Raw genomic sequence first — 60580 nt, forward strand, 5'->3', positions numbered from 1 at the left:
TTGCAGGAGCATGGCTTTAATAAAGTCCTCCATCTTGGCTTTATCCTGCACTTTGCCTGCTGCTTTCACCCAGGCCATGCAATGTTGCAGGATGTAGCGAGCCTGTCGGGTGTATGTCTTTTGAACTGCCCGCAATCCGAAGCACCATATGTGGGGATTTGGCCCAGTAGAGACCGTGGGAGCGGGGTGCTAGGATGCAGTTTCAAGACAGGGACACCAGGATACAGTCCAAACAGGTCTCGCCTGCGTTTATTGCAGAAAAATAAAACCAGCCTTTACATACAGGTATTTAAATAAACAAAAGAAAACCTACCCGTCCGGGTGCTAACTATACAATGAGTCCACTAACTCACGCTAAACAAAAAAATCACGTGGCTGCTCCAGACACACAGGTCAGAGCTGTGTCCTCTCAGCCTCCTTCCACAGAGAGACAACCCACTCAGCTCTGCTGAGTCCTTTTATCCAGGCTAATTAGGCTGCTCCCATCACCTGTGTCCAAGGTGCTGGACAAACCCACCTCAGCACTAAGGCCTTGCATAGAAGCAAAACCTAGGGGAAACATACCGCCCATCCACAGTTAACCCCTTCAGTGTCTCACAACCTATATACATAAACATAGTTCTTCACTCATATACACACATTTATACACTCTTACACACATACAGACACATGTCGACATCACATATACACAGGGCCGGCTTTAGGCGATGGCAAACTTGGCATTTGCCCTTGGCCCCTGTCCTATAGTTGCTCCCTGCATAAGGACTTTTGAGGGCAGAAGATGTATTGCTCTTTTAATACCCCTTGGCTGAATGCCAGGGTGAAGATGCCCTGTCTATATCCTGTCTATATATCTATCATCTATCTGTCTAGTTATCTATCTACTATAATTTGTCTATTCCCTATCTATCTATATATCTGTCTATCTAAACATTTAGCTTTTGTCTATAAATATATATTCTGCCTATATATCTCTCATCTACTTATCTATATATATTTATGTATATATATCTTCTAGCATCCATCTAGCATATCATCTGTCTATTTCCTATAAAATTCTTCTACAGTCCCATATTACAGATCGTCTTACCATACGACTGTGTGTAACTACAAAGTGACATTATTGTGCAAGGCTAAAGGAGCCTCTTACTCACTTTTCATAAACTGTTTTATTTCGGGGCCCCACCTTTTATTCTAATATTTAGGGATTGAAAAAAGGTGAAACAGTCATGATTCGGACATTTGGATGCTGTTTTGTATTCAAGTTTTCACAGCATAGGATAATTGTTTTTATATTTTGATAGATCAGGAATTTTGGGATTTGCGAATACCTCACATGTTTATGACTTTTTATTTTTATCTGTGTCTTATGGAAAGGAAGGTGATTTGAGGTTTTGATATTTATTTTTTTTTCTTTTACTATTATTTCAGGCTTCCTAGTGTACTTTGATCTAGGGCAGTGATTGTGAACCTTTTAGAGATCGAGTGCCCAAAATGAGACCCCAAAACACACTAGCTTTTCCCAAAGTGCCAACACGGCAATTTAGGCAGTAATAAACTTATTGCTACCAGAATCTTTGAGCTCCAATCCGACTCTGTCCACATCTTCCCACTCTTCCGACAGGACCAAGCAGCACAGGATGGGTCACTTTAAAACAGCAGGGCACTACTTGGAATGCCAGGAAGGTGCCATGTCTGGCAAACTCTGAGGCAGCCCGCGTGCCCACAGAGAGGTCTCTGAGTGCCATCTCTGGCACCAGTGCCATAGGTTCGCCACCACTGATCTAGGGTAATACTGTATTGCAGTATATTGTGTATATGCTTTGTTACAGTCTGCTTCTGGCACACTGTAATGGATCTAGCAGAATGACAGGCTTAAGAGTCTCTATGACGTTTTCATGACAACAGAATGGTGTCCTCCAATGGTGGTGCTAGCGGGCAGCAATGTTTACAGAGAACCTTGATTAAATAAAATCACAATGAAAGGCAGAGAAAATCATTTTTATTATAAGTGAAGAGTGCTGTAGCACAGTGAGGGTTGCATTGAATGTGCAGTATATTTGGATGAAAATATTTTAAAAGTACAGTGTCAGTGCACTCAAATAACGTATACAAAAAGGTAAGTAGTTACACACATTGTTAGGCTCCTTCATCTCTCAGTTGATTTACACAAACTGCTTAACTAAAGAAGAAAGGCAGAGGGAAAAAAAGGACACAGGAACAGATTTCTTTATGTACATAAAATATCTTCCAAAGCTCATCAAAATAATCTGCACTATTGGTTATGCTTTTTAACCTTACATATTCTGTGCTATATAATATAATAATGAGGTCAGTATATACAACATTACAAGAACCTACTGCACGCAGACAAGGTCCAGTAGCCACTCATAAAAAGAAAAAGGTCTAGAACTATCCTGGCTTGGGTATGTTTGACAAGGTTTAATATATCTGCTGGTGCTGCAGCTTCTTGTGGGATTAGAATCCAAAATTCATAGTCGTAACACACATTAAGTTTTTATTTTGTACATTAGTTTTACAATCTGAGAATTTCCTTTTTTCAAGATTTGGTCATTTTTAAGCATTATTTTACTGTATGCATCAGTATGCAGAAAGAATGTAACTTTGTAACATTATTAGCATAAACAGCCTTTACCATAAATAAAGTTTTTACTGTTTTGTACATCTTTTTGGCGACAAGAATTCCAAAAATGTTTACTTTGTTTACTATTTCATTGTGTAGGTTTTTACAATATTGTTTGCTAGTTACTTTTGTGGCATGTAAACTGGAGCCATGAATGAGACAAGAATGATCCTTAAAGGGGTATTCTCATCTGGGCATTCACATTTAATTAAATTCATTTGCCTCATGTAAACATTTCTTCAATTGGATGTTATTAAAAAAAATATTCCTGTGTGAAGATAATTTCTCCTAAATGTAGTCATGTTGTCCCTTAGAAACGAGATGGCTTCCCCGGATACGACCACGTCACACTCTGGCAGCGGTGGCCAGACTTGCGCTATAGAGTCCTGCCTGACCACCATGATTCAGCAATCATTACCACAGGACGGCTGTGTGACATGTAGCAACATCCGGACATTTCATACACAAAAACTTTTTGTTTCTTTGTGCAATCCCTGCATCAGACGTGGCCGTAACCAAGGACACAGTCTTGTTTCTAAGGGACCATATGACTACATTTATGAGAAATTATCTTCACACAGGAACATTTTTTTTAATAACATCCAATTGAAGAAATGTTTGTATATGGCAGATTAATGAAACTGAATGTGAATGCCCAGTCGAGAATACCCCTTTAATGCTGTGGCTAAAGGAATGACAAGCAAGTTACTTACATGTAGAATTGTGCAGCATGTGCTTACACAGCATTGCTGTATAGGTGTGTGTGTGTGTGTGTGTGTGTGTATGTAGCAGAGCTGTCTGTTTGTGAATGTGCATCTAGGACAGCTGTATGTTTGCTTGTAACAGAGTTGTGTGTGTGTATGCAGCAGAGCTTTGTGTGTATGTAACAGAGTTGTGGTTATGCATATGTATGTAGCAGAGCTGCCTGTGTGCATGTAGCAGTGCCCTGTGTGTTTGTCTGTTGTAGTGCTGTGTATCTTGCAGAGGTGGTGTGTGACAACCATGCAATTATTTTTTGGTGTCAAAAATATTTTTGCATTTTTTAATGTCCTGCATTTGAACAATATAGTGAATAGTAAATATTAACTTTATTTGCAATGTAGATTACTTTTACTTTGCCATTTAGTTTTACAATTAAAGATTTCTTTTCTAAATGCCAGTTTTCCCTGAGATAGTAAGTGAAGACTTACTTCTAAAATCATCTATATGACCTTTCAGAGAAGAGGAGATTCTGATTCCTTGACTTAAACATAAGCATTAGCAGCATAGAGGACAATATAGAGAACTATTCAAGGAGCATGGCTGAGAACTCATAATCATAATAGGGGTTGTCAAACTTTAATTGAAGCTCCCACCATGCTTATATGTATCTCTTCTCAGTAGCCTCATCCTCCTTTTGCCCCTCCCCTTTCCCAAGGGTACACCCACACGCTCAGATTTTTCAGTTTTTGTTGTTCAAACCAGGAGTGGAGGGAAAAAAAGAGAAGGAGTAGCACCATTCAATTTTTTCTCACCCATCATCCGCTTTTGGCTTCAAAAACTGCATCTGAAAACTTGAATGTGTGGACACAGTCTAAGAGTTTTGGCAGCATATTAATTAATCTCAATTAAAGTCCCTTTTATTTTTTGAAAGAGATTAAACAGTAAATTCATTCTAACTGAGAAGATTAGAAAGGTTGTAGACAAAGTAAAAAAGACACAAGTAGAAAATGAAAAATTTTGCACAAATTCCAAATATATTCCTTTTTTTCCCTTTTTTAGCTTATACTACTGATTTGTACAAAGTTTGTTTGAATTACAGTATTGGATATTAATTTACAAAACATTTACTACTTAGTAAAGTTAATAGAGCATTAAGACTTGATTTATTTATTTTTTCACGTTTGCAGCCCATTGGCGTAACTTTTTCCACTGTTCAAAGCACTGTCGTGTTCAAAACCTTGGTTAATATAAATTTTTGAATCCTCGAAGGTCATACAATTCCTGTAGATTGTCGTTCCAATAGGTGGCCAATCCAGTTCCTCATTTAAAATAGTTTGAAGCTTTTTATATTTACTACCTGGTTTTATCTTTAGGCATCTCTTCAAAGCCAACCAGAGAGGTCTATTATCCAGAATGAATTCCTAAAAAGCAATAATTGATCATGAGTGGACTTGTACATTAAGGATTTAATCAGAACTTAACCATGGGAAAATGAAAAATGTCTGCTTTCTAACACTGCCTGCTAATGTACAATTGCTACAGAACAAACATATACCACTGCATGGCTATAATGTTCATACAGGCAGTGTCTCTTTTAGAAAAGAGTTAATTAATGGGAACCTCTCACCGGCGAATCTATATAAAACCACAATAAGTACCTTGTAGGGCCGATTGCCGTTGTGCCGGACATGTCTTTATAAATTAAGATTGCTGCCTGCAGCTGGAAAAATTAACTTATATTCTTCGTCCAATTCCAGTCAGGGGGGTGGTGTGGGGGGACACAGCAGTCAAGGAGGCGCCGTCCCTCAGGCTCACATCTTAACATAATCACACCTCCCTATCTCCATCTGAGTGAAGTTTGCTGCCCCAACGAGTTCAAATCTAACAAAATTGGTGTCAAACATTGTGCTATGTTTGTGCTGGTTTGTGCAGCAGAAATTTTTGTTTGTGTCCCTATAATTTTTAAGATATTAATAAAAGTTTCCAGTGGTCATCAGTGGTCCACCAGCCGCCCCCCCCCCCCCCCCACAGTACCCAAACCATACTGGTGCCAATCAATTCTGCTATGTTTGTGCTGCTCAAATTTTTGTTTGTACTACTTTTGTTTTAAATATATTACCTAAATTGTAAAGTTCAAAAGGTCAGCCAGCCCATCACATTAACTGAATCAAACAAAAGTGGCGCCGAGGGACAAAGATTTGGTCTTTTCGGGGATAACTGAAACCTTTAACAAACAATTGTTCAACTGGCATATAATCCATTAAACATGGAAATGGGATGTGGCCTGCTGGGAAAGGGATATGACCAAGTATAAAACATTACACATCAACCACGTGATGCATTTATTGGTTTAATTAGGGCAACTACAAAATAGTGCAAGGTTGGGCTAGACAGCAAAAATGAATCAGACAAATTAACTGTTAAGACTATTGTTTATAGCATAGCTAAATTTAAAACAAAATTAAAGTCCTGTCCTACTGTATGTACATGTGATTTAAAGTTCACAGGAGTGGCTTTACTTAGTTTTATGTGATGGTTTTATGTGATGTTTCAATATTTTTGAATTCATGTGTGCAAATCAGCTTTATTAAACTAGTATAAAGAGGCACATATCATGTATGTATATAGTATAATACTAAGCATTAATTTATATAAATAATGGCAATACAACAAAGCCACTACTGACCTCCACAAGGAATGACACCACCAGGATTACAGCCAGTAAAACGATCATATGTATTCTCCAGCTGGTTGGTGTGCAGACAAGCTAGAAATAAAGAAGAGAATAATTCAAAGTAGTAGACTCATGTAGACTGTGTATATAAGAAGGGTATAAAAACCTCTACTGCATAAGGAAATCAACTTACTTCCAAGTCAAGATAAACTCTTGGAAAGTCAGCAAATATGAAGAAGATGGTGAAGGTTGTTTCTATTATCAATACAGCCACAAACAAATCTGAAAAATAAAATATGTTTCTCCTGCTTAACATAAGTTCTGCTAATAACATTGGGGAACATGTATCTTATTTTTTTTTCCTTGGTGTATAATTGAGACACCTGGCAGGTCTTTTTTGTGCCTTATGTATGATCCTGTCTTTTTTCTTGTGATACATGTTCAGCTTTTCCTATCCTGGCAGGAGCAAATTTTGGCTTTTTTTTGAGACTTTTTGGTGTAACTGTCTCAAAATCATATGCACACAAGCCATGTGAGAGGGTTATATACAGGAGAGGACACAAGCCATGTGAGAGGATATAAGCCGTGTGAGGGGGTTATATACAGGAGAGGATACAAGCCATGAGAGGGGGTTATATGCAGGAGTGTACACAAGCCATGTGAGCGGGTTGTATACAGGAGTGGATACAAGCCATGTGAGGGGTTATATACAGGAGTGAACACAAGTCACGTGAGGGAGTTATATACAGGAGTGGACACAAGCCATGTGAGGATGTTATATACAGGAGAGGATACAAGCCATGTGAGGGGGTTATATACAGGAGAGGACACAAGCCATGTGAGGGGGTTATATACAGGTGAGGATACAAGCCATGTGAGGGGGTTATATACAGGTGAGGATACAAGCCATGTGAGGGGGTATATACAGGAGTGTACACAAGCCATGTGAGGGGTTATATACAGGAGAGGATACAAGCCATGTGAGGGGGTTATATACAGGGGAGGATACAAGCCATGTGAGGGGGTTATATACAGGGGAGGATACAAGCCATGTGAGGGGGTTATATACAGGTGAGGATACAAGCCATGTGAGGGGTTATATACAGGAGAGGATACAAGCCATGTGAGTGGTTATATACAGGAGTGTGCACAAGCCATGTGAGGAGGTTATATACAGGAGCGGATGCAAGCCATGTGAGGGGGTTATATACAGGAGTGGACACAAGTCACATAAGGGGGTCATATACAGGAGTGGAGACAAGCCATGTGAGGGGTTATATACAGGAGTGGACACAAGCCATGTGAGGGGTTATATACAGGAGTGTAAACAAGCCATGTGAAGGGGTTATATGCAGGAGTGGACAGAAGCCATGTGAGGAGGTTATATACAGGAGAGGATACAAGCCATGTGAGGTGGGGGGGGTTATATACAGGAATGAACACAAGCCATGTGAGGGGGTTTTATGCAGGAGTGTACACAAGCCATGTGAGGGTTTTTATATACAGGAGTGTACACAAGCCATGTGAGGGGTTATATACAGGAGTGTAAACAAGCCATGTGAAGGGGTTATATACGGGAGAGGATACAAGCCATGTGAGGGGGTTGTATACAGGAGTGGATACAAGCCATGTGAGGGGTTATATACAGGAGAGGATACAAGCCATGTGAGTGGTTATATACAGGAGTGTGCACAAGCCATGTGAGGAGGTTATATACAGGAGAGGATGCAAGCCATGTGAGGGGATTATATACAGGAGAGGATACAAGCCATGTGAGGGGGTTATATACAGGAGTGGACACAAGTCACATAAGGGGGTCATATACAGGAGTGGAGACAAGCCATCTGAGGAGGTTATATATAGGAGAGGATACAAGCCATGTGAGGGGGTTATATAAAGGAGAGGATACAAGCATGTGAGGGGTTATATACAGGGGAGGATACAAGCCATGTGAGGGGGGGGGGGTTATATACAGGAATGAACACAAGCCATGTGAGGGGGTTATATGCAGGAGTGTACACAAGCCATGTGAGGGTTTTTATATACAGGAGTGTACACAAGCCATGTGAGGGGTTATATACAGGAGTGTAAACAAGCCATGTGAAGGGGTTATATACAGGAGTGGACAGAAGCCATGTGAGGAGGTTATATACAGGAGAGGATACAAGCCATGTGAGGGGGTTGTATACAGGAGTGGATACAAGCCATGTGAGGGGTTATATACAGGAGTGAACACAAGTCACGTGAGGGAGTTATATACAGGAGTGGACACAAGCCATGTGAGGAGGTTATATACAGGAGAGGATACAAGCCATGTGAGGGGGTTATATACAGGAGAGGACACAAGCCATGTGAGGGGGGGTGGGTTATATACAGGAGAGGACACAAGCCATGTGGGAGGATACAAGCCATGTGAGGGGGTTATATACAGGAGTGGATACAAGCCATGAGAGGAGAATATATACAGGAGATGATACAAGCCATATGAGAGGGTTACATACAGGAGAGGATACAAGCCATGTGAGAGGTTATACACAGGATAGGATACAAGCCATTTGAGGGAGTTATGTACAGGAGAGGACACAAACCATGTGAGGGGGTTATATGCAGGAGAGGATACAAGCCATGTGAGGGGGTTACATGCAGGAGTGGACACAAGCCATGTGAGGGTGTTATATACAGGAGAGGACACAAGCCATATGAGGGGGTTGTATACAGGAGAGGACACAAGCCATGTGGGGGGATACAAGCCATGTGAGAGGGTTATATACAGGAGAGGATACAAGCCATAATAGGAGAATATATATAGGAGATGATACAAGCCATATGAGAGGGTTATATACAGGTGAGGATACAAGCCATGTGATGGGGTTACATACAGGAGAGGATACAAGCCATGTAAGAGGTTATACACAGGATAGGATACAAGCCATTTGAGGGGGTTATGTACAGGAGAGGACATAAACCATGTGAGGGGGTTATATGCAGGAGAGGATACAAGCCATGTGAGGGGGGGTGGTTATATACAGGAGAGTACACAAGCCATATGGGAGGATACAAGCCATGTGAGGAGGTTATATACAGGAGAGGATAGAAGCCATGAGAGGAGAATATATACAGGAGAGGATACAAGCCATATGAGAGGGTTATATACAGGTGAGGATACAAGCCATGTGATGGGGTTACATACAGGAGAGGATACAAGCCATGTGTGAGGTTATACACAGGATAGGATACAAGCCATTTGAGGGGATTATGTACAGGAGAGGACACAAACCATGTGAGGGGGTTATATGCAGGAGAGGATACAAGCCATGTGTGAGGTTATACACAGGATAGGATACAAGCCATTTGAGGGGATTATGTACAGGAGAGGACACAAACCATGTGAGGGGGTTATATGCAGGAGAGGATACAAGCCATGTGAGGGGGTTATATGCAGGAGTGGACACAAGCCATGTGAGGGGGTTATATACAGGAGAGGATACAAGCCATGTGAGTGGTTATATATAGGAGAGGATACACACCATGTGAGTGGGATATATACAGGAGTGGACACAAGACATGTGAGGGGGTTAAATACAGGAGTGGACACAAGCCATGAGAGTTGGTTATATACAGGAGTCTACACAAGCCATGTGAGGGGTTATATACAGGAGTGTACACAAGCCATGTGAGGGGTTATATACAGGAGTGTACACAAGCCATGTGAGGGGGTTATATACAGGAGTGGATACAAGCCATGTGAGAGGGTTATATACACGTGAGGATACAAGCCATGTGAGGGGATTATATACAGGAGAGGATATAAGCCATGTGAGGGAGTTATATACAGGAGTGGACACAAGCCATGTGAGGGGGGTTATATGCAGGTGAGGACACAAGCCATGTGAGAGGGTTATAAGCAGAAGTGCACACAAACCATGTGTGGGTTTATACACAGGAGAGGATACAAGTCATGTGAGGAGGTTATGTAGAGGAAAGGACACAAACCATGTGAGGGGGTTATATACAGGAGAGGATACAAGCCATGTGAGGGGGTTATAAACCGGAGAGGACACAAGCCATGTGAGGGGGTTATATACAGGAGAGGACAGAAGCCATGTGAGGGGGTTATATACAGGAGTGTACACAAGCCATGTGAGAGGGTTATATACAAGAGTAGACACAAGCCATGTGGGGGGTTATATACAGGAGAGGACAGAAACCATGTGAGGGGGTTATATACAGGAGTGTACACAAGCCATGTGAGAGGGTTATATACAAGAGTAGACACAAGCCATGTGAGGGGTTATATACAGGAGAGGACACAAGCCATGTGTGGGGTTATATACAGGAGTGTACACAAGCCATGTGAGAGGGTTATATACAGGAGTGTACACAAGCCATGTGAGGGGTTATATACAGGAGTGTGGACAAGCCATGCGAGGGGTTATATACAGTAGTGTACACAAGCCATGTGAGGGGGTTATATACAGGAGATGATACAAGCCATGTGAGGGGTTTGTATACAGGAGAGGATACAAGGCATGTGAGGGGTTATATACAGGAGAGGATACAAGCCATGTGAGGGGGTTATGTGCAGGAGAGGATACAAACCATGTGAGGGGGTTATATACAGGAGAGGACACAAGCCATGTGAGGGGTTTGTATACAGGAGAAGATGCAAACCATATGAGATGGTTATATACAGGAGTGGACATTGGATTTGGATTTGAGGGCATGCCCTGTATTTCAAGTACTTTAGTCATACCGCAGGGAGATGACGACATTTGAGGCTGCGGTCCCACACGGTGTTAACACATGCATTTTTAAATGCATCATAACAGCTGAGAAGAGGCGATTTGCCATATTTCATTGCTGTCGATATGGCATTTACAAAATTGCACCAATGTTAACACAGCGTTAACAACCATGTATGTTAACATGATGTTAGTGTATATGTAAACATTGCGTTAGCGCATGCATTTTATAAACTCGATATTGACAGCAATGAAATCAGGAAAATCTGCTTTTCTCAACTGTTGTTATGCATTTGAAAATACTTGTGTTAACGTCACATGTGACCTCACACTTAAAAAAACACCCAAAACTTTCAATGCCCAACAGGTTTACGTGCAAAATTTTAAACATTTTAAGCATGTGAAATAATTTCAATTAAAATATTAAAACAGGGTCCATTTTAAAAAAATCCCTTGTATGCACCTGCCCTGGAAAAGTAATAAAAAAAGTCATACATAAGTGAAAGGTGTACTTGGAAAAGAACAGCAAAAGTCGCAGTGAAAAGTCTTAAAAACTAAAAAAGTCGCAAAAATGAGCCAAAAAAACTAGCAGAAATAAAGATACATGTCACCCATATATTAATTGGTGTAAGATATCTTTAATCATCAATTATTGGAGGCTGACATTCAAGTTTGCCACCAATAAGCTTCAAAGACCATATTAGAACTGTCCCAATGACCCAGCAAAATGATAAATGTCCCCAATGTGTCTATATTAAAACCTTAAAGCTGCAAGCTTACTGTTGAAAGAAATTAAATGTGGCCCTTTAATTTTACTTTCATTATGTTGCTATGTAACAAACAGATCACTGCTGTTTTTTTATAAAAAAAAACAATTTTAGATTAGATAAGTACCATATAACGAAAAGTTGTCAATTCACTGCATGTGTTGGCTATGCAGATAAGACTTTATTTACATAAGACTGGATTATCTCTTTAAAGAAGTCGCAAAAATGAGCCAAAAAAAACTAGCAGAAATAAAGATACATGTCACCCATATATTAATTGGTGTAAGATATCTTTTATCATCAATTATTGGAGGCTGACACTCAAGTTTGCCACCAATAAGCTTGTTCCAGTAGCCTATGAACACAGTGAATAGAGATGACACAGTGGTGGAATTTATCCACATGGTATGCCAGTGCAGATGAGTTTTTGATGTGCCAGATTTATCATTGTGATAATAATTCTGGTGCTTCCTACTTGGTAACTTCTTTTAGTTTGTCTGACAAACATGGTGCATCGTCTAAATTTTTTAGTGAACATTGTACATAGAAAGAGAGATAAAACAGATAAGAGATAAGAGATGATGAGATCCATGAGATGCATATTACACATGACATTCTCAGCTCTGCTATCACAGCCATAACATACCCAGATCTGCTATATATCTTCATTCCCCTCCCCTGAATAAAGATCTTATCTGTCTCTAGCTTGTAGCTTGCAGTTTTACTCTCCTCACAGTGTGCTGTTTGCCTGCAGGAAGTCTCTGTGTGAGCTCGTCCTGGAATACAAAGGTGGGGGCTAGAGGCAGAGGAGCTCAGCTCAGTGCAGTGTCAGACAGGAGAACAATGGGCACAATGGGGCAGATTTACTTACCCGGCCCATTCGCGATCCAGCGGCGCGTTCTCTGCACAGGATTCGGGTCCGGCTGGGATTTAAGAAGGTAGTTCCTCCGCCGTCCACCAGGTGGCGCTGCTGCGCCGAAAATAATCTTAACGCCCCGGAATGCACCATCCCATAGCAGGTGAAGGTGAGCGCTTCCCAAGCGACACATTTCGGTTTTTAAATGCGGCGGTTTTTCCGAATACGTCGGGTTTTCGTTCGGCCACGCCCCCCGATTTCTGTCGCGCGCATGCCGGCCCCGATGCGCCACAATCCGATCGCGTGCGCCAAAAACCCGGGGCAATTCATGTACAAGCGGCGCAAATCGGAAATATTCGGGTAACACGTCGGGAAAACGCGAATCGGGCCCTTAGTAAATGACCCCCATTAACTTAAAACAATGTGCAGTTTGCCTATATGTAGTGCAAAGTGCCAGATTCAGGATTTCTGACACACATTCTGTATGAATCCACCGCTCCCTTCACTGTCCCAACAAAATGCACCACTTTTTTTTGGTGCACCTTTAACAAAGGACACGCAACACATTTTTGTCAGACTTTTTATGATAAATCTGGTGCACGGTTCGAATGAGCACCGGATGAGCATAGTCCAACAGAAAACTGGCGCATGGCCCTAATTAGATGTGCCCTAATATATCTCCCTGACCCTAAAATCAGAAGATTTAGGGCCGGGTCCAGGAGCAACCAAATTGTGTACACTAGGACTGATAGAGACAGGTTGGAATTATATCTGTGAAATGCTGTATTTTTGTTAATAACAGTGAATTAGAGAATGTGTTATTTTGTGACACTGAGTACATTTAAGAAACTTGTCTTCGTGGAAATACCCCTTTAACTGGCTAGCACAGTAAAACAAATCTTTGCTAAAATTGATAAAGCTAGAAACTCATAGTACTCTAATAAAAGCATGGGATGTGTAAGTAACTCACAGTTAGTATACAAAGGTTTGCGGAATGGTTTTCCTTTGGAGAAGATAAAAGAGAAGATCACCATGTGCACACAGGTTATCAGCCATAATGTGGTACTTTCAAAGCTTTCATAGTTTCTTTCAGTCCTTTCATAAATTAACGCATGGGTAAGGTTTATGTTCAAGCTTTCATTTCCTGGATAGCAAGCGCTAGGAGAAACAGAAATGAATCAGTTTAGTTAAATACTGAAAAGTTTGCAGATATGTTTTCTCTTTTTTAGCTACTACATTTTCTATTGTAAACATACAATAAGAGAAAAAGAAGTCCAACAAATGGCAATATGAAAAGGGCTGTTCCATGTGTAACTGTTATAGAATTCTGGTGGGTTTCTTACTCCTACCAATTGAAGGGGCAATCATGTTCCCTGTTTCCCCTGTCCATGAGGGAATGTAATATGACTGGCTATTTCCACTAGTCATGATACCCCCTGTGTCGGCAGGCAGTCAATGATCCACTGACCCCTTAGTAGACCCAAAACACTTTTCCACGTAGAACAGATTTGACTTAGGGGAGATTGTAGCTGTAGTCTCTACACCCGTTTTCTGGTGAAGACTATAATACCATAAGGTGGCCCTTACATTCATGTTTCCTGCTCCCCAACATGCCAAAATGTATTCTGCAATGGGGGGAGGGTGAAAAATGTGGGAGACAAATAATACTGGCCCATTGCCTCTGTGCTGAAGAAAGTAACAGTAGAATCAGTTGATCTATTCTGACCATGTTCTGTTTCCAAAACAATACAGACGGTCCCCTACTTAAGGCCACCTGACTTACAGAAGACCACTAGTTAAAGACGAACCCCTCTGCCCACTGTGACCTCTGGTGATGCTTTACTATAGTCCCAGACTGCAATGATCAGATGCAAGGTGTCTGTAATGAAGATTTATTGATAATTCTTGGTCCCATTACAGCAAAAAATTTTGAAACTCCAATTGTCACTGGGGCAAAAAATTTTTTTGTCTGGATCTACAATGATAAAATATACAGTTTCGACTTTCATACAAATTCACCTTAAAGACAAACCTATGGAACCTATTTTGTATGTAACCCAAGGACTGCCTGTATACTGATTAATTAGCAAACCTTTTGCAAAAACATGTGTGACCAAGGGTCAGATTTTCACTATGCCACAAAGTGGCAAAAAGAGTGAGTGAAAAACATTTATTACAGGGCTTTCTTTACTTTATGCTGCCAAAAAGTCACAAAAATGTGGACTTGTGTTTTTTGCCGCTGGGCTTTTCACACCATTCAAATATATTGGCTTAAGCACAGAACCATAGTTACTGCCACACATGTAACGTCTGATTTAGGAATTTACACAGTTTTTTTTTTTTTACACTAGTTGCACAAAAAGTCTCAGATAGCAAGCAGACCATAAGGACACTGCAAACCGATTTATTAAAGGGCCAAAGTCACAGAGCTTCAAAGACCATATTAGAACTGTCCCAATGACCCAGCAAAATGATAAATGTCCCCAATTTGTCTATATTAAAACCTAAAAGCTGCAAGCTTACTGTTGAAAGAAATTAAATGTGGTCCTTTAGTTTTACTTTCATTATGTTGCTATGTAACAATCAGATCACTTCTGTTTTTTATCAGAAAAACTAAAAATGGATTGTCAGCCTTAGGCAACACTGACATTTTAGATTACGATATAAAGTACCGTATAACGAAAAGTTGTCAATTCACTGCATGTGTTGACTATCCACATAAGACTTTATGTACATAAGACTGGATTATCCCTTTAAAAATGCAAAAAAATCCATAAAGATGATCAATCCAAAAAAAATAAATCCAAAATTGCCACTGTTACATAATGTGAACAACATTTAACCATAACTATAGCATAATTTACCAAATATTATGTAGATTCACATGTTTACCTGTAAATGTCTTTTGGACTGTACCAGGACTGATGCTGAACCATGAGAAATGCATACGTGTGTGTGGCAATAGTGAACAGAACATTAAAGATCAATGAAAACAACATAGGGGGAGAAATCATCTGTCCTGGTGGTCTGTATGGGGCCAGTTTTGGATAGGCAGGTGTAGAGCTCACTGAAAAAAGCAACAAAATCCATCACTTATTTAGTTTTATATTAGTAATGCATGAAATATACAGTATACTCGTCACCTAAGAAACGTTAAAATACTCACTTGTGAAAAAAATGACAAACACAATCGTAAAGTCGTGTATGAGCCATTGATTGTTTCCAAAAATGTTTCTTTGCTGAAATATAAAGAATTAATTTTAGCAGGCAAAACACCTAAATTCTGCAAACCCCTTTTCCATTTCTGTTCCCCTTTTTTTTTACTTCCTGCAAAAATGTTATATTCTTGGACTCATGGAAGGCTCACTTTTTGACATACAAATTGTTAATACACCATCTAATAATCAGTCAATGTACTCGGGATATCTACAGACATTTTGAAACGAGGGAAAACATTTTTAATGCTTTTTTATGCTTTTGACTGTGCAGTAGTTTTCATTGGGGCAGATTTACTTACCCGGCCCATTCGCGATCCAGCGGCGCGTTCTTTGCACAGGATTCGGGTCCGGCCGGGATCTATGAAGGTAGTTCCTCCGCCGTCCACCAGGTGAAAATCATCTCAACGCGCCGGAATGCACCACCTCGGACCAGGTGAAGGTAAGCGCTTCCCAAGCGACACTTTTTCGGTTTTTAAATGCGGCGGTTTTTCCGAATACGTCGGGTTTTCGTTCGGCCACGCCCCCCGATTTCCGTCGCGCGCAAGCCGGCGCCGATGCGCCACAATCCCGGGGCAATTCAGGTACAATCGGCGCAAATCGGAAATATTCGGGTAACACGTCAGGAAAACGCGATTCGGGCCCTTAGTAAATGACTCCCATTGTGTCTAAACACTTTTTAAAAAAAAGTAAACTTTTTTAAAAAACAACAACTTTTTAAAAGTCTGAACAATCTCCCTGGGTGGATGCCAGATTATAGTGGGCTGTATAGCCTGTGATGATGTTTTTAAAACAATATTCCCATTTAAGCAAGTATTGATATCGTTTGAATAATGAAAAGTTATACAAATTTCCAATGTATTTTATGTATCATTCCTCACTGTTTTCTAGATCTCTGCGTGATGTTCTTCTATAGAAAACTTCATTGTTTATCTCCAGTGGACAAAAATCCATGGTCACACAGGTGCACGGCTCGTAATAACACACTGCTCTGATTACTCTCTGTGATATAACGATCGGTGCACCTGTGTGACCATGGTCAAATTTCTATCCACTGGAAGTAAACATAGAAGCTTTCTATAGAATGACAGCAAGCAGAGATCCAAAACACTGTGATCAATTGATACAGAAAGAATATTGGAAAATTGGAGGTTTGCTGTGTTCTTATGCTGCATGGGTTGTATAAAAGTCACAAAAAGCCATAAAGTGGCGGCATATGGAAGAGGAGGGGGAATTAAACAGAAAATTGCAACATATAAATTCAGTCCTATTGTAAAAAACTTGGTAATGCAATTTGGTGCAGGCATTGTCTATGTCAATGGGACTTTGCATTGTCCATTGCATGTTCATTTGGCACAATGGAAAGTCAAAAAACTGCATTTGCATCACAATTGTCCCAAAACACCGCCAAACATAGACAACATAGTGATACATCACCCCCATAGTGCCTATGTGTGACTATAGATTTAGAGTGTTAATTATCAGGACTTATATTCCATAAAATTGGCATAGATGCTGTGAAATATTCACTAACACTTGCAATTATTTCCCCCTTTACTTCACCTCTATGCCAGGAGTGGGGCGTGAAGGGGGGTGAAGTGGGCCAACACTTGGGTCTTGGCTGTGCTTATTTTCATGCCAGGAACGAAAACACTGTGCATCCAGATGCCAGATACATAAAGAGGCCGAAGCCTGGTATAAGTCTATTAAACTTTTAAAGAAGTTGAGTTAATGAGTTACATCTTACCCAATATAATAGCAATGTGTTAGTATATTCGGTAAGTCCAAACATAGCCATATATTTAAACATGCAGAAAGATGTGACAATGACAGCTCGACCTTCCCTGTTGGAAAGACAAATTTGTATTAAAGGGAGTCTACCAGCAGTTTTGTATACAGTATTATAAAGCTGCGGGTAGTGTTAGGTAGCATCCCTGGAGATCTGTGTGATCATATATTTGTGTTATTAGTAGAAGGTATAATCCAGGTTTACAACCCCTGAAAATTCTCTGGGTGGATCTTTTGACCTATAAAGATGATAACTCTTCTCATAGAGAAGCTCCACAGCCCCTCCCCTCTACTATGAGTAAGAGCTGTTGCACGATTCTGGTTGGATAATACAGCAGTAATTCTGAGGCAAAGACATAAAGGATGTGAGCAGTTATATGCAGAGAGAACGGCCTTGAGCTTCAAACGTGGATAAAAACAAGCCATGGTATGATTATCTCCAGACTTCTACCTTTCACGGTCTGAAGCCTTGCATGAATTCCATTGAATATTTACAAGAGCTAATGCCTATAACATAGAGGGGGTTCATTAAAGGGAAGTCTGTGAGTTTTTATTATTATTACTGATAATGTTTATGAACTTTATCATAACAATAAATTGTAACAATATCTGGAAAACAGCATTTTGCTAATTTACAACTACAGTAGATTAAAGGTGAGAATAATGACATGTCTGTTCTTGAGAGTTTTGCTTGACTATAATTTCTAAATAATGATAGAGGTGTGATGAAACTACGCCGGAACGGATGAAAAAGTATAATATAATAAATAAAGTTATAACAACTTGGGAACCTATTATTAAACATACATTCAGTAATAAAAGAACTGTCACTATAATTATATTTCTCAATCACTTTATTCAGCAATAAAGCCGACAAACTGGAGAATTGACCCGGCCAGCTCCGTGCTGTCATCTACACTAAATTAGAGATGGCAGATCATTTAGCCAACAGGATAAACCTCAAAATTTGCACTCAATTCCCCATCAAGTAATGAAACTGAAATGAAAGATCCTCACCTCACTGAACTTAGCCATAGCTCCCAAATGTCCCTGATTCAGCGGAATAGTCCCAGTTCTTCGGGCACTGTCCTGCCACCCCTAGCAGTTGAGAGAATGTTCTGGCATTTCCTGTTTTTTCCCACCTCCTGGTCCCAGCCTCCATACCCTAGAGAAGCTCATGCTGCCTCCACACATCTCACTCTGCTCTTCAGCAGAGATTTGTGAAGGTAGCTCCTACGGTCTGGCCCTGCCTCCTGCTCCATCTCAGAGCCCCCATATGAGAGAAGCAGGACTGCTTCGGGGGAAGGGTTAACAACAAAGTTTTTTTTTAGTACCCAGCACCAGGAGGAGGTCAGGGGGTCACAATATGAGGGAGGATGGAGGACAGAATATGAGGGAGATGGAGGACAGGAAGCCACATGTAAAGGGAGAATGGAGGACAGGGGGCCACAATATGGAAGGGTGGAGGACAGGGGGTTATGAGGGGGGATGGAGGATAGGGGGACACAAAATGAGGGGGAAGGAGGACAGGGGGCCACAATATGAGGGGGATGTAGGACAAGGGCCACAATATGAATATGGTACAGCAGAAAGGCCACAAAATGAAGGTGATGGAGGATAAGGGCCACACTATGAGTGTAATGGAGGATAAGGGCAACATTATGAAGGGAATGGAGGACAGGAGGCCACAATATGAAAGGCATGGAGGACAGGGGCCACATTGGGCCACATTATGAGGAGGAGAGGGGAAGGGGGTAGGAATACAGAAAGCTAGGGGATTATAGGTATGGGGAGAAAATTAAAAGTGTGGGACCAAAAGTGAAGTAAAGAGGAGGCATTATGTGTTGCTGAGTTGTTTGGGGTATAATATGGGTTCATAGGGGAGTTGGCCACAAGAAGGGGACATTATACTATGTGGGGGCCATTAAGACAATATTATGCTATGTGTGGGGGTGGGACAAGGGGTAGCACAATGGGCGTGGTTTAGGAAAAAGGGAGTGACTTGTTGTCTCTTTCTCTAGCCCAAAAGTTAGGAGGTATGAGTCATTTGTAACAAAGAGTAAAAGCTGTAAAAACTATGTCCACAAAAAAATGTCAAAAATGCATTTTTATATAATTTCATCGCATTTGGAGTTTTTCCAGCTTCCCAATAGCTAGCATGGAATAATAAATACTTTAAATAAGAATGATAATTTAATAGGCAGGTTATATACAGTGACAAAAAGTAACAATGCCTGAATGAATATGAATAGTTCTTACTTTATTAAATCTGGGACACAGGAAATATTTGTGATCTTTGAGTTAAATGTAGCAGCTACAGAAGCTTCTTGTTCACATAAAGAAATTCCAGCATTGGCCATCTTTAAAGCCTGCAAAAAGTTTTTTTTTTCATAGAAAATTACATGTTTAACCAACAGGGTTTATAAAGTTCAGTGCAAACCTTTTCAGAATTTTACAATTTTTTATTGCTATAATACAGTACATTAACAGATTAAAACTACCTTTGCCTGCATTCTGAATCATTTTTGTAGTTTATAAAACTTTATTTCACATTACCTGGATCTTTGCCAGCAGCATATAGTGATTCCTAGGGGAGGGGGCTGCTGCTGCAGCCTGTGTGCCTGTGTATCAGTCTCTTCTCTGCTACACTGATCCAGATCCCTCACCACTTTCTGTCATGTGCTTTGAGCAGTCAGGGGAAGGAAAGGGATGGTGTGGAGGAGAAGAAGGATGCATGAGGAGACTGAGACACAGTCTGCTGCAACTGCCCCTCCCTCATTCAGGACTCTCCACATGCTGCAAGGAAGCCAGGTAATGTGAAATATAATTTTATAAAGTACTGACATGATGCAGAATGCTGACAAAGGCATTTTTTAAATCAGCATAGCATAGGCTATTGGAACCTGTCACCAGCTAAAAATGGCATTCCTGGTGACCTTTAAAGCAGCAAGTTATTGGGGGAAGTTAAAAGTAAAGAGTGATATAGCCTGTTTACATAGCCTGTTATGTGCTAGCTCCGTTCTCCAGAATAGAACTAGTAGCAAGTAGGAAATCTGGAAGAAAATCATTCCCCTAGCTCTTATGATCTGTGAGGGTCTCATCACTCATCAAGCCCTATCCTTGTTTGGTAGAAAACCACTTTAAGACCAATTTGACATGCTGTGTGCAGCGCTACGTAATCTGTGTGTGCTATATAAATAAAGAATTATTATTATTTAAGTAATCTGGTTGAAGCACCATTGAAGCCCCTCTTTAAGTCTTCAATATCGGTTTTATAATGTGGAGTTGAAGTCCTCTAGGTATATAATGAATATGTGTTGTCCTTGATTTTGAGAGCATCCAATTCACAGGACATGTTTGTCAGTAGATGATTTTCCAAATCAGTAAAATATACTTTAAACATTTTTTAAATGAAATCCCCCTATACTTTGGACATAAAAATCACATACAGTACATGGATGACACATTTCTATATATTATTGGTCTACAAAGATGACCAAAATAGACCACATATCTGTCCATGAAAAACATAAATGTTTGAATAAAATTGTTAAAGTCAATGAATGTGTGTGCCATAGGTTATTAACAGAAGCAGAATAAGGCCTTAAACTGCTCATAAATGGCAGGAACGAAGGACTCTACAGAGAGAAAAAAATAACAAAGGTTCTGCCCTGTTGTGATACAAATGTGAAGCATTTGGAGTGTGAATGATAATTACATCATTTGGAATGTGAAATGTGGCCTATTAAGTTTATAATAAGGAATATGCAAAGTGGAGTAAAACCTTGTCCTTTGTCTCATCCATGATCTGATCACGTAGTGTTTAAAGCAAGTATCACGCGCCACACAAGACAATAACAAGTCTTATGCACATAACAGTGCCTGATTATTGATACAAATGTTACAAAATGAAGATGTGACAGTATCTAATACATGTTGCAAAATGATCATGTGGCAGTATCTAGTACAGATAATGCCTTTGTTTATTTCATGTTACAAAAGCAAGGAAGGGGACTTTCCAGATGTGACAAGTGGACGCACTTCTGTCTGTGATGCAAGCAAGGAAACTGCGTTCCCTTGTCGAGGTCCCCCTATAGGGAAGTGCAATATTCGGTAAATATATTGATGTTTGCTTCTCATGCTTATAAGAACTAAATGATAAGGATGTAATTATATGGTTTTATGTGATTTGCAATAATAAAGTATTACTGTTTTAATCATCCCAATCTGTGTGTTGGTGAGCACTTTGTATGTTTGGGCATCGCCCGCACTTAGCTGACTCAGTAATACACCTGTCCTATGGTCCCTCTATCCTCTTGCCACTCCATATCTTGAAGGGTGTGAAACCACCTCACTATTTTCCTGAGAACAAACAGAGGGTCTCCTGATCATTTTCAGCTATTAACATTAGATGTGACTGTATGTGACAGTGTATACAAAGAATTAGTGGAAATTTGTCCTAAATGTCATAAAAAAAATATATATGGAGCCAACACACTGGGACCTTAAAGGTAGGCTTCACTTGACTGGAGGCACTGACCCCTGAGGAAGTCGCATGACTGCGACGTAAAGCGTGGGATGCCTCCGGCCGCAAGTCATAGACCTAACCTTTTCCCCCCTAATTAGTATTTTTGCACTGAACAGCTTTGTTGCATTGATTTGGTCCTGCTTTTTTATTTAGAGGGGCTCCACAACCCGTATTGATCCATCCTTTATTTTTGCTTATTTGCACTATAATGTAGGATCTTATAGACCTATAACAGTATTTGTCATCTACTGTGTTTATGGTTTCCATCAATGCTATCGGTTGATGCCTATATAGTGTAGGGGGTTGTCTTTTACTGCTTTTTTGACTTGTGGCCGTTTGTGGATCTCTGGGATAGGCTTTGATCCACATGGTTAGCTTATATGTTTATGTTTACACTTTTTAAATGTTTTTATGATTTCTGATGCATGGCATCTTTGGTGTGTGTTCACATTTTTTTCAACGATAAAATATTTTTCACTATTTAGCCTATACACACTGGCTTGTTCCTTCATTTTCGGCTGTATGTGACAGTGTGTAACTGTATGTGTATGTAATGGGGTATGGTGAAAAAATCACTAATAAGGGAAAACTACAGTAGAATTAATCTAGAACCATTATGCCTTAGTATTTAGACCTGTTACCACTGAAATGAGAACCTAAAACATACGCTTTCCTAGAAATGACACCCTTATTCTTAACAAGGAAAACCTAGAGGTGTAGGGTATGTGGCTTGAAAGGTCTGGACAGCTGTGAGTGTCCCACATTATTGATCCCTAACTTCACTATTAAATCAGGGTACCACTCTATGTGCACTCATCCCTTTAAGTCCGTGTTTTCAAAAAATCACTGCTTTTAGCACTATTATTGGGATACTGCGGCCAGTAAATGTTGTATTATTTCAATAATTTTCTCGGGAAAGAAATTTCAAAATTGTGTCTTACTGCACAGTCATTTGCTCCATCTCCACACATTCCCACATAGTAACTGAAACAAAAAAATAGAAATCATATTCCCATTGCACCAGAACATAAATTACACAGCACACAATCACTGTTGGGCTACATTCATCTATTAACAACACTTAAAATAACAAAGTGATATTGACTATAAAATAAATTCTTTTTTTTGTTGGATATAGTTTATTGCCTATTCAAAGTATTTTTAAGGATGTGATTTACTTGGTGTCTTATTGGCGTTCGGTGTCATCTCTAGCAATCCTCTTGCAATCATATGCTTAGACATACATATAGAGATGCTATAGGCAAAGATCCAGATATAACCAAGGAATTGTATTAGTTCCATATACAATTCCATTTGCATACTTGCGTACTTACTCAAGCTTTCGAAATTCATCAATGATTGTTGATTTCTGTCCCGGTGACATTCGTGCAAACACTGTGCCATTCATTAATATCTGTATAGCAATACAAAGGTGTTAATGTTATTAAATACACCGTGCATTATAATATTCAATATATTCTATTCTACTATATTCTATAATATTCTGTCTGGACTTAATTTATGCTGAATTCACACAGTATTTTATGCATTTCACCAATTTAAAATTATCACTTACTTTTGGCAATAGATCATAGAAATATTTTTCTAGGACTTCATAGGTTTTTCCACTCATTGAGAAAACATAATCAGGGCTATAACTTTTAGTATCCAATGTAACTTCATCATTGATAGAGAGATCCTGTCAATAATCAAGAACTAGTTTATTTTTTTTCAGAAAATTGTATTGGACATATTCTACAGAAACATTGTAGAATCTCCCACTTAGGACAGCTTCTCACAGTAATATTTCAGTATTTTTTTTTAAACGGAGTGAAGATGTACAAATCATTCAACTTTAACATAGAGCATACGGACACTGCATTATAATAGTGATCCAGAACATCCCTTTCAGTGCAGAATTTTGGCTTGCATTTGGTGAAGTGCATCCTCGACACAAATGTGTTGCAGACACTTTATAAATACACATGCAAGGAGTTTGCACAGAAAAGATTGTGCAAAGTCAGACAAAAAACTGGTGCAGGGGCTTTAATAAATGTGGGCTATTGTGTGGTGTCATATGATAAAAGTCCCACCCCCTCAGCTGCACCAGATATATCGGACTGGCTGCTTGCACAAGGGTAGAATTGCGATTTTGACCTTTTGCTTACGGACTGATTGGGAACAAGGTATAGTGAGTGCACAGGCACAAGGTAGGAACGCCCTGAGCCAGCCCACTTCGCTGCTGGGAACACCCCCTTCAAACCCTTCCACGCCCACTTGCATGCTGGTTCTTGAAGAATTGCAATTATTTCAGGGTTAGTTAGCCAGTACAAGCCCTGATAAATGTCCCCCAAGTAGTTTATATTTTGAAAATTTTAAAGCCCAAATATTGTATCTACTTTGATTTGTTTTCCATCCTCTGGATACTCCAAAAGCTTCCAGGTCAGAAAAGCTGGAGAAGAGCCTTCAGGTTCAACGGCTTCAACGAGAACCACTTTCTTTCCCTTTGGAATTATTCCACAGTTCTTTGCAACAGTGGTCGCTGTCTGTATGTTGTCCCCTGGAAAAAAAGATATAGTCTTAGGACATTAAAAAGTAAATTCATATACAAATATGCACTTATTAACTTTTTATGCAAGTTAGTTAGACCAAATCCCTAATAAGCATGAATAACCTATCCTCAGTTCTATCTCCATCAATCCTATAAAGGCAAAAAAATCAAGTGATCCTGAATGCTCAGTACTATTCCATTCACAAAATGCCTTGAAGAATTATTTTTCTCCTGTTCTCTTTGGATCTTAGCACTCGGGTCCTCGGGAATCATAGATAATCCCTTTTTGTAACAGTACAAACTTCACTAAGATGCCTAATGACACAACCTGCCTTACTGAAAATAAGTAAAGTTTTAGATTCCAAATGGAACAATCCTGCAATGTACACAAAAGTAGATGCTGAATGGAGTGCTGACCTAGCTTTGTAGACAATGAAGAGACAAAACCTTTTCACCCAAGCGCTCCATCAAACAGCAATCCTAAGGCTGGGGCATCAATATTGTAGCATCAGCTGACCCCATTAACATGGCAATAGTAGTAAAAACCTGATGGCCAATAGCTTCCTTTTTTGAACAAAGAGGTTTCTTATTCCAATTGTTCTCAATAACTTATGTCAGATTCTATGTACCCTCTAAAGGTGGTGTACAACTATATTTTGCTATATCAGTAACATATTGTTTCTTTCCTTTAAAACTATAAAAATAAATCAGCAAATATTTTTAACCTTTAATAACAAGACTTAAAGGGGTTGTCCACTTTCAGCAAATAATTGATATGGTTTGTGTAAGGAAAAGTTATACAATTTTCCAATATACTTTCTTTATCAATTCCTCACAGTTTTTTAGATCTCTGCTTGCTGTCCTCATGCACCTGTGTGTCCATCACATGACCATGGACAGATTTCTATTCACTGGAAGTAAATATAGAAGCTTTCTGTAGAAGGACAGCAAGCAGAGATCTAGAAATCTGTGAGGAATTGATACAGAAAGTATATTGGAAAGTAATTATTTACTGAAAGAGAACAGCCCCTTCAAGTTTTTTATTCGTTGCTAACCACAAATTGTGGGATGATCTCATAAAACTGGTTCACACCACAACTGTATAAGTTTTACATCTATGTTGGTACCAAATTGCTAATGCAGCTTTAGTGCCGTCTGTATACTCACCTGTAATCATTACAGTTCTGATGTTTGCAGCATGTAGTTCTTCAATGACCGGTGAAGTTTCTGGTTTAAGACGATTTTCTAATATCAGCAATCCAAGGAACTCCATGTCCTTTTCAATGTCTTCCCTTAAGAAAATCAATGCATTATCATAAAACAACTCTACCAGAGTTTATGGTTCAATAGGAGGTCATTTAAAAGGTATAACAGTGGGAAAAAATAAGTAGGGACATTAACATAGGTCAGTTTCACATCTTACAGATTACAGTAAGTTCATTCAAGAAGATTCTGAACTGGATCGTGATTATCTAGCAAATCCTTCAGTATGTAACTATTGTTAACCTGTTTAAAGGGGATGTCCTAATTTAGAAAATACAATCTCCTAATATTTTAAGGGTAGTCCATATTTCACAAGGGTGATAATGGAGGATATGTACATTTATTTGACTTGCATTGTGCAGGGCTGCATATTCTGTGTGCGCTATATAAATAAAGAATTATTATTTCTGTTAAATTTATAAATATTATAATAAATAGAATTATTACATTTTTTGTATACAGATAAAATCGTGGTTGAACTAATTTTAAATTGTCACAATCAACTACAAATTCTCTACCAAACTGCACAATTCTTTGTGAACAAGCTTAACCCTATCCTTCACAGAACTTCACCTCCTCTACATGTTTCATTCTGGTCTTATATCACCAACAGTGCTGTACAAAAATACCTTTCAAGGCTTTGTAAATCGCAACATTTTTCATTCTTCAGCTTTTTGAAAGCCACAGCAATAACTCGTAAGCCTTGAAATGTGTAGAGCTCCAGTTCTTTTAAAAATCCACTGGGAACTAAATTAAAACAGAATACGCTGTATAAAAGCTATACATCAACAGGTTTTAATTAAAGTTGTTCCCTTATATTTATACATGCTCAGAGATGAGTTTGTAGTGCAATTCCTCAATGGTGTATACAAAATTTTCTCAATAGAACTTTCTGAGAGAGCTAAGGACAGTATTTGGTGCAGGTCTCAGTGATGAGATCCTCAGTTATCAAACAATTATCATTCTCCTAAATAAACCAAATTAAGGAAAAATACTGTGACATGTATCACAAAATAGTTATAGGAATATAACATAGTACTCCCAATTAAACTAAAACCTCAATGTTCTCTTCTACATATGAGAGAGTAAATTAGAAAAGTAATACCTGATTCTGTTTTACAAAAACTGGCCACCATCTCAGGAGCTCCCTTCATGAACACAACCATCTGATCCTCTCCAATAACTTCAGTAATAACTGACATACGTTGCATAACCGAAGAAAAGGGGTATTGGAGTAAAACTTTTATCCCCTCCACATTATCCTGTTGAGCACATAGTCATAATGGGTGATATTTTTAGTGAATTATCAAACAATGTATGAATAAAAGCAGCAATTTTTAAACATAATTATCAAGATAATTTAAATAAACTTCCATAGAGTTTTCTATTTTAACCCCTTTGTCTACCTTCATATTTGAGTTGGGCCCAGGTCTGATGGTAACAGTTTGGGAAGAGTGTTCATCATTACAATCCGAGTTAGTTTCATCTAATACCTGTAAATATAAAATATCATTCCATATTTTAATTGTGTCATGAATTATTTTACTGCCAAAACTTTATAACAATAATCATTATAACAAAACCTCACCCAGCCAGTGGCTTCAAACATTTTCAGATCCAAGGGATCACCTTGTAATCTACCATCAAGCAGGATGAGAGAATGACAGCATGTCATTGCAGAAAATAGGGGTCCCCACGATAGCTCATTAATGTCTTCTTGAGAAATCATAGTCTGAAAACTAATAAATATATAACACATAATATATAAATAAATAATGTAGGGAAATAATTTATCCACTCTAATTATGCCATGATATAATCTACAAAATTATATACATGAACATATATTGCATATTGTAATGCTGGGGAGGAGACAGGCTAATATAGTGACTAACACATACGGTGATTAATATGGTAATTCTAATAAATTCCGGGGTTGATAATTTACTTAATACAATGTAGAAACCATGTAATATTATGTTCTTATGTAAAAATGCAACTGATCACTTCAGTTAATATTTCTGCTAATCTTTCTGATTAACAAAATCCACTTAATAATCTTTTGGCTCCAGTCCATCTGTATACAATCTGAAAAGCCTTATAGAGGACCTGTCACCAAGAAATTCGGCACTAGGAGCTGCTTACAAAAGTAGGCAGCTCCTAGTGCTAAAAAAAACGCTGCAGTGCTACAATGATAGCATTATCGGAAACCTCCGATAACGCTATCTTACACTGTGGCGGAGTACAATGTAAACGCCAGAGCGCAATCTCAAGCGCTCGCTCCAGGCCGGCGGTGACATTCCGATAACTCTATCATTCTAACACTGCGGCGTTTGTTTTAGCACTAGGATCTGCTTACTTTACTAAACCGCTCATAGTGCCAAATTTCTGGGTGACAGGTCCTCTTTAAGCAATCTTAAGACTGTATGTGTGGCTTACTATCTGAGCCTAGTCGGTAACCTTAAATGGGCGCATTGGCGTATATATGTTGTTCAATAAGATTCTCAAACCACCATTACTTAATTGAAATATGGAAATATTGGTTTTAGTGCTCTTTACAACTCATTGATATTGATGACCTTTAATAGATGGAATCGGCTTATCGGTGAGGTCCCTAGGTCCCCCCACACAATGGGGGTCATTTACTAAGGGCCTGATTCGCGGTTTCCCGACGTGTTACCCGAATACTTCCGATTTGCGCCGATTTCCCATGAATTGCCCCGGGATTTAGTCGCACGCGATCGGATTGTGGCGCATCGGCGCTGGCATGCACGCGATGGAAATCGGGGGGCGTGGCCGAACGAAAACCCGATGGATTCGGAAAAACCGCCGCATATAAAAAAAAAAAAAAACTGTTGCGGAGCTTGAACTTACCTTCACTCAGCCCGGCTCGGTGAACTCCAACGCGTTCCGATGCTTTTCAGCGCAGCAGCACCACCTAGTGGACGGCGGAGGAACTACCTTAATGAATCCCGGCCGGACCCGAATCCAGCTCAGAGAACGCGCTGCTGGATCACGATTGGACCGGGTAAGTAAATCTGCCCCATTGTGAAATCAAGTTTACAGGAAAAAGCATCACGCCATAATATCACAGTGTACCTTCCATTTCCTGATGGTATCACACCCATTAAATCAAGGCCATCTTCTGTTAAAGTTCCAGTCTGTAATTTCAAGAAATGACATTAAAAACTGTTTAATATTCATTTTTAATAATTAAGAATATACCCATTCTTAAGCAGAGCTAATGTGTGTCACCATCAAAAATTATTGTGTTTATTCCCATGGGCCCATATTGTCCTATTTCCATGAAAATAAGACATACCTCAGAAAACAAGACCTACTGCAATGTATTTTTTAAGTTAGAAAGCCTTCCCTGAAAATAAGACCTATCGGCAGTCGTTGCTACAGCTCGCCCCCCATACATTAGCATTAGATACTACAAGAGGTTCTGACATGGGTAAAGATTTCATGGGATAAAATCACTGCCAGTTACATTGAAAATACGTTACAAGCAGAAACTTGAAGAAGTGCTGACGAGGAGTCAATGAAGGAAAGTACTATTGCTATACATGAGAATGTGAGGTCAATGATTTTTTTTATAGAGATGGAGTCACAAGAAATTCAGGGTTTGAAGAGTTGGAGTATTTGTTGACATAATAGTCTTAAAATAATAAATGTTGCCTTTTGTTCATAAATACTCGGGTCGGTAAAGGAACCATAGACATGGAAATAGAATCACAAAACTTTCTTGATTCAGATTTTTGTACTGATGTATGTGATGACATGACAGTATATTAAGAAATGATTTTCAACAATAAATGTGAAATAGGACATCCCCTTTAAATAAGACCTAGTGCTTCTTTAGGGGCAAAAATTAATATAAGACACATGTCTGGCTTTTTCCTTCTGTTTTCTTTCTTTGGCTTTTCTGCTGGTCAGATGCCTCTTAGCAGTCTCCACATAAAAATTGTGGACAGGTGTTGCACTGAGTTTTGAAGACAATAGACATTTTGTCTAATTTTGTTCAACCTTGTTATCTAAATAAACAGTAGATTTGTGGTGGATAGCAACAATGGCTTCATCATTCTTCACAATATACCGTATATACTCGAGTATAAGCCGACCTGACTGTAACCTAATTTTACCACCAAAAACTGGGAAAACCTATTGACTCGATTATAAGTCGAGGGTGGGAAATAAATTGGTCACAGACCCCCCCCCCCCAGTATATAGCCAGCCAGCCCCTATAGTATACAGCCTGCCCCCAGTAATGTACAACCAGCCCAGCCTGCCCCCAATAGTATACAGCCTGCCCCCAGTAGTATACAGCCAACCCAGCAGTATACAGCCAGCCCAGCTTGCCCCCAGAAGTCTACAGCCTGCCCCCAGTAGTATACAACCACCCCAGCCTGCCCCCTGTAGTATACAGCCACCCCAGTAGTATACTGCCACCTCAGCCTACCCCCAATAGTATACAGCCTGCCCCCAGTAGTATACAGCCTGCCCCCAGTAGTATACAGCCAGCCCAGCCTGCCCCCAGTAGTATACAGCCAGCCCAGCCTGCCTCCAGTAGTATACAGCCACCCCAGCCTGCCCCCAGTAGTATACAGCCAACCAAGCTTGCCCCCAGTAGTATACAGCCTGCCCATCATTAAAAAAAAAAAATAAACTTATATACTCACCATCCGGTGGCCCTGATGTGCAGCGCTGCTCCCCCGATGTCCGCGTGGCTCGTCTTCTGGCTTCCGCACCCGTCTTCTGTAAGATCGTGCTGGGCGCCGCCATTGCTCTCTCCCGGCCGGCGCTTAGTATGAGGCATCGCTGCTGACGTCATACTAGGCACCGCCCGGGAGAAAAACATGGCGGGGCCCAGCACGATGTTACAGAAGACAGAAGACGGGCGCGGAAGCCAGAAGACGAGCCGCACGGATATGGGGGGAGCAGCGCTGCACATCGGGGCCACCGGAGGGTAAGTATATAAGATTATTATTTTTTAAGTATTTTTTAAGTATGTATTGACTCGTGTATAAGCCGAGGGGACATTTTTTGTGCTGAAAAACTCGGCTTATACACGAGTATATACGGTACACAATCCACTTTTAATTTACATAAAAGTATCTTTATTTTTAGTTCAGCTTACACAACATATATTAATTTTCCCTAAATGTTTACTTCATGAGAGCACCTGTAATTGTGGACTAAAAAGGATGACAAAGGGCCTGGTTCTCTATAGTAAGTGTTGACATATATCATACATCCCAGTCTCCACGTACAGCGAAAGAGGGCCTATACCTTCCTGGATGCAGATTGCTTATTATGAGTCTAAACAATTAAACCACATCTTGTCTGATCTAACAGAAGTGATGTTTTGTACAAATTAATTGGCATTCATGTTGACCAAGAAAGTAAAGTATCAGAACATCAGAGGTTATTAATGTCCTTCCGGCATAGCCTAAAATGAGCACATATGAAACCGTTGTGAAACAGTTCACCTAATATATATATATATATATATTGCATCAGGAGGAAAGTTAGGTGTGTGTCACTAGTCTGGAGAAGAAAGTCCACCATAGAAGCACACAATGCAGCAGTGCTAGTTTGATACTTTGTTCAGTGTGTTTCTGGGAAGGCTTGGGTCCCGATATTCATACAGAAGTTACTAGTACAATCCACCTAAACAGTGTTGAAAATGTAATACTTTGCTGTATGGCAATACTACCCCCTAATGTTAATGTTTCGTAACAACATCCCCCTAATAATGCACCTAAAGTTTGCACTGAAAACCCCATTACAGAAGACTTACCATGCAACTTTGTTAATGTGTTATTTTCCCAAAAAATGGTGCCAAAGAGAGTGCTGAGCCAGGAAAGCATACAATGTAAATAAAGTAATGATTTCCATATCTGAGCCTGTTATCTCTTTGTACAAAGAACAAACTCAGGGTTCCCATGCTACACCTGGTACATGAGATTAAAGTGAGATCCTGCCAGGTGTAGTTTGTAATAGAGTATTTTCTCCTAGTAGCCAAAATAAGATCTGCAAAAATGACGTGGGGTGAACAAAGACTATAGAGATCTTAAAGGGACCCTTTCACCAGATTTTACCCCACTAAACTACTAGTCCCCTCAGGTATGACATATATTTTCTAAATTCCCTCTTTTATGTGAAATCTTATATATTTAAAGAAGAATTTCCACACTGTCAGTCAAATATGACTCTTCTTATCCCATTTTCACATGAAAAGAGTCAAGTTTCGTGGTTGCAGGTATATTGTCACTTATTGCGGTGTTCTTTTGATGGAAATAATAATTGCACCTTGTATTGTACTATTCTTCCCATATCATTTAAAAAGGGCTCCAAACTCTCATATGAAATGGCCAATTTGCATCAGTTATCATGGACCCTTATAAACTGTGACTGATTGATGAAAAATGGTTCTGACTAGGACATGCTCTACTGTCTACGGAATGGACCCATGTTCCATCAAGTAGTGTATATTTGCACTAATCTAGCATTTAGTGCAGCTGAATCCTATCCGTTTAAACGTGGAGCACACACAGACGTTTTTCTGCGCCTTACAGTATATTCAGGCTCGGTCTGGCCTGCCGGGATACTGATCAAAACCCTGGTGGGCCCTTATCATAAGTCACCATCTCTTATCTGTGTCTGGAGCAGGAACATTCAGCTGAGGCTGGAGGAGGGGGGCAGCAGGGGGGACAATGACGTCCTGCAGGAGGGAGAGACAGGTTCTCTGCTCTTCTCACAACAGCTCTGGGGCAGTGAGTAAGACATTTCCTCCTCCCTGCACTGAGCACCTCAGCCCCTGCGTCACTGCAGGAGAACATGGCCCCTGATTCATTGCTGCTGCCTCACTGGAGGAGCAGACAGTGAGCTGTCACTAATTACAGACCAGAGGACGTGGGCCCTCTAGTAGTCACAGTGGGCCCCCTTCCTCCTGGTCATGACAGACATCCGGTGCCACCAATCAGCTACCAGCTGCTGCTGGAGTGTCCTCCCCCTGGCACTGCACAGGCTGCCCTCATGTGCTCCATGGCAGGAGTTCAGGATGTGCATCACATTACACACACACAGTGCACCTCATTACATCCCTGCAATGTGTACATACATATAGAGTAACAGTGGACTCATGAACTACAACTCCCAGCTGTTGAATGAGATGCTGAAAGTTGTAGTACTTTGATTGACTGCATTTAGTATTGATGTAGAATAAGGAGAGATGTCACACGTAACGCGCTGTGTTTAGAAATGGAATGAAAGCGCACGGGGGGGGGGGGGGCTGAAGGAATCAAAGCGTCACATGTGACTGCAGCCTCAGTATTACCATCATACCCCGCGTTATGTGTGACCGCAGCCTATGTATTACCAGCATACCCCGCGTTACATGTGACTGCAGCCTCAGTATTACCAGTATATTCCGTGTTACATTTGACTGCAGCCTCAGTATTACCAGCATACCCCGCGTTACATGTGACTGTAGCCTCAGTATTACCAGCATACCCCGCGTTACATGTGACTGCAGCCTCAGTATTACCAGCATACCCCGCGTTACATGTGACTGCAGCCTCAGTATTACCAGCACACCCCGCGTTACCGCAGCTTCAGTATTACCAGCATACCCCGCGTTACATGTGACTGCAGCTTCAGTATTACCAGTATACCCCACGTTACCTGTGACTGCAGCCTCAGTATTACCAGTATCATAGCTCCCAACCGTCCCGATTTTGACGGGACTTTCCCGTTTTTCGTACCTCTGCCCCGCGTCACGGGCAGCTATGAGATTGTCACGGATTCTCCCCCCAGGTCCCGCTGTGTCCCGGCGCTGTGTCCCCATAGTAAATACTTTGAAAGTCTTAACTCACAGTACAGAATGGCTTCTACAGACATCGGGAGGGAATCCTTTTCAGAGAAGTGTCGGGCTTAGCGCAGAGCAGGGACCACGTCATCAGCTTCAGATCAGCATCTGTCCATATATGGTCACTGCATCTCCTAGGGTTCCCCAGAGCAGACATCGGGAGGGAATCCTTTTCAGAGAAGTGTCGGCTTAGCAGAGAGAGCAGGGACCACGTCATCAGCTCAGATCAGCATCTCTCCATATATGGTCTCCAGGTCTTCCCCAGACACAAGCTCTTTATATAATTAAATTACATAAAGTTTTGGCCAGGCTGAGATTCGAACCTGAGACCTTGTGCACCATAGACAGGAGCTTAACTAACTGAGCTATAAGCCCAGTGATACAGAGCTGAGAATTTCTGGTAACTAAGACATGTTATCTGCCATTTACACGCTACGCGTGCCGCCATTTTGTCCCTCTTTCCTTTTCCCAAATGTTGGGAGGTATGCCAGTATACCCCGCGTTACATGTGACTGCAGCCTCAGTATTACCAGTATACCCCACGTTACCTGTGACTGCAGCCTCAGTATTACCAGTATACCCCGCGTTACATGTGACTGCAGCCTCAGTATTACCAGTATACCCCGCGTTACATGTGACTGCAGCCTCAGTATTACCAGTATACCCCGCGTTACATGTGACTGCAGCCTCAGTATTACCAGTACACCCCGCGTTACATGTGACTGCAGCCTCAGTATTACCAGTATACTCCATGTTACATGTGACTGCAGCATCAGTATTATCAGCATACCCCACGTTACATGTCACTGCAGCCTCAGTATTACCAGCATACCCCACGTTACATGTCACTGCAGCCTCAGTATTACCAGCATACCCCGTATTATGTGTGACCGCAGCCTATGTATTACCAGCATACCCCCCGTTACATGTGACCGCAGCCTCAATTTTACCAGCATACCCCGCGTTACGTGTGACCGCAGCCTCAGTATTACCAGTATACCCCGCGTTATGTGTGACCGCAGCCTCAGTATTACCAGCATACCCCCCGTTACATGTGACTGCAGCCTCAGTATTATCAGTATACTCCGTGTTACATGTGACTGCAGCCTCAGTATTACCAGCATACCCCGCGTTACATGTGACTGCAGCCTCAGTATTACCAGTATACCCCGCATTATGTGTGACCGCAGCCTCAGTATTACCAGCATACCCCGCGTTACATGTGACTGCAGCCTCAGTATTACCAGTATACTACGTGTTACATGTGACTGCAGCCTCAGTATTACCAGCATACCCCGCGTTACATGTGACTGCAGCCTCAGTATTACCAGCATACCCCGCGTTACATGTGACTGCAGCCTCAGTATTACCAGCATACCCCGCGTTACATGTGACTGCAGCCTCAGTATTACCAGTATACTCCACATGTGACTGCAGCCTCAGTATTATCAGCATACCCCGCGTTACATGTGACTGTAGCCTCAGAATTACCAGCATACCCCGCGTTACATGTGACTGCAGCCTCAGTATTACCAGCATACCCCGCGTTACATGTGACTGCAGCCTCAGTATTACCAGCATACCCCGCGTTACATGTGACTGCAGCCTCAGTATTACCAGCATACCCCGCGTTATGTGTAACCGCAGCCCCAGTATTACCAGCAGACCCCACGTTACGTGTGACCGCAGCCTCAGTATTACCAGCATACCCCGCGTTACATGTGACTGCAGCCTCAGTATTACCAGTATACCCTGCGTTACGTGTGACCGCAGCCTCAGTATTATCAACGAACCAACCACCCACCCACCCGTCATGGTGTCCAAATTGCAGATTCATCACCATTTCAATGCACACAAACATTTGAATAAAAAGTGATGAAAAGGGATAGGGTTTAACTTACTGATCAGTGGGGTCTCAGTGCTGAGACCCCACAGATTAAGAAATACAAGACCACGGCGCTGATTGCCGATCACATCTGTTTCTATACAAACAAATATGCAATTGGTCGCGGGCCACCCCATTGCGTTTTGAATCCGTTACAAATCAGAATCAAAACCCTAACAAGTGACAGTACCCTGAGGCCTCTTGATGTACCTGCTGGAAAAATCAGCAGCCAGGCAAAACCATCAGGTCCGCCCTGGTGTAGTTTTGCATAAAAACAGCAAACAAAAGTTTGCAGGTTTTTCCACATAAATCAAGTCAGCCCAACCATCACCCCTTCACACCCACATGTCATGGAGACGGCATAGTTGCTTTTATAGTCACAAATTCTTTATACGCCCCCCCCCCCCTTCCCGTTGTGTAAAGCATCCAGAGAGCTTCACCAGAGGTCACAGTGGGCAGAGGGATCCGTCTGTAACTAGGGGTCATCTGTAAGTCGGGTGTCCTTAAGTAGGGGACTGCCTGTACCTGAAACCTGTTAAGGACATACATGTACCATGTGCAGTCCTTAAAGGACATCTATCACCAGATCAAGGATTGTAAGTAAACAAAGCACACTGACCTACTGGTGTGTGCCCCCATGGCAGGTTCTGGCCTTCTTTTACCTTCTTATACTCTGTTTTTTTTTGTTAAAAAGTCTTTTAAAATTATGCAACTGAGCCTGAAGGGTTCAGACGCAATAGGAGTTAATGGAACCTGGAGCCCCTCAGACTAATTTGCATAATTTTAAAGCCTTTTTTTGTTAAAAAGAAGGGCACAACAACCTTAAAGAACAGCAGATCCTGCCAGAGGGGGCACACACCAGTATGTCTGTATGTTTGGTTTACAATCCTTCATCCTGGTGATAGATGTTAAATACTGATTCCAGGAAGTTAAACAGTCCGGCAGATAACAAGCCTTAGGCCCCATTCACACGTTGCAGTTCTTGATCTGTTTTAATTCCATTTGAAAACTCAACAGAGAGGGGCTCATTCCAGAACAAAATTTTTTCAGTAGAAAGACACATGTGCTCTGGCAAAGCCCCTGCCTTTTGCGGTTTCCAATGCAGTTAAAACTCATCAAAAAAAAAAAGTGTGCATTGGGCCTGAGGCCTGTTTTCTGCAGGATTGTTTTACACGTCCTCATTCACTTCTATGGGCTCATGCACATGGCTGTGAAATTCACAGTCCTGTTTATGAGCTGACTGCCTGAGCTGCAAATGACAGAGCAGGTCCTAACCATGTTTGCGGTTCAGGTAATTATTATGTACTTACATCCCGATGACAAGCAACCCTCAAACAATGTTCCATGGGACCATTGTTTGCATCCCAAGAACTGCACAAGTGTAGTGTGCAGGAAGCCTGGGGCTGTGTTCACACGTTGCATTTTGACCTACGTTTTCATTGCGTTTGAAACGCATTACAACTGCTGAGGAGAGTTGATTTGCCTAATTATATCACTGTTAGCATTTCCGTTTACAAAATGCATCCTAAACGTGATGTTAACACATGTGTTAACAATGTGTTAACAAATGTAAACGGTAATGTAATTAGGCAAATTAACTCACATCAGCTGTTGTAATGCGTTTCAAATGCAATGAAAAAGCAACCAAAACTGCAATGTGTGAACATGGCCACAGGCTGCATTCACACCTTGCATTTGCAGCACGTTCAGAAACACAATGAAAATATACATGGGGTGGCAAGCACGTATCCATGAAGCAGCTGGTGGGCCCCTAGAATTAATTTCACTGGTGGGCCCTTGGCACCCCAGTCCGACCCTGAGTATATTCACATATATTAGTGAATGTAAGTTTAAAAATTTTTGTGGTTTTGCTGTAATTTTGTAATGTGGAAATAGCCATCACACGGCAGTGTGAATATAGCCTAAGGTTGAGTAACAATATGCTATTGTATTAAAAGCACACATGTATTTTTAAGTAGGAAAATGCATTATTCCTTTAACATTAACGATGATGTATAACATATGTTGCTACTTACAAAACAAATGTGTTTTAATGAAAGCACATATGCATTTTTGATACGTAATTAGTAAGTGTCGGTAGTTAAGTTCATGTATGTAGTTATGTACTTATTGCAGCAAATTTTTAATGCTGGTATGTGAGGGGCCCCACAATTTTTATACATCCCAGGATCCATGTTACCCTTAACCCCTTAACAACTTTGCCCTTTTTATTTTTTCCGGTACAGAGCTGTGTGTAGGCTTGTTTTCTGTGTAACAAATTGTACTTTCCAGTGAAGGAATCTAATATTCCATGCTGTGTACCAAGGAAGCAGAAAAAAAATTCCAAATGTGGTATAATTGTTGTAAAAACACATTTGTGCCACTTTCTTGTAGTCTCTGCATTTTGACCTTTCCATTTTTGTTAAGATTGACAAAAGATCTTTGAAAAGATCTTTAAAAATTAGAAGCTGGGATAAGATGATGTTTTTGCTACTACTATTTTGCTACTGTTTTGGGGACTGTACGACCCTTTGATCCCTAATTATAAATTTGCTAAATAAAATGGTAATTCGGACATTCAGGCGCTATTTTCTGTTCCAGGCTCAACACCATGAATAACCAGTTTTCTATTTTGATAGATCACGCATGTTGGGATGCCGTGATACCTAACATGTTTATGATTTTTGGTTTATTTTTATTTCAGTTCTAGGGAAGGGGGTTATTTGAAGTTTTAAGTTAGATTTTTTTTTACCTTTGTTTTAACTTTTAAAATATTTTTAAAATTATTTTTTAGACCTCCAAGGTTACTTAGGTGCCTGATCGCTTCTACCATATACTATATTACTGCAGTATCGCCACCTCCCAATAACCTCATTCGGGGAGGCATTGGAATCCAATATGGCGGCGCACATGCACAGCTGGAATTTAAATGCTTTGCCGGATGTTTTTTCATAGTTAACCCCCAAGATCGGTGCCAGCACTGACTGCGGGTGTTACCTGTAGGTGTTTTCTACAATATGCCCATGAGCCCTCTCCGTCCAACTGCTCAGCCTGTGAGCCATCTCTGTCCAATCGCTCCTGATGTAAGCTATACTATTACGCAGTGAATGGGTTAATCAGCCCTGGTGCCTAGAAACCTACCTTTGTATCATATTAAAGATTAGAATCTCATATTCCAGGTCCCATCTAGCTTACAGAGATGTGACCTATAGACCTGGACATACAGGCAGTTAAAAATAGGCAGGAACAGAATCTATATCTCCAGTTTACATTTCCAACCATGGGGGAGATGTATCAATCTATGTCAGAAAACTGCAGTAACTTGAACTTGAAATGCTCTGTACTACATTGACCGAAGGTTTAAGACCATTTTTAGGTTGTTTTCCGTCTCCTCTGTAAAATTAATAAAATGAATATTGTGTATCATTAAACTAGACCGACTAATAAGAGGTGTAAAGTAGGACTGGTCAGTTTTATCATGTACCGGATTAATCATCCAGCATCAGACACAGGGATTAATCTAGTGCAGCCGAGATCTGTCTAGTTCTACTCTGCAATGGAACGACACAATAATACATCCCCACCAAGCAATCTATAGTATTTGTGGTGTTAAAAGTATTGGAAACTGGAATAAAAAGAGGATTAGATTGCATCAAGTATAAAATTAAACATATATGTATATATACCTTATCGAAGCAGAAGAGGTTAAGCTGACCACACAAGTTAATTCTGTCTGGACTTATACAATAAATATGTTTGTTGTTCAATCTTCGCTTTCCATACAAGACGCCAACCATTAGAGCAGCAGGTATGACTGGAGAGACTGCACAGACTACAAGAACAAGACACTCAACAACGATTTTCCCAGCTGGAACCTATCAATATAAAGGGATTGAAAATGTAAACATTGTGAACACACTATACATTATAATATACGGATTAACTAGGTACTTATCTTACAGGAATGCATCACATAACTACAATTACTTTCCTCTCCATCGTAATCTATGGCTGGAGATGAGCGAATCTGAACTTTAAGTTCAGGTCCGGGGTTCAGGTGGATCCTGTGTTACTCATACATATTGCCAATCCAACAAACTGACACCCCTAGCCAGTAGCCACAGATGTGATTGGTCAGACATACACTCCTTGCCAATCACAGTCGTGGCTGGTAGCTTGGGGTGTCAATTTGATGCACGTCTGCCAATACGGCAAGATGTCCAGGTTGCGCAAGATGCTCCTAAACGCTGGACCCGAACTTAAAGTTTGGGTCTGCTCATCTCTATCAATGGCATTTTAGAGGTTTGGAGACACTACCAAATATCTTGGATTTGGAGTGTCAATTCTTAAAAAATAAAGAGTTTACATAAAATTCTGTTCCTCTTATGAATTAGTCTCTAGCCAAAGCTAAATCATGCAAGCAATTCAAGAAATGCCCCTTCATGTCTTAAAGTTGTCTCTAAAGTTCCCATATTTATAAGCATAAAATATAATACAATGTACCATATATATCAGATCACATTCCATGTTCAGAGTTCATTTTTTAATTCTGATATTTTCTTCTTAATTTACTTAATAATGTGCTCTATAGAAGGGGTACACAAACTTTTATTAAGGCCATATTATTAGAAGGTGTGACTCCAATGGAACGCTTGTTTCCATGTTTGTCACTCCAGAGAAGAGAAACCCAGGCATAATCATAGTCATTATCTCCATGATAATTTATAAATATTTTAGAAAAGGAGAGCATTTTACGTCCCTGTAAACGACAAAGGACTGGCTCGCATTCAATAACAACCACATCCAATTTTCTGGAGTACTGGATTCCAAATATGGGGTCATCTATCAGGACACCAGTTATAGCACATGGCCAAGACTTGTACGTCCTGCAGGTGGATCTTGATGAAAGACCCTCTTGCACTAATGAAGATGCTAATGACAAATATTATATATCTTTACAAAAATTTCCCACATGAACTGCAGTGTCAAATATTACATTACAACAAAATAATATCCGGTTTTGTTCTTGCAACATCATTGTGCTGTAACTATGTTATGTATGTAAGAAACAATACAATATGTTCCTTGACATTGCGACATTCCCTATGGAGCTTTGCATAGTGCCATTACTAATTATCCTTACTGGGAAGGGATGAATAAGCCATTAATCTGGTGTGAGCATTCCCCCTTGTCTGTAGGGTGTGTCTGCCCTAAAATAGCCCAGTAATTAAGTAGGTAGGTATACAAAAAATGAAAGCACTTATTACCTTTCTTTGCGCATAAATGGTGATTGCGTAAATAAGGCCAATGACAGCTAGGAATGCCAAAAATATGTAAAACCACCGCACATCTCTATGCCACTTGAAGTTTAACGGCTTGGGATACAATATGGATCTCACCATGTCACCTTTAGTGGTATTAAACCCTACAAAGAAGACATTGGCATATTAGCATAACAGTACATGACCATAGTTGTATATTTCCAATAATATGGGTTCATTTCATAACTTATAAAATGGGATCTATGTTTAATTGAATCAATACTTAGCTCACCAGTCCTTAAGATCACAGCTCTGGCTGGGCCCTGTGCACTAGCTTCAGTCCTTATCACTTCTGTACCACAGAACAACAGATGGCGCTTATAATCTTCTCCACTGTACTTTTTCCACGGCATTGTGTCATCTCCGTTTGGTAGCTGTGTTTTTGTCACTGGGATTGATTCACCTACAACATCAGGCAAGTAGTTTTGTGAGCCACTAAATCTGAGATACTGGAGGCAGTTTTATTAAACTGGTTCTATAGATGACTGACCAATACATAGATCAGTAATTAGGAAAAAACAGGATTGTGACCGCGCTTCTCAATCAAACAGCATTTTAATTTATTTCGGAGAACATTACAGGGTGGACGACGCGTTTCAGGGGGTACCGCTCCCTTCTTCAGGTCCAAGTAAATGGGGACAGTGTTCCGGCTGGTCTGACTCTCAAGTTGTAAGGGGTGAATATGTTAAGGTCTGTAAACCTATGTACGCGAACACTAGAAGGTCAGTTTGTGGACATCTGTGGTACAGGTGTAAAACTAGGAGTTGCCTTGGCATTTGGAAGCATTGTCCCCATTTACTTGGACCTGAAGAAGGTAGCGGTACACCCCGAAACGCGTTGTCCACCCCGTAATGTTGGCCGAAATAATTAAAAGTGCTGTTTGATTGAGAAGAGTCGTCAGAATCCTTTTTTTTCGTAATTACCGATCTACCTATGATCCGCCGGCATATCCTGTATCCCGGCACACAGGGCACTCTTCAAACTCATTCTGTCACCACCAAAATCTTGACTTATGATTTTAATGTCATTTATGTATTTGTGATGTGCTGTGTCTTTTTATAATTAATTGAGACCAATATATTCTTAGCTTTAATATGACACCAAAAGTATATTTTTATCTACTATAGAACTGAAGATGGGGGTGTCTGAATTAATATCCTCCTTCTGCCTCTAAACTTTTATGTTAAAATATGACTCTTCTCTGCTCATTTTCACATTTTTATAGTTAAATGGGTGAGATTTCACATAAAAGAGGGTATTCTAAAAAGGATACATACTCTAGCTGAGGGGGCTAGTAATTTAATGGGGTAAAATCTGGTGACATCATCACCTAGAAAAGAAACTTATAATTAGCAGCACTGAGCACAGGGATAGTATGTCTGATGCTCCGGACTGCTGATTAAGAATGCCCCCGCACCTACCTCTCCAATGCTGGGAGAGGACGGTGACGTAATGCGAGAGGCATTAGTTCATGCCTTTTGCATGGTGTCACCCCTCTCTCCCATGCTCGCGGAATGTTGCTAGGGCATTTATAATTAGCAGCACAGAGTGCCGGACGTCTTGTCCCTGTGGTCTGTGCCGCTAATTATACGTTTCTTTTCCAGTTGATCCTAATGCGTCAAGCTTAGCAAAGGACAGCACCGGGGTTAAGTGGCTGATTTTCTTTAACATTTCTAATGATCTTTAAAAAGAATGATTGTATTACTCAAGCATATTATACAGCAGGAGTTGCTCAGCTGATATAGGTTTGTGCAAAAAGTTGTACTTCCTCTATTATCCATTACTTATTCTAGGTTTTTGGTGTCCACTTGGCACTACTAAGTGATTCACAATCTTTCAAGTATTAGAATGGGAACAGAGATTGTCAGAGAGAACAGTAAGCAAGATCCACCTACTTTACTCTTAAATCGCAACTCCAAGCTCTTGGGTTTTAGAACAACACTACCTATTATTTTGATTACCTACTTGCAGCAGTTTCCTCCTTGGTATAGCCTAGTGCTGCAGTAGCTGGTTTCACATCTCTCATTTCTGCACCCCAAGCTGTATAATGCACGCCTCTGCAGCTCCCTTTCCCACCTTCTGCCCTCCAGACACTGTTAACACTTAGCACAAACTATACACTTCATGTAACCATTTCATTGCTAGTTTCTACAACTTATTCCATAACCCTCCATGTGATGAAAGCAGCTAGGATAGTCACTAAGTAGATCCTGTATGTACACTATGCAGTTACCTAATGATAAAACAAAAGGCATCATGGCAATTATGGGCAGCCTTAATTTTCCTCTGCTTCAGGGTAGATACAGGGAGAGGTTACTCTCTGACCACTCTACTCCTGCTGAGTAGGATTTCTGACAAACATTATCAGAACAGAAAATTCTATAAGTTTGGAAAGAAAATGGCTAGAAGCATAATATGGCCATTGTGCTGCTTGTTTTTAAAGGGGCGATCACATTGAGACCAAAAAGGCAAAAATTTTAATTAAGGCTAAAGCCGCCTTTTGCAATTCAATATATATGGTAATGAACAATATGGTCTTTTTACACTGTTGTACAGACCTGAATAGCAGGATCAGATACTCTCTAACAAAGGGGTTTTGATATAAAGTGTATAATGTTTTTTTCTTAAAGATAATCCTCACCTGTTAACATGCCTTCATTCACAACACAAGTCCCATTGATTAAAATGGCATCGCAAGACATAAAAAAGTCTTTGCCAGATAAGACAATAACATCCCCTGGAACTAAGTGGCGAGATTCGACCTGGTGACAATCTGGAAAAAATGTGCAAGCGGCAGTTATAAGAAATAACTTATTTTACCTTAGTGGATAAATAAGTTTGACAAAAGTCTATTTAATACACTGGCCTATAGTGAATTGAATTCCTGATATTTACATTGTTCTTGATTACTCAGTTTTTCCTTTATTAAAAATTTTAGATCCTGGACCTTTCTGAACACCACTTCATAGTATCATAGTAAAAGAGGTTACAAAAACACATCAGTCCGTTAAGTCCATCAACCTATACATTATATTGCGTTGATCCAGAAGAAGGCAAAAACCCTGCAAGGCTGATACCAACTGACCCATAGCAGGGAAAAATTCCCTCCTGACCTCTAATAAGGAGATCAGAATAACTCCCAAGATCAACATAAACTACTAAGAAAAAGTTCCATTTACTAAAAGTTCTATGACTATTATTAACATCGATGATATATTATTAATATATTATTTCAGCATGAAGAAGATTTTATGTAGTTCATCAACAAAACAAAGCCAATGATCCATCTATTTTACCTGAATTAGACATTTGGCTTAAAGCAGCCCACCTCCCAGATAAATATACTATGACTATACATTTAATGAATTTTCCTTGATTCCGCTTACAGTCCCTTCATTATTTTTATTTAGCTCCCCCATCTAATTTCTAAAAAGGCAACAGACTGAATCTGCTGACATAAGGGACCATTTTGAAAGAGATCCTTTGGGGGAGATAAATAAGGAAACTAAGGTACCTGGAGCAGAAAAAGGGTGCCAGGTATTTGACTATTAATATCTTACTGTGTAGTCAAATATTATATGACAATTGTGTGCCCCTTTGTCACTAGATTGTGTCCATAAATGGTCCTACATCTGCTTTGCAAACTTTGATAAGTATAGAGGTGTGTAGACAGGTTTATATAGCTACAACTATGAATTTGCTTTAGAATTTCATGACCCCATTTTCCATGATCTTGACCACGAAACCTCTCAGTGACTAACTCTTATATTTATTTTTAGTACAATGTTAATACATACCACCGTTCCTTTTATACACTGTGACTTTCATGTAATTATGTGCTTTGACCAAGTTGTGGAGTTTTGAAGATTGCTAACATAAAAAAGGCAAAGACTGTTGTGAGCAAAACATACTTCTGCAAAGTTATTAGAACTGTTCAGTAAAGTACAGTAAAGGTTTCTTGACATAAATAACAGCAAGCTAACAATAACAGCAATAACAGCAAAATCCCTAACCAACAATACATCTGCTGCTTAATAAATTGTCACATAAAAAACATTACAATAAATAAAATCATGCTCAAAAAAGCATTTTTACAATCCTTATTTTACATTTGTAGAGCTAAATTTGTACTAAGTTTTGAGCTGCAGTCTTCTTTTATCTTATCGGATCCTACATGTAGGCACACTACAGTCACACATGCTGATCTCTTTGAAGATATTTTTACTAGCGGGAAAATTGTTAGATCAGTTCTCAAATTTCTTGCCTACTTGTAGAAAAAAAAGCCTTCCAATGTATAATATTTAGACTGTTTCTTCGTATTATATTTAGCTATCATATAAACAGTAAAAACACATTTGTCTATAACCGTTAAATTGGATAGATCATTAGAAGCATCAGAAAGGGAGGGGCCAATTAATTGAGAAGGGAACAAAACTCTGCCACTGTGGGGGTAAAAGCATTTCATTTCAATTAGCATACCTTTCGAAGTTCAACCAGTGATAGTGTAATATTACAGATGCACAGGACAAGAATGGCAATGCCAAAACCCAGATATCCTTCGACAAACATAAGGATAATGCAACCAAACTGGTAGACATATAAAAAGTCTATCACCTGTGTACAGAAACAAAATTTGTAATTATTGTGGATGTGAAGTGAACAAGCAACTTACTGTCTATCAATATATTACACACTAAATTAATACAGTACATTGCACGGATTCTACCAACATATTTTGCTGCCTTTATGGAAGGTTGTGAGATCTCTAACTGTCCATGACGAGTCTCTCTTCCAAGAGAGATAAAATAAGAAAAAATAATAATTTATTATCATGAATACAACCAAAAGGTCCTGGACTGAAGATTGTTGATGGACAGTTAGAGATCACATGACCAAACACTAATGCAGCCATTTAATGTACAGGAATGGCAGCTGATGAGAGAAAGACGACTCTGAACCAGGGTGGCACTTTACATTTCAAGAAAGTGGTGCAGAACATTCCATAGATGTATACTGGTAAATGACCTAGTACCCTATGCCCCACACTTACACAAACATTTAAAAAAAAATGAAGTAAAGTGGGCAACCCTCTTATGGATTAATTTTTCAAAAAACAAAAATGACTCATAAAAGGGTAATACTGCCTTCGTAATACGCCAGACTGAAATATTATGCACATTACAAACATTTTTGTGCTTTATGACCACAAAAACAAACTAATAGCACTTTTTGATGACAAAAAAATAAACTATAGCTCTCCCAGTAAGGGGACATAAAAACAAATGAACTGTTCCTAAAAAACATGTTGTATGCGAAAGTATTAAAAATGTAAAAAATAACTAAACATTTTGGTATTTGTGTAATCTTAACCTATAATTAGTTGTATAGCCTTTATTTCTGAAAACTGCTTTACATCTGTTTGGTGTTCTCGTCCTGCTAAAAAACCAATTTCTAGACATTACTTCTCCAACAAAAGACAAAATGACCTCTTCCAGTATTTGCTAGGTCTAAGGTGCCTGGTAGAGATGAGCAAATTGATTTGATTATTTGTGGATTTGCTGTGAATATCCTATTTTTCATGCACCAAATAAAATCTGAATATTTTATTCTACTTGGACAAGAATCAAATCTTCAGAAAAATTAGTTGAAACTTCAGCGAAGTGGATTTTGCAAGTCTCAATTATCTCTAGAGCCAGAACCTGACTGCAGAAACATTGGAAAACCGATATGCTCTGTACAGTATCCACAGTGTACTGTGGCTTGAATTGGTCATCTTCTGATTGTTGCATTACTCACAGGTAACTGAAAGTCTTGTTTGATTTCCCTGGTCAGCACTGGTCAGAGCTTCTTTGCGTCCTTTTGATTTTATAATATGATTTTCTTTTTCTAGCAACGTTTTTGGGGTTTTGCCATTTTTAAACATTGGAGATCATTTTAGCTGAGCGGCCAATTACAGTAATTTAAAGAGAACCCGTCATGCAAAATAACCCCCCTAAACTAAATATATTTTCATAAACTGCCATTAGAGAGCATTGCCTCTATCCCTTCATTGTCCCTCTACATGCCTGTAAACCTAAGCAATGAGGTCCTAAAGCTGCATGCAAATGACCTGTGAAAGGTCCAATGAAGCATTAGCATATTCAAGCTGTCCACTCTATTCACGAGTGGGAGGCACAGCCACACCCCCAGTACATGACTGACAGCTTGTATAATGATGTGAGGCTGTATAATGATGTGCTTCCTGGTGCTGGTGGCCACGCCCCCTGCAGCCTGTGTGTGCATGTGTGTGTGTTTAGGAGAGATACAGCAGCTCCATGTTACAGCAGAACATGTCAGATTCATGTGTAGCTGATGTCTGTGTCTCTCACCTGTATATTAGGAGGATGCAGCATGTCAGCAGGTACAGCACTCACACTAGCAATACTTTACTATACATTACACACAGACATGAGCAGGGGGAGGAGAGGGGAGGGGTAATGGGTGACATCACTGCCTCTGACCATGTGACCAGCCTCATTTACATGATAAAAAATAGATGATTTTACAATGAATAATGTATGAAATAACTAGATAAAGGCTGGGATGGGATCCTTGAGAGCTGCTCCAACAGGTAGAGGTGACAGGATAAGTGACACAGACCTCATGACAGGTGTCCTTTAAACACTTTCTCATAAGTTTTCTCTTCTCCAATTAACTTCTTTATCTTCTTACATCTTCAGTAAAATATCTGGAACTACCAATTTTACTCACAGAACACTATCTTAAACTAGGGTAGTATAGCGGGCATTCATTGGCGCCGAGGATAGGAGGAGGGGATAAGCACCACTCACCCCCGCCCCTCTCCATTGTAATATATGGCGCACGTCGCCGTATTCCGGTGAAGGATAGGACATGTCCTATCTTTCCCCCGGCTACGGAACGGTACAGTGCTGGAAAGTGATCTGCACTGTACAGCTCCTGCAGGGCCCAGTGCCCCCATTGCTGTGTACGGGGGACGTATATATGCGGTATATACATCCACCATCCCCCATACGTTCATGTGAATGTAGACTTTTACGGCAAGGAAATACGGGACTGGAGAAATCAGTCGTGTAAATGCAACCTTAGAGAAACTCTTTTGGTGATATTACAGGCTATGTGTCATGATCAGTACTAAGCTGCCAAAGCAAGTTATTCTTCAATGTATTACAACATTTTACTTAAAAATCATTTTCAGCAGTGGAAAAAAGCTTTAATAGTAATTAAGAGAAAAAATTAAAATCTACCTTAAAAATGAAGAGTCGCCAGAGTGGTGCAACTTCAACTTCAATGGTATTATGTCCACATACTAATCTCCTAAGTGGTTTGGAGGAAAATATAGTCATGTAATGAAAAATGCTGTCATAGGTACAACTGCAACAATTGACACAAGGTTTGTAAATTGTGAGTATGGTAATGCCAAGGTACTAGAACTCCTGAGCCTTGCGCCAAAATATGTTGAAGATTTTACTATTTACTATCTGCTATTAAAAATTTAGGGGGTCTTTGGGTCTCCACAGGTTGCAGAGCTTTGATGTAACTTTTGTCCCTAGTGGCTAGTAAAGCAAAAAAGGATCAAGGATTTGGCTGCCATATATGGGTGTCACACAGATGGAAAAACATGAAATGGAAAACAGCTCCTCTCCTCACTTGTGCAACAAACAAACTTGTACTTGCAACTTGTGACCAGTATAATCAAAAACAGATTCTATTAAAATCAGCTACTTTATTGTATTTCCATTAAAAAAAGAACATGGTAGTAGGAAGGTTACAGGAAGCAGATCAGCCTACACATTTTGGACCTTCAAGGTATGAGTAAGGGCTATGAAAGTCAAAAGCGCATAGGATAATCTAATTCATATAACCTGCCTACTACCCTGTACTATTTTTAATGGAAATACAATAAGGAGAATGACAAACTCAAAAAAGTGTACGTGACCCTAGTGTTCCCCCTGGTTTTATGTTAGGACCTTCTGTGAAATGTATGTATTTGTTGTTCATCTGTATAATGTTTGTTTTTAAAATGATGTACCTGTAATGCAGATGATACATAAAAGGTGACATGTGAGTAAAAAAGTCTTATTGAAGTTTTCAGCCAGCAGGTTTTGACGCCGTATTGGTGTGTTGATCAGGCCAAAGTACTGTGCTTCCCCATGCATAATTTGCTTACATATAGGTTTTAGAGTTAGAGCGCTTAAGCATTACTTCTTGTGTGTTGTGCAACATTGTATGGCATGAGTAGTTAATACAAAGGAAGATAATAAAGTTTACCTTATAGTTTGCTCCTCTTCTTTTAAACCAGATGCATAGTTTGAGTGTATGCTACAGCAAGATTGCTCATCCTCCAAAGTGCTGGAGAAAGAGAAACCAACTATTGATTTCAGTGTCCAAGTAAGAAATAATCAAAGTTCTCAGTCCAAAACTACAAATCATCATACATGTTTAATTCTCTCTAGTGCTTGATTGGATTCAGTTGCAGCTATAGTTATTTTGTCTTGGACAATTTTAAAAAACAAAACCTATTGCCAAAAAAATGGCATGTGAGCTCCAATAAACCCCCAATGTTTTCAGTGCTACTGTGCAATGTATGTGCACTAAATGCAAAAGCTTGATACTCACCCAATGTTTTGGAATTTTTTTTCACTGAAATTCCACACATAACGAATTTTTTGAACTCTAATAAATTTGACCTGTAAAATAAAATAAGTTGTCAGTCTATACAGGGGCCAATCGTGGAACGAAGTCTTTCAGCACCAATGCAGTTTCCCCTGATCCTACTCGAAATACACGAGCAAGACTGGGGCCCCAGCTGTCAGAGATAGCAGGAGACCCTGGGAAGAAAGTAGAAGTAGTTTATTACCACTGCTGCCTTCTCCCTTACTCACTACATTGTACTGAAGTAGCGATGTGTGAATAGCGGAGACGTACATGCCCCCACTGGGGCTCTTGTAGGTTTTCCTATCCTAACAATATTATATGGTGCATTTGAGACAATGATTCTTAGTCCTATGGTTCAGTGAGGAAGTTAATAATGGATGACCTGATATTTATCAAAAATGCTTCACAAATATTACAATCAAACAAGATAAAAATCAAAGCATATATGGGAATTTTACTCTCAAGGAAAATTCTTTTACATTTTTATCTTTACTTACTTTAAGATCAGGCCTTCTTATAGCTTTATTTAGTACTGAATTTTTATCCATGATCACAGAACACTGTGATCCAAATGAATCTGCAAATTTATCCAGAATTAGCCAACGAACCTTCTTCCTGGTATATTTCTTTGTATCATCCTATAAACAATAAAAACAGTTCACTTACGATATATAATAACATATATATGAATATATACATATATTATATATATATATATATATGGTATGTATATATATATATATATATATATATATATGTGTGTATATATATATATATATATATATATATATATATATATATATATTGACTTATAAAAAAAATAACACTACGTACTGTTGATCGAAGTAAAACCACATTGGCTTTCTCCAAAGAAGAAGGTACACAGTTTGCCCAGACACTCCATTCAGGCTTCCAATAAAAAAGTAGCAGAAGCATGCCTCCGGAAATTAGATAGCCGATCACACATAAGATAATCCATGGAATACTCAGTCTGTAGCCAAAAATTTCCTTCAACCAAGAAAAAGTATAAACTTGTAAATATGTAAAACCTCCTGCACTATACAATGATATTAATCTGAATATGGTTTTAATTTACATATGGTTTTTGGGGTCATGTTGTCCTTTTGTATGTTTAAGATTTTATTCATACACATGTGGACAAAATTGTTGGTGCCCATTGATTAATGAAAGAAAAACTCACAATGATCACAGAAGCAGCTTAAATCTAACAAAAGCAAAAATAAATTAAATTTCTATGAAAATGAAGAAATGAAAGGCAGGCATTGCTTTACAACCGTGCTTCAACAGAATTTTAAAAAATAACACTCATGAAACAGGCCTGGAAATGATGGTTCCCTTAACATAATATTTTGTTGTACAACCTTTTGAGGCAGTCACTGCAACAAATGATTTCTGTAACTTTCAATTAGACTTCTGCACCTCTCAGCAGTTATTTTGGGCCACTCCTCGTGGGCAAACTGTTTCTGTTGTCTGGGGTTTGAAGGGTGCATTTTCCAGGCGTCATGTTTCAGCTTCTTCCAAAGATTCTCGATAGGATTTAGGCCAGGGCTCACAGAAATCCATTTCAGAATAGCCCAATGTTTTCCTCTTAGCCCTTCTTGGGTCTAGCTGTGTGTTTTGGGTCATCATCCTGTTGCAAGACCCGTGACCTGTGACTGAGATCAAGCTTTCTGACACTGCTTTTAGCACATTTGTCTCTAGAGTGCCTTGAGAGTCTTGAGATTTCTTTGTACCCTGCACAGATTCAAGACACCTTGTGACAGATTCAGCATGGGCCTCAAAACATAACACAGCCTCCTCCACGTTTTTACAATATATACTTTATTTTTCTCTCTGTGAAGAGCTGATGTGCCTTACTAAAAAGTTCAATTTCAGTCTCATGTGTCCCAGAAGCATTGTGGCTTGTCAACATGTAGTTTTACACATTTCAGTCTTGCTTTTTTATGATTTGTTTTCACTAATGTTGTCTTCCTGTGGTTGTCTCCCTTTAAGTCTACTTTGTCTCAAACAACAATGGATGGTACAACATCAACATCAAGCTTGAAGATGATCTTATAAGATTTACCTTTACTTACCTTTTGGCATGCTTGTCTATAATTTATTTTATAAGTTTCAGAGGCTACTCTTTCCAGCCACTTCATGTATCCGGCTGTTCGCCGGAGTGGCAACAGGGCTGTCATATGCAGGCGGCACGTGAGCGCCTGCGTATGAAAAATACTCCTCTGATATTTTTGACAATTGATCTTTGTGTAAATCACTGGGTTTTACATTGGTCTTTTTTATTTATAGATTGATTTTCATATTCATTTACTTCATCCATGTCACATTCTTTGATTGCATAATATGCAATATCTTTCTTTATATTTTTACTTTGTATTGCAGTATGTTATAACTCGTATCAACACAATATTAAATATGTTTGAGTTATTTTGGGGCATTTGCATATCCGTTGGGACAAATAAATGCTGGGACATGTTATTAGTGAAGGGAGGCCGCTGATGGACATTTTATTAGTGAGAGGAGGCCACTGCTGGACATATTATTAGTGAAGTGAGGCCGCTGATGGACATTTTATTAGTGAGGGGGGGGCCACTGCTGGACATATTATTAGTGAGGGGACACCACTGCTGGACATCTATCAGTGAAGGAAGGCCACTGCTGGGTATTTTACTAGTGAAAGGAGGCCACTGCTGGACAATTTAGTAGTTAAGTAAAGCTGCTGTTGGGCATTTTACTAATAAAGGCATCTTATTTTGTTTAAGAGTAGCAGCTGCATTTCTCTCCCTAGTCAATAAGTTGGCTTATACTTGAGTATACACAATACTTTTTATTTGTTGTCTGGATTATACATATTTTAGTAAAATTAATATTAATATAAAGTTACATTTTTATATATGGTAGATTGTGCTACATATTTTTTAAGACATTTGTGGATTATAACCAAATATTATTGTCATGACCTTCTGGTGGAAGGCTTGTGAACACCCAGCTTTCCATCATCTCTGGAAAGCTGGGTTGCTGATGATTTGATCAAGTCAGCTTCAGTTGCAATAACCTGGGGTTGATAAAAGGCTGGTGCAGTGGTGTCACAGGGCAGATCATTTTACCTAATATGGACTTGGGCTGGTTGCTGAACTAAACTTTGGTTCTGTGTTTTCCAGTTTTATCCTTACGGTGTTCTGATTTAGTTTTTAGTCTTTTGTAATAATTGTTTTTTCTACATCAAAAACATTTCATTTTTGTTTTAGCATTTTTGGGAGTGTAAATTCTTATTGTATTGAGGTATGTATAAATCTCTGTAATCAAACTAGAAAGATTGTGAACCAATAGGGGAACTATCCTTTACTCCATGGACTCCTGTATATTTGATAGTATCCAACTTAACAGCTAAAGTGACACAGGTAAGTAGATCCAAAAAATAGAAGAAATGTACCTCTCACCATTAAAAGCAGATTTCCTTTTAATTAGATCATTTAAAAGACAAACAGCAGAAAGTGGCAGACTTCTACTTTCTGGATCTAAGTATATATAAATCTGTCCACTTTGACCAATTATTTTTACATCCCTGTTCATATGAAACCTCCACTTCATATGAATTTTATGCAGAAATGTATGTTTTAATATTTTGGAAAAAAAATTGTATTTGTTACAGTGGTACAAGCTACAGGCTATCAACTTTTAATTAATAAAACTGCAGTTGCCAAGTTGGTTGGTGTTGGTTTTAAGGGTGTATTTACTTTTTAACCCCTTACCGACATGTGATGTAATACTACGTCACATGCCAGGTGCGGATGTATGGAGAGGGCTCACAGGCTGTAAGTCTTTGCTGCACATTGTTTTCCCGTTGATCACCACCCACGGCTTCAAAAAGATCTTTCCGAGATTCCTCGCTCCCTGTGCCACTGTCGCACCCCATGGCAGCCTCGGGTCTGCCAAAGACCCGAGGCTGCTTCGGGTTAACCTATTAGCTGATAGCACATTGTAATGAATGAGGAGTAAAATCCCCATATACTGCCATACTGTAGTATGGCATTATATGATAGGATCGTACAGACAGCCTAGTGTTAAAGTACCCTAGGGACTCTAAAAAATGGTAAAAATTAAAATTAAAAGAAAGTTTAAAAGAAATTATAATAAAAAAACCTAAAAATTCAAATCAGCCCCCTTTCCCTAGAACTGATATAAATATAAATAAACAGTAAAAATCATAAACACATTAGGTATCGACAAGTGCGAAAATGTCCGATCTATCTATAATAATGGTTTTTCACTGTGTTTAAATCTGTAACGGAGAATCGCGCCCAAAGTCGAAAATGGCACTTTTTTGCCATTTAAAAAAAATTTAAAATTCTATAAAAAGTCATCAAATGGTTATACAGTCCTAAAAATGCCGCAAAAAAACTATACCTCCCAAAGCTCCATACACAAAAAAGTATTAAAAAGTTATTAGCACCATTTTTGTAAATGTATGAAAACATTCTAAAACCTATACAAATTTGGTATCCCTGTAATTGTACCGACCCAAAGAATAAAGTAGACATGTAATTTGGGGCATACAGTTAAATCCGTAAAATCCAAGCCCACAAGAATACGGCACAAATGAGGGTTTTTTTTCCCCAGTACACGCCATGGAATATTAAATACCACCATTTTGAAGTTTAATTTGTTATGCAGAAAATAAACCATAACACAGCTCTGTGCATGGAAAAATAAAAAAAAATAATCGATTTTTGAAGGTGGGGAGTGAAAAATGAAAACACAAAAACGAAAAAGGGCTGCGGCGGGAAGGGGTTAATATGTGTTTTCCTTATATGTTACTAGTTGTAACCAATTAAAATGTATAGATGAAAAACAAAATTTTGGTAAAGTGATGATTTATTCATGCAAACATATGCCTATGAGGTATCTATGAACTGGATACATGTTCATATTTTATATTTAGGAGGTACAAAGCAATTTATTTCAGTTTGGGGCATATATTTAGGCATGAAATTAATTTGAATGCATTTTAATAAACATTTACTATTTGAATAAAAATTGCATGATGGTGCCTATGTCTATAAACTCTTTAATGCAGTTTTGAAAATGGGAGAGCTATCTGCTTTCAGACAATATATGATTTGTAGATCAATTCTTTGTTTAAAATATAAATCATTATGCTGTAATTTTGGCTTTATTGGTAATTGTGAAAATTGTAATACTTGATGGCAAATAATGATTTCCAAAATTTCCACAAACTCCTAGCAGAGAAAGGGTTAAAGGAGTGTTCTAATTTCATCAAATACATTTTTCAATTTTCCAATACTTTCTATATCATGCGGTACTTATTAGTGGGGTTGATGTTAGTTGTATTTGTTATAGAATGTAATCTTAATGTGTGGTGTATTATATTTAGTTTTACATGTTGCTGAAATGAGAATTTCATCTTTGAGGATTAATAGAAGTTTTATCTATCTTTCTATCTATCAATTTCTCATGGTTTTCTGGAGCTGTACTTGCTGTCATTCTGTAGAAAGCTTCTATGTTTGCTTCCTATTTATTGAAATGTGTTCCTGGTCATGTGATGTCACACAGGTGCATGAATTGTTATATCACACAGATTAAATTAAATCCATGGTCACCTGAGTGACCATGGACAGATTTCTATCCACTGAAAATACACATATATGCTTTATATAGAATAAAGGAAAGTAGAGATCTAGGAAACTATGAGAAATTGATACAAACAAGTTATAATTGTTGTAACCTATATTATTTGCTGAAACAGGACACCCCTTTATCAGGTTGATCTGAATACTTGTCCTAATTAGCGCATACTTGCTCCTTATGTGGAAAAGGACCTGCCCTTTGGGTCATGAAATGTGAAAGAAATTACAACTCCGGCTAAAAGGGTAATGTTGGGGTTACAATTCTAATAAACAAGAACTTACCAGTAAGGGTAACAGAATTTAAATATGATGAAGAAGGAAGATGGTGCAGTATGCTATTTGTATCTATGTGCCAAAAACAGACTTCCTTAATACTCACATCCTCATTATAAAAGCAGAAAAGATAAGAAAACTAATTATTTCTAATCTAAGCAGGGAAGGGGAGACAAAAATTTTAGGAAATTTCATTAAGATAACTAACCTAATCAACAGCGGGAGGTTCTTAAGAGAGTGCGCTTCTACTTTTTATTCATATGTTCCTGGCAGTTAGTCATGACTGGATCACTGAATGATTTCCAGGGATATGTTCCCACTCCTTTGTAAGTCTTTCATTCACAACATTAATTTATTGAACCCCACCCCATGCCCTTCAGCATTTCTATAAAGCTTAAAAGGCAAAATAAAAAAAAAAGAGTGTCTGGCACTTTGCAGGGTAACTGATGATCCAGTATTTATAGATCAGGAAGAATAAGAAGATCTGTAGTGGATGAGCTGAGCAGCTACTAAAGTAACAGCAGCTTTTATATCTACTGTATGAATATAAGCTGCTGTGTGGGTATTGTGTTCCCACCAATCTTATATTGAGTACTTAAACTGTGAATATGTTATCAACATTTAAAGAGCCATCTATATCATCTATACATTTGTATCTTGCATATACATATGAAAGAAAAGCATTGGTTTATGTGTTTTAGACCAAAATGTGTGTGCATCAATATGCCCTAAAGCGCCCCCTGGGAGTGTAGTTGTATGTTAGATTTTGTACAAATCATGATATAAATCATAATAATAACACGCAATTTCATTTATCTGCTTTGTGATAATTACTCTGAAAGAACCATTATTTGTAACGCTGATAACTATAGATGAACACAGAAGATGAAGACATAAGAAAGATGATATACTGATAAAGGTACAGTGTACATCACTGTACATCAGTGACAATTTGCTTACAAATAGAGAAATAGAGAATGCTTACAAATAAAATAACTCACCATCTCATTTTCTTGGCCTTTGTTAATGACATCCTGATGGTCCTCGTATTCTTTTGATTTCATATTTCACAGCATGAAAGACCGGTGAGTTTTTCCCTTACACAGCATGCAGTAAGAAGAGATTAGCACAACAGATTTTGGGAGATCAAATTGCCAACATCATTTAAATAATGTACACACCTCCTCAGCTGCCTCACCTTCCTGCTTTCTGGAAATCAGCAAGTACTTTTTAAGAGAACTAAACTTTATTGTATTCATTGTGTGGTAAGTATAGTAACTTGGTTTATAAGGTCATTAAAGGTAAACCCAACCCAAATTCCTCTAATCTGGCATCAATTGCACTCTTTGTACCGTATAATCAAATATTCAATATTAAAAGATCTACAAAATGGATCACTAAGTTATGAGAACGTTAGGGAACTTTCAGTAACACATTAAATGTTAACTTGATTAAACAATAGTTACTGAAAGTATCAACTGTAGATAACTATTAGATTAAACCGAGTAGTTTTTAAAACAGTTTCACACCCTTTATTACTGTTTTTAAGAATATTATTATTGATGGAATGATTCCCCATTATATAAGGAAGAGCTAATGTAGATTTTAATGAGAAAATAACTCATTAGAAACCAGGAGGTACCTTTACTCGTTGACTGTAACTGTAGTATGCAACACTCAAACTGTATTTCTTCAAGGTGTACATCTCTAAATCTGTGGAAAGTTTTCTCTATACCTTTCTGTGTCAATTTATTTATTACAACTTTAAATAAATATACATACTGCATATGTTAAAGAAGTTGACCAACACAAAAGTTTAACAGGGTAAGTAAAAGACCCTAATAGGGTCATCCATATTTTATTTACCCTAATAAACTTTCTATGCAGTTTGCTGAAGCCACAGATCATGTGAACTGCCTGCTGAGGGACTCTTGGCCTTCCTGCGGACCTTCAGCGGATCAAGGGGGCAATATGGTGCCCCTTAGTGAACTCCACTAATTTTTTAGTGGTTGTACGTCTGCATACCCAAGAATGTTTAAATGGGTAAGTACAATGTGGGTGATCCTATCCTAGTACTTTGTAGTCACCCTGGTAAACTTCTGTAGTACAGTAGTGGCCAATTCCTTTAATGTTGAGCTACACTCAATACTTATATAAACTCAATAAGTATAACTCCTTCAAGTTTACATATAGGAATATGTGTTTATAGCTATATTTTGCAGGTTGTAACGAATTAAAATATATGGGTAAAAAAGTAACTTTTGTTTAAAGTAGTGGCCAACCCCGTTAATGTGCACAGTTATACTCTAACTCAATAAGCGTTAATTAAAGTTTACATCTAGCAATATGTGTTTATAAAGCAAAACAAAAAAAATACATGAAAAAGAAAAATAAACTTCTATACACAGTCTATGCATTAGAATTTCAGTTTTCCACATCTGAGTCAAAAAAAGAATTGAAACGGAGACAAGACTATAGAACTTCAAATGGAAATTCATTTCTTGATCTAGTTTAGTAATGAGGTCTGAAATATTGAGAATGTGCTGGGAAAATGTTATTAAATTGGGTCTTTATCAAACATACACTGCATATTGAGAGTATTCAATACTGCAATGAGATATACAGTAATTCATGGGTTTAGATGTTTTATAGATTTGCATAATCTGTTTGAGTCACCATATAATTAATCTTGTTGCTCAAAATATGAATGGCTGAATATAAATATAATGCTCCTCCCAAGTATGTACAGTATTATATATAAATATCTATATATTTTTAGCATCTGGTATTGTTAGAAATAGACCGTAGTCAGGGGAGAAGGATATGTAATGTTATGTTATTATTTCTAAGAATTTTCTTTTGTGTGTATAACCAATTATCAAATTAAGCTGATAATTAAACTTTTTAAATCAATGAATTAACTGTTTAGTTACTGTATCTTTTCTATTCTGTCTTTTAACTTCACATTAAAGAGGTTGTCTGGGTCTTTGACAAAGTAGCCTAAATGCAGTGTTATAACATGTACACTACACTACGTGTACCCTATATGTTTCCATGAAGGCAGCAAGGCATAGGTCCAATATGATTTCATTCTGTTTTGCAGTAACAAGGCAATTAGATGAAGGAAACAAACATCAATTAACTTCTATTGAACAGATATCATGTTCGCCCTTTGCTGCAATCATAAGCACAAGTGAGGCAACACATAGCACCTGTCCTATCCACTAAGTCAAGCAACAGCTTGTTAAAAGCAACAGGCTAATAAAATCTCTGATTCTCACCCATCTAGTAAAATACCTTATTTTTAGTAAAGTATACAGATTGTTGAAACCATCTTCAGTGCTGGATGTTACCAATCAATTTATTTCATGTCAAACCAAATAAAACGCCAAAGCCTTGGGGACACATAAGTACAATACGGAGTTAGATGATTGCCAATATAATGTAAATGACTTTATAAAGTACATTATATATCTTTAAATGTTCACACAAAGTAAACACTGAGCACTGTGGAATAAAGAAATTACATCACATTGTGACCACATCTGTATTCCAGAATCTGATTTTAAATGTACACATGAGCCTCATTCATAAGGCATCACTTCATATATTCAGTACAGATAAAAGAAAAACTGAGACCGTATATAATGCTTCAATAGATGGATAGCACATTTAAGTCTGCCAGTCTACCCCAATCCTATGTAGCATAAATTTTGTATTATCACTCAGCAAGTATCTTTGCTGGGTTACAGTTTGTATAGTCACATCTTACTAGTATCAGTCATTTATTATCAATTTGTAAATATCATCCATTTGTAAATATGTGTAAACCTATTTCTCCTATCACCACTTACTACACTATTATATCTACAATAAACTTTGATTGCATTAGAAAAAAAGAACGTGGATCCAGCGTGCACTAACTCATTTCATGCACAACATTAAAATCACATTGTTCTTGACAAAGGCCCGGGGGGGTCGGTACGTCTACTTTACACTATTATATCTACAATAAACTTTGACTGCATATGATCAACATGGTGCACAGCCATTATTCTATATAATTCTGTAAATACTCGTATATAAGCTGACTCGAGTGTTAGCCGAGGTACATAATTTTGCTACAAAAAGTGGGAGAACTTATCGATTTGAGTATAAGCCTAGTGTGGGAAATGCAGGGGCTACTCTTTACTAAAATGTCCAGCAGCAGTCTCCCCTTAATCATAAAATGTCTAGCAGCAGTCTCCCCTTAATAATGAAATGTCTAGCAAAGCCCCCTTAATGATTAAATGTCCAGCAGAAACCCCCTTAATAATTAAGTGTCCAGCAGAGACCCCATTTACTATTAAATTTTCTGTAGTGCCCCCTTATAATAAACTTTGTACTCACCTCCAGATTGTGCACACACTCTATAATGTAATCAGGTGGTGAGACGCGGCATCATAATATGTATACGTGCAGAGAAGATAGATGTACCTCTGCCCACGCTGTTAGGAAGCTGTGAAGCTCGAGGCACAAGGTGAAGCCACAGGGAGAAGACGAGGTGCGAGGAGCCCCGGAGGTAAGGGGTTTTTTTTGTGCTGAAACCACGGCTTATACACAAGAAAGTACAGTACTTTAATAATGGATAAGAATTGTGTGCCTTCCTTATATTTGTTAGAAACCTCTCATGACAAAGGTGTCATAGCCTAAGACAATCCACATTCTGGTAATGCGCATTTTATTGTGTAATATATTGTGCTGTCTTAGTGGTCAATAAAAAACACATACAATTACAAAGCATGAATAGAATGACGTTTGATTATCAGTCAGTCACAGTTGAATAGTATTTGAATGAGCACAGAATTTAATGGATATTTTGCTTACCAAACAATAGAATCTATAGAGAAGATTTAATAGTCGACCCAACTAATTGTATTTAACAAATGTCAATGGTTTAATAACATTTACTCCACACGTTTAACTATATATCACCTGCATTCTTTCTCACAGGGAGTAGCAACCGCACACATTCCCAAAGCAACTTAAAGAACTTTTTCATTTCGATCATACGACTGAGATTAATGCTAATAAGCTATGGAATTCGCATAAAGGGTCAATAAGATCAATCAGACAAAAAGAAAAAAACTTCACAGTGAAATCTAAAAAAAAAG

At 39.0% G+C, this 60580-nt stretch overlaps 1 protein-coding gene across 2 annotated transcripts; it reads right to left on the reverse strand.

The window, feature by feature from the left end:
• Positions 1-3256: 3256 nt before the first annotated feature.
• Positions 3257-60065, reverse strand: LOC140122125 (probable cation-transporting ATPase 13A4). 2 transcript variants are annotated; one of them, XM_072142618.1, is made up of 32 exons: positions 59817-60065; positions 58725-58822; positions 56429-56524; positions 50320-50493; positions 49983-50123; positions 49447-49517; positions 49099-49179; positions 48075-48144; positions 45289-45423; positions 44607-44679; positions 43451-43582; positions 41042-41212; positions 40756-40913; positions 39175-39363; positions 28830-28891; positions 27319-27469; positions 27137-27223; positions 26836-26992; positions 26360-26477; positions 25635-25759; positions 24316-24476; positions 23493-23615; positions 23251-23330; positions 22858-22900; positions 19648-19757; positions 17348-17444; positions 15552-15624; positions 15278-15452; positions 13356-13543; positions 6214-6302; positions 6033-6113; positions 3257-4767 (listed from the first exon to the last, which is right to left on the reverse strand). In XM_072142618.1, exons 3-32 carry the CDS (start codon positions 56489-56491, stop codon positions 4522-4524), a joined length of 3624 nt encoding a protein of 1207 aa, XP_071998719.1. In that variant the 5' UTR covers positions 56492-56524; positions 58725-58822; positions 59817-60065; the 3' UTR covers positions 3257-4521. The 2 variants fall into 2 exon arrangements, with proteins under 2 accessions (XP_071998719.1, XP_071998718.1); XM_072142617.1 differs by lacking the exons at positions 58725-58822; positions 59817-60065 and having other exon boundaries at positions 56429-56596.
• Positions 60066-60580: the final 515 nt, after the last annotated feature.

The sequence above is a fragment of the Engystomops pustulosus genome, chromosome 3 (assembly GCF_040894005.1).
Source record: "Engystomops pustulosus chromosome 3, aEngPut4.maternal, whole genome shotgun sequence".
Lineage (NCBI taxonomy): Eukaryota > Metazoa > Chordata > Amphibia > Anura > Leptodactylidae > Engystomops > Engystomops pustulosus.

Bases quoted from the DNA above. Each gene is read 5' to 3' on its own strand.
- LOC140122125 (XM_072142618.1), bottom strand. From the start codon at position 56,491: ATGAAATCAAAAGAATACGAGGACCATCAGGATGTCATTAACAAAGGC. The intron at 43,583-44,606 runs GTATGTATTAAC...CATTTTTTCCAG, and splicing joins AGTGTATAAAAGGAACGGTG to ATTGTCACCAGGTCGAATCT. The intron at 27,470-28,829 runs GTACACTGTGAT...TATATTTATTAG, and splicing joins ATACCATCAGGAAATGGAAG to TTTTCAGACTATGATTTCTC.